Source organism: Carex rostrata, chromosome 2, assembly GCF_964058835.1.
Source record: "Carex rostrata chromosome 2, lpCarRost1.2, whole genome shotgun sequence".
Classification (NCBI taxonomy): Eukaryota; Viridiplantae; Streptophyta; class Magnoliopsida; order Poales; family Cyperaceae; genus Carex; species Carex rostrata.
The window spans coordinates 14,061,097-14,131,885 of NC_135919.1; the positions used below are offsets into that span (position 1 = coordinate 14,061,097).

General features: G+C 34.1%; 8 protein-coding genes and 1 non-coding gene across 11 annotated transcripts; 3 read left to right on the forward strand and 6 right to left on the reverse strand.

Annotated features, from left to right (window-relative positions):
- Positions 1 to 8,162: 8,162 nt before the first annotated feature.
- On the reverse strand, positions 8,163 to 9,788 carry MUTE (basic helix-loop-helix (bHLH) DNA-binding superfamily protein). The gene is made up of 3 exons (XM_078292340.1): positions 9,658 to 9,788; positions 8,824 to 9,228; positions 8,163 to 8,243 (listed from the first exon to the last, which is right to left on the reverse strand). Exons 1-3 carry the CDS (start codon positions 9,751 to 9,753, stop codon positions 8,163 to 8,165), a joined length of 582 nt encoding a protein of 193 aa, XP_078148466.1. The 5' UTR covers positions 9,754 to 9,788.
- A 4,003-nt stretch (positions 9,789 to 13,791) lies between these two features.
- On the reverse strand, positions 13,792 to 15,419 carry LOC144550481 (protein DMP2-like). Its single transcript, XM_078298564.1, has 2 exons — positions 15,002 to 15,419; positions 13,792 to 14,303 (listed from the first exon to the last, which is right to left on the reverse strand). Exons 1-2 carry the CDS (start codon positions 15,275 to 15,277, stop codon positions 13,983 to 13,985), a joined length of 597 nt encoding a protein of 198 aa, XP_078154690.1. The 5' UTR covers positions 15,278 to 15,419; the 3' UTR covers positions 13,792 to 13,982.
- Positions 15,420 to 17,220: 1,801 nt separating this feature from the next.
- Positions 17,221 to 18,460, reverse strand: LOC144543897 (histone H2AX). Its single transcript, XM_078292350.1, has 2 exons — positions 18,052 to 18,460; positions 17,221 to 17,606 (listed from the first exon to the last, which is right to left on the reverse strand). The coding sequence occupies exons 1-2, from the start codon at positions 18,250 to 18,252 to the stop codon at positions 17,385 to 17,387; spliced, it is 423 nt and encodes a 140-aa protein (XP_078148476.1). The 5' UTR covers positions 18,253 to 18,460; the 3' UTR covers positions 17,221 to 17,384.
- A 6,500-nt stretch (positions 18,461 to 24,960) lies between these two features.
- LOC144543905 (SNARE-like superfamily protein) lies at positions 24,961 to 28,936 on the forward strand. Of its 2 annotated transcripts, none has more exons than XM_078292357.1 (5): positions 24,961 to 25,133; positions 25,570 to 25,683; positions 25,904 to 25,983; positions 26,700 to 26,824; positions 28,683 to 28,936. In XM_078292357.1, exons 1-5 carry the CDS (start codon positions 25,081 to 25,083, stop codon positions 28,752 to 28,754), a joined length of 444 nt encoding a protein of 147 aa, XP_078148483.1. In that variant the 5' UTR covers positions 24,961 to 25,080; the 3' UTR covers positions 28,755 to 28,936. The 2 variants fall into 2 exon arrangements, with proteins under 2 accessions (XP_078148483.1, XP_078148490.1); XM_078292364.1 differs by lacking the exon at positions 28,683 to 28,936 and adding an exon at positions 27,984 to 28,055 and having other exon boundaries at positions 24,969 to 25,133.
- A 1,151-nt stretch (positions 28,937 to 30,087) lies between these two features.
- On the reverse strand, positions 30,088 to 33,411 carry LOC144543917 (uncharacterized). Its single transcript, XM_078292371.1, has 8 exons — positions 32,924 to 33,411; positions 32,748 to 32,842; positions 32,420 to 32,523; positions 32,231 to 32,331; positions 31,789 to 31,892; positions 31,086 to 31,523; positions 30,764 to 30,895; positions 30,088 to 30,496 (listed from the first exon to the last, which is right to left on the reverse strand). Exons 1-8 carry the CDS (start codon positions 33,191 to 33,193, stop codon positions 30,334 to 30,336), a joined length of 1,407 nt encoding a protein of 468 aa, XP_078148497.1. The 5' UTR covers positions 33,194 to 33,411; the 3' UTR covers positions 30,088 to 30,333.
- A 16,238-nt stretch (positions 33,412 to 49,649) lies between these two features.
- Positions 49,650 to 53,273, forward strand: LOC144543926 (rho GTPase-activating protein 2-like). 2 transcript variants are annotated; one of them, XM_078292380.1, is made up of 6 exons: positions 49,650 to 50,108; positions 50,490 to 50,610; positions 51,031 to 51,150; positions 51,649 to 51,879; positions 52,525 to 52,929; positions 52,990 to 53,273. In XM_078292380.1, the coding sequence occupies exons 1-6, from the start codon at positions 49,780 to 49,782 to the stop codon at positions 53,041 to 53,043; spliced, it is 1,260 nt and encodes a 419-aa protein (XP_078148506.1). In that variant the 5' UTR covers positions 49,650 to 49,779; the 3' UTR covers positions 53,044 to 53,273. The 2 variants fall into 2 exon arrangements, with proteins under 2 accessions (XP_078148506.1, XP_078148503.1); XM_078292377.1 differs by having other exon boundaries at positions 52,525 to 53,273.
- A 359-nt stretch (positions 53,274 to 53,632) lies between these two features.
- LOC144550497 (DNA mismatch repair protein) lies at positions 53,633 to 54,691 on the reverse strand. The gene is made up of 2 exons (XM_078298565.1): positions 54,572 to 54,691; positions 53,633 to 53,979 (listed from the first exon to the last, which is right to left on the reverse strand). The coding sequence occupies exons 1-2, from the start codon at positions 54,660 to 54,662 to the stop codon at positions 53,855 to 53,857; spliced, it is 216 nt and encodes a 71-aa protein (XP_078154691.1). The 5' UTR covers positions 54,663 to 54,691; the 3' UTR covers positions 53,633 to 53,854.
- Positions 54,692 to 54,791: 100 nt separating this feature from the next.
- Positions 54,792 to 54,863, forward strand: TRNAP-AGG (transfer RNA proline (anticodon AGG)). The gene has a single exon. It is a non-coding gene; the product is annotated as a tRNA-Pro (tRNA).
- Positions 54,864 to 58,221: 3,358 nt separating this feature from the next.
- On the reverse strand, positions 58,222 to 60,512 carry LOC144543939 (acyl carrier protein 3, chloroplastic-like). The gene is made up of 4 exons (XM_078292387.1): positions 60,323 to 60,512; positions 59,424 to 59,516; positions 59,053 to 59,175; positions 58,222 to 58,661 (listed from the first exon to the last, which is right to left on the reverse strand). Exons 1-4 carry the CDS (start codon positions 60,380 to 60,382, stop codon positions 58,539 to 58,541), a joined length of 399 nt encoding a protein of 132 aa, XP_078148513.1. The 5' UTR covers positions 60,383 to 60,512; the 3' UTR covers positions 58,222 to 58,538.
- Between the last annotated feature and the right edge of the window lie 10,277 nt (positions 60,513 to 70,789).

Consider the following 70,789-nt stretch of genomic DNA (forward strand, 5'->3'; position numbering starts at 1 on the left):
CACCATACCAATTTAACAAGTTTTTAATACCAAAATAGAATTATAAATGTTAAATCGATATTACTACCTAACAATACTTACAATAAATTAAGTCTCACATTTCTTTGAAACTTAGTGAACTAATCAAATTTAAGTATTTTAGTACTTTCCACAATAAATTAACTAATAATAAATTGGCACAAAATGAAAAATAAAATAGGGAAAAGTTTTAAAAATGAAAACTTAAGAAACTTTTGAAAATTTATACCATATTAGCATAAAGTTATGTTATTCTTTGCTAAAATACTCACTAATTATTTGCGGCCATTTTTATTAATACCCTAAAAAAAGATTTTTTTTAAAACTGCCCCCGCATTCTGTTTTTTTTTTAATTTGCCCTGACCGTCAGGCCCACGAGCGGCCCAGATCCTCTAGTAGACCGCCCGGGCCAGGGGCGGTCCTCTAGGGACCAGACCGCCTGGAGACCGGGCGATCCTCTATTTTTTTTAGAGAGATTTTAATATTTTGATTTAAATAATTTTGTGAATAAAAAGTTTTCTTGTATTGCAAAAAATAAGAAATTTGATATATTTATGCAGTGATGCCGTAACTCTTTATAACTTTGATTTGGTTTGTCAGTTGGATATCACAAGTTTAAAGATTACACTAATTAAGGATTTGGCCTTGATTCAAAAAATTTTAAGCTCTGACAGCTTGTTGATCTTCTTCCCTTTATTTCTAGTACTAAAACAGTAGTTTAGAGCTACTAAAATATGAACAAACCTCAAATTAGATCTATGTCTATGCACAAAGCACCATAGACTGACCTCTGGTATGGTACCAAGTCCAAACTCAGCAGCCAAGCACTAAGCAAAGGCCACTAGTATAGTGTAATGCACTAAAAACATCAAATTTGATCTCTTCTGGTAAATCAGCAAGTCTGGACTAATACAGGGACCAAACTAAAAAAGTGATTATACTAGCATGTGGAACATTCAAAAATACATAGAATTAACACAAATTTCAATTTATTTGAATTTTTCTACAATTAGTTATGAATTTTCAAATTTCAACTTTTGAAAAAACTTTAAACAACCATAACTTTGGCTATGAAAGTCGGATTTGCGCATATGACCACTTTTCGGAAAGGGGGGACGAGACGGATCCGAATATTATTTTGGGGAAAACCCTTGGGCAACCAAAGCATCAGAATTTCAAAAAAATATCGTTTAGTGCCTCAAAAATTCAGTTTAAGTTTTCGTTCAACGGTAGGCATACAACAATCGGTATTTTGTTTAGTCAAAAGTCTAAGAGATTATTCAAGAATTATCCATATAATTATTTTAAAATGCATTTACTATTTATTGTGTTCGTTTGCCTATCTCCGAGTAAATGGTATATGTTGACAATAATCAAATAATTCAATTATTCTCTCTCGCTCTCCAATTATTCTCTAAAAAAAATAAAGAAGTTGACATCATTGATGCAATCTAACCATATTTCCTTATGTATATTTGAATAAAATAAATTATTAAGAATCAAGGCCAAGTCTTTAATCAGTGTTATCTTTAGACTTGTGATATCCAACTGACAAATCAAATCAAAGTTATAAAGAGTTATATAACATCTCACTCATAAATATATCAAATGTCTTATTTTTTGACATACAAGAAAACTTTTTATTTACAAAATTATTTAAATCAAAATATTAAGATCTCTTATAAAAAAAAAAAGAGGACTGCCCGGCCCCGAGGCGGTCTGGTCCCTAGCGAAGCGCCCCTGGCTCGGGCGGTCTGCTAGAGGATCTGGGCCACCCGTGGGCCTGGCGGTCGGGGCAGTTTTAAAAGAAAATACAATGCGGGGGCAGTTTAAAAAAAATATTTTTTTTAGGGTATTAATAAAAATGGCCGAATTATCTGCTATGAAATTAAATATATAGATAGGCTGCTATTGGAAAAAATTGCTAAATTATGCAATTCTTTTTAATAACATACGTCTGCAAAATATCCTATTAAAGCATCATAAACTGACAGCTCTTTAAACCACTTTGTGCTTAGTGACGTCTATAAAGTTTTCGTATATGAAAGCACAAGTTATTAATACAGCTGTCATTTTATTGTTTTATTGTAGTTGCAGTTATTATTACTTCCGTTGTTGTTCAGAAAAAGTTTGAAAATTTTATCTCAAATCTTTTTTAATAAAGATTGAAAATTAAGTGACACAACTATTTAATATTCATGAATGATTTTCTATTAATATTTCAAATTTGCAACCACTTATACGAACCAGTCAACCAGATCAAAAATTAGTTCTCAGATGAATTTATTAACTATCATTTTTTTATTCAACATTTTTTGCTAGAACTTGCTGAAGTCATTCTAAACTCAACCCTAAACCCTATAATCTAATAAAAGAAAATAATTATGCGATTGATAAGCTAATCATAAAAAAACTAATATTATTCAAATTTCAGTTGCAAATATTATACTAATTAGAGTTACTAGCGCACTTCTTTTCTGTTTGTTACAAAAGCGTAAATTACAAGAAATGGCTTATAAGTTATAAAGTATCACTTGTTTAATATTTTGGTCCTTAAGTATTCAAAATTATCATTTTTGTACTTAAAGTATCACTCATTTATCATTTTGGTACTTAAAAGTTTATAATACCATTCGGTCCTTCAAATATCACTCATTTTCCAATTTAGTCCTTAATATATTACTCATTTTCCATTTTGGACCTTAAAATAACTAGAGGACGATCTACGTTGATTCATGTAGTAAATCGTAATGATACTTATGAATTATGATCAGATGTATGTAAATATTATATTTTTTATTTATGATGACAATAAAATTAATGTGGTATCAATTTGATTGATATATGATGTCCAGATTAATTAAATTTGTTTCAATGCATTTGTGTGTTGTTTGGCACCTACATGTGCACTAGTTTTAATGATGAAAAATGACGCTACAATTGATGGAAGTATTATTTTTCGAAGTGGAAATGAAACTTTGGAAATTTAAAGGAACATAAATAGTAAACGAGTAATATTGTAAAATAATATAATTTTAGATAACTATGAAATTAAGTCTTCCTACTTTAAATATTCACAAAAGATCTTTCAGTCGTAATTTTGAATTTGCTATCTTCCAAAGAGTGTCATCGTAATTACTATATTAAGTTATTGACAATTGATTCTGATAAACAAATAATACCTTAAAAAAACATTTCTGTATTTTTTTTTCAAATATACATATATAAACAAAAGAGTAGAATAGAACTAGGGTGTTCTTAAGTTCATCAAGCCCCTTGGTGAACTCAAGTCTAAAATCTGTCAAATTGGCTTCAAATTACAAATTTGAACCGTTGGAGATCCGCCTATCTTATGAGTGATGCGTCTACATGTGAAAATTTTAAACATTCGAATTAATTTAGTATAAAGTCAAGTGGATAAAATTAGAATCTTAATAAATTAATTTTGATGCATTCATTTTTTTTAACTTTTTTGACTGCTTAACTTTATACTAAATTAATTAAAATGTTTAAATTTTTCACATATAGACACATCACTCATAAGATAGAAGAATTTCAACGGTTCATATTCGTCATTTAAAGCCAATTTAACATGTTTTAAGACTTGAGTTCACCGAAAAACTCAAGAACACTCTAGTTCTACTCCAAAAGAGTATACCATTTTTTGAAAAAGGAAACAAAAGCATGTGAAAAGAGTAGACCTTTATTCTGATGCGGCAAGGAAAGAAAAGGTTCAAAACATTTTTCTCTCATTTTTGTATTTTTCACCCACGTAGAAGTCGGTTACATCGCATGCGTCCAAATAAGTAATACTGCATTGAAGAGATGTCATATCATGGATGATAGAGCATTCCCAATTTAGAAGATTTGACTCGATCCCCTAAGCAAGCGAGAATCCATCTGAAGATGTGACAACTGACAAGAGCAAGGCCGCCTCTAATATTTCAAGTCCGTGCAGTAGCATCAGGTGTCCGTGCGTGTTCTTTGTGGATTGGATCAAAACCGCATGCAATAAAAAGACTGCCCGCCCATTCCACGTAAGCAATGACTCTGAATTAATGGTACAAATTTGAATGCTGAAATAACCCAAATAGGAACTGGATGTCTAGTTTAGGATGATTTATGCGGTTTATTGTAGATAACACGGCAGCAAAAGTTTCATCCAAATAATTTGACGATCATAAGGTGTCAAATTTCAATCAGTTATAAAACCAGCACTATTGTTTACTTTGTTAAGATTTCAAATCATTTGTAAATTTATATTTCATATTAGAAAATTCCAATTGGACCATATCCATTTGTATTAAAAAGGTTTTATCGTCAAGGCCAATATTTTGTGTGTTTTTTTTTTTTTTGGTGGTGGTGGAGGGGGGTGGAGGGTGATTTATATATACCCCTCAATATATTGAAATTACGTTTATCCTCTTTTAAATTTCATAAAACCATATACCCTTCTAAATTTTAAAAAATACAATTTTACCAAAGTTTATTTACTTTTTTGGTTAAAACTCATTTTCAACTTATAAAGTACTCATTTTACTTTCTATTTAAAATAATATGTAACATGTCTAAGAAAAATATTTAGTCTTCTAATTAGTTTGTTTTAAGAGCAAATAGTTCATTTTTTTTACTTATGACACACACACACGTATTTGTCTAATTGTTATGTGTTGCAAGTAGAAAACAAATAATTTATCTTCAAAAGCCGATCAGTTAGAAAGCGAAACAATTTTCTTACGCACACTACATATTATTATTAATAATAATAAAGAATAAAATGAGTATTTTATAAATTTAAATTTTATTTTAATATAATAGTCAACAAATTGAGTGAATTTGTGAATTTTTGGAATTTTGGAATTTAGCAGAGTTAATATGATATTATAAATTTTAGAGAAAAAAAATTAATAATTTTAAAAAATTACGAATATGCATGAAATTTCAGTTAACTAGAAAGCTTTAGCTAAAGAAAAAATTATCTATGTTTTTATATTTTAAATTTGTGTTAGGAAAGTCAAAAGTGCACCTTCCAGAATTTCCAAAGTGTGGAAACTATTGGAATCCATGACCCCCGTAGCTGAGGTGCAATTAATAAAAATGGACGGTCTAAATTAATTCTATTCAGGTCAAACTCAATTAGGTAGCCGTTGAGGTTGTAGGGGTCTATTTTAATAGGAGCAAATCCACACCTAGCCAAAGGGGGGGCAGCTGCAGCTGCCCCCTCTAAAATTTGAAATTTAGTGAAAAAATACGGGTATGGTACCACTTTGTCTCTCTCTGAAACTAGAAAACTCGCCAGACCAGTCCAAAAATACTGTTAATGAGAAACTTTGTTGTTTTTATAAAAAAAATTATAGAAGTTTACGGGTGCAGACTAACTTTGTTGTTTTTTAATATGTAAAATGATATTATTTTGTTATTTTTTATTGTAAGATTATACTATTTTTATTGTTTCTTATTGTGTTAATTGTTTTTTATCTAGTATCTGATTAGTTAATAGGTTTGAACCCGATAAACTATTTTAATCCGATTCTTGCCCCCCTGACAGAAATCATTCGTTCGCCCTTGTTTTGAGATTCGTGCCAAGTGAAATGAACGGTCCAGATTTCTTTTAACGTATTGAGACGTCTTGAGTGTTATCTGATTTAAATTTGATAATATTCATTGTGTCACTAGAGGAGTCCACCTCTTAAATGTTTTTTTTTTTTTTTTTTACTGTATTCATGTCAAATTTCTTTTAACGTATGTTATGTTTTAATACGATTAGATAACTAACTTCCACACAAAATTAGTTTCTTTTAACATATAGTTTTCGTGATTGTCTGAATGTGTATTTTTTATTTTTTTAAAATATGTTAAATCATTTAACACATCTATCTGTATATCTAATCCTTGATCCTATAATTCGATCATCTATAATTCATCTACAATATCTGTATGCTCGAGTGCAAAATGGGCATTTTGGTATTTTTCTAATTCCTTTGATTAAATAGATTATAATTTATAGAAATTCGATTAAACATAGTATTATTAATGTTTTTTAAATGCCTGATAAATAATTTTTGGGGTTTGGTAACCAAATTAGCGTGAGAATAATGGAAAATAAAACGAGCAAGGAGAAGCGAACTGGGCCAAGCCGAGAGAAAAGAAAATAAGTGGGCTGGGCCCTGGGAAATAAACTGGGCCGAAGGGAAAGAAAAAAAAAAAGAAAAAAGGAAGGATGTCTTGGGCCGGGAAAAAAAGGGAAATATTTGTTATCAAAGACAGAAAGATATCCGGGTACGTTTGGATGCACTAGAGAATAGCTAGAATAGCTACTGTTGAGAATAGTAGGTTAAAAATAGTTAGAATAGCTACTATTTAAGAATAGCGCTACCTCAAAGCTACTCGGAATGTTGTTTGGATTGAACATTTAGAAGAGCGAGAACAGCGATTGAACATTTGAGAGAGTAGTTTGTTATTCCATATTTTTGTAGGAATACCGAGAACAGCGAGAACAGCGCTATTCTCGCTGTTCCTGAATATGTTTGGATGGATCGGAATAGCACTGTTCTCGCTGTTCCCGCTATTCTCGCTATTCTCGCTACATAGGTGAATAGTGAATTCTGGAATTAGTAGGCTTCTTGTTATAGATTGCAAATTTAATATATTGTTTTAATTTTTGTTTGCATTTTAATATTTTGTTGTATAAATTTTGTAAGATTTTATTTTACTAATAAGAATAATAAGTTGATAATAGTTCGCTGATTATGAAAAACCACAGAAAAACGACATAATTAGTTCAAAAGCAGATGAGCAATCATAAGAAAATATATAAAAATAAAAATTATGGGGAAGAAGGGAACGATTGGGAAAACTAACAACCTCCGGCGGTATATATCTCTACTGTAGATTTCGTGGCTTGGTAAAGAAATAAGAATTATATCTCCATTAATTTAAGAGTTACAAACTCCATGGCCGACAAATTATTCATCTTAGAGAATTCTTTTTATTTCATTTGAAAATACAGTTCTTGCATGATTTTGAACCCACAATAAGTTTAGAACTTGTTGGCACATTAAGCGTTCTTAATTATTAGCCCCGTATAATATATTTTCAAAAAAAAAAAAAAATTTGAGGAAATTTTTTAAAAAAAAAGTTATATGTATATTTTTTTTAAAATCCATCTCGTTAACGGTTTGCTTGTACTGTGAGCTACGTATAAATCACAAGCAGGGAAAAAGTTTTTATTTCTTCTTGTAACGAGATTCATCCTCTCATGATAGGCACGAAGAAGGATAGTAAAAGTGACGGAAAAGTGTCAAAGCCGAGCCATACAAGTTCTTTCGCTGGCTCTAACACATTTTGTACGGCAAATTAGTACTTGTATATATCATTTTTAATTGAGGTTTTATTTTGGCCAGACTTTACTAAGATTGAGAAGTTTTATCTCTGTTTTATTTTCATTTTTGTTGTAGTTCTCGATTAACTGTATAAACAAAAATAAACTGGATTTGATACTAATGTAATCGTCCGACCAACTCTCTCTCTCTCTTGTATCCGATTTTCTCTTATTCCCGAGAGTCCTGACTGATTTTTCTTTCAGAATATTTGTGTCCATTTATTATTTTATTCTTGCATGTAGTAAATCGACTTAACATAAAATATTATTTTCTTCAATTTTGCTTACTATAAATATCCCAGAAATTTGATGCATATCAAAGCAGGAAATTGGTGATGGCAAATTGGCAAGTGTGCGTGGGTCCCGCTGGGATTCCTCGGCATGACTCATGAGCACTGAGCAGCCCATGATGCATGCATGGTTAGTTTGCTGGGTGATTGTCAGGCAAGATGTTATGTGGGAGTTGAAATTCTTAAGTGTAATAATAAAAAGAAACTAAGAGGATGTCAGATTGTCAGTCCAGTAGTCAGATACTTTTGTTGTGCTTTGGCAACATTATATTTAAATTCAAATGTGCTTTATTACATGACCAAAAAGGAAATGCGTAATGAAATGCCCGTACACTTATGTTTAGATTTTCTGAAGTTACAGAGCTAAAACTCGTTGCATGTACAGCTAAATTTAAATAATTTGCTTATTTTAGGCTTCATACCAGGGAACTAAATACCACTCAGCAAGAATTTAACTTGTATAATATAAAAATTTAGTATATCATTTCCTGGCAGAAGCATTGCTGCACTTCTACTGCCAAGTCCTCCACACTTAGTTGGCACTCTAGTCCAATCTGCCACAAGGAAAAAGGAAAAACACCTTTATTGAATAAATTACATTGATCAATTTCCATACAATAGACTTTTTGGTTCATAAACTTAAGATCCATAAGATTAGCCATAGATGATGGTTAATTATGGTATGTTTTTAAGTCTTTTTGGGTACGCAGCATCTTTGTAAAACATAAATAAAAGAGCTTTTAAAATAGTGAATTATTTGAAAAGGTAATCCATATATCAGAAACAAGCCTACATAAATATTCCTTCATTTTAAAATTAGCTAAACACTTGGAATTTCCCAAGTCTTTACCTAAGTGATAGATAGAAATTGACATAGAAATGTGTTTATCAATGAGGTTCTTCAAATTATGTTTTTAATTATAAGACTGCCATTCAAACTTAAAAGTGCTTTGCTTTCTTAATGTTAACATAATGATGAAAATCACACTCGTGCAAACAATACAAGTCAATATTTAAGTAGTTAACGTTGATTTAGAGCAAACAAAAACCCTGAATATATTAAAATTTAGTCTATCTCGGGATGAACCTTTTTTATTTTTAATTTACTAATACATGTATAATATGTATTATTACCTTTATGACAAAGGAGTAGAGCACTGTATCTTCCATGGTACTAATATTGAGATGAAGTATCTCAAAGTCTAACCGTTCAAGTGCACTCACAATCTTCACAACCTGACCTGGAATGCGTTTGGAGAGGGTCCGTAAAACTACATTCGAACCTGAGATTTTTGCCTCGACATCAGCAACTGGTGAGTTGCAACATGCACCAAGTTCTTTTACCATCTGAGGAGAGTCAGAATCAGGAGGGCTAATGCTATTTGGTGGTGATGGATTCAGTTGAAATAGAGAGCGTGGGCTTGGTGTAGAGCTCGGGCTTATGCTCTTTCGCTTCTTCTTGGACTCGAGGGATTGTAGCACTAATTGCATTTCTTTTATGAACTCTATAGCTCCTCCAATTATAGATGCTTGGTCACCCTTTTTAAATATGACAGCATTATAATTTAAGTTGCATGTTGGTCAATCAAAATGTAAAACAGATACTAATTCCAGTACTCAATAGTTAAGAAACAAATTAAAATGCATAATGTCTGAAGTGCTTAAATTAATTTTCAAGCTAATTACATCATGATTTCGGTCTTCCTAGCTAGTAGATTGACTGAAGTGCTTAGTTAAATACATATTATTGTTGAAAATTCAGTAACGATGCCGCAAATTCTCAAGCTAGTTACATCATGATTTCGGTTAAATTTTGTGTACTAGACCTTTAATTAAGGACGACTCTAAAAATGATAATCACTAAGATATAGCAAGATAGCATATTTCCAAGAATTAAAGCACTGTAAATCATTTCATTATCACTCATATTAAAAATTGGCTACATATTAACAAAAGTATTGAACTTACCCTTTTGATATAGAAGGAAGGTGTCAGCGATCGAAGCACCTTCAGATGCTCATTCATCTGTCTACGCCTATTTCTCTCCACTGTAATGTGAGACATCCTTCTCAATTGATTACTTCTCCTCAAATCAGAGCAAAAAACGATCAACCCCTGCCTACACGATGACCAAATTCTTGCTGCACTTGTATATATCTTTCTCTCTCTCTATTTCTGATAAACCTTTCCCTGTCCTTATATAATGCATGCATGGGGCATGCAAGAACCTACGTGGGAATAGATCCGGGATTTAATGGCGCTTCCCATGGTTGGTGCAGAGCATTAAATGGCGTGGCTGCGGCCCCGTGAGCAGAGGCATCCCTTTCTTAGTCTTTGCGTGGGGGTTGCACATGAGACGGCGTTTGCTCAGTAAATATAAACTACGAGTTATGGTTCACAAAAATCGGGCTGGGCTATTGATGCCAGAAATTGAAGCGTCTAGTGTCTGTCATTTATTGCTTTACATGACAACCATATCATCTCCAGTTCGACAAAAAAAAAACAGCTAATTCCTTCCTAACTTATTTTGATATCCTGTCTGTTATAATTAGTTACTACAGAGGAATACATCAATATAAAAAAAAAAATAGTAAAAGTTGGAGGTCAAGCCACTCAACTATATTTAATATTCAAACGAATTCTCTCATTCGAATTTCAAACTTGCGACCTTAATACATCAATATAATTGGTTACAATGAAAGCTCTAATTTGTTACTGGGAATATATCAATGGCTTAACACTTTCTAATTATTATGGGATAATTAAGGTCATAACTCATTAGAGCAGTTCTGTTAGTTTTTTTCCCGTCTTCAAATTTCAAAAGAGAGAAATATTATTTTACTAAACATTATTTTGTGTTGATATAGCAGCACCAAAGCACAAGCGCACTATAATATTCAAGAAAGTTCTAACCGACATATATATAGTCGGTACAATTGAAGTATGCTAGAACAAGTCGGTAAAGAAATAACTAGAAATATCTAACCGACATAGACATTGTATAAATAAGTTGTAGTCTTGTAGAGGTCCATGGATAGAATGAGAGAATAAGAAATATATCAAGTAGTGTTGTAAACTCTTGTACTCTCCATTTATAATAGAAGTTAGTTTAATATTTAACATTTTGTACTCAATATTCTACATGTATGTTGCTAACATTTAATCATTATAACATAGACTTACAAAAGACTTTGCTGACTAAACAATCATGCAGTAACTAAATGTGTTTTAACATGCCGTTGGATTATAAGCATAAAGATTTTTTTAGTATAATAGAACTAACTTTTAGTCTTGGTTCCGAAATAAAATCCAAATGGATGAAATTTTTTAATTTTTAGATTGAGATAAATGGTATCAATAAAATGCAACATCAAGAAATGTATAAGTTCGATAGATGATAATACATGAAATTAAGTATATTCCACACACTAATTAACATATATTAGTAAGAAGTTAAATATTTAGTGTCATATTATTAAAATTGAAATTTATAAGTTAATCTAAGGATTGTAATACTTGGTAACTGAGCTTGCCTTAAGGGCTTTAAATATTCGTTTTTTATTGAGTATCAATCGTATTATATATTCTAAACAATATCTTTAACTAAGTAGATCTGTAATTTAAAAGTAGAAAAGATGTAATTATATATACATCACAATGTTGTCAAAACACTTTTGATTTAATTTCTTCAATTAATAGGAAGCATGTTAAAAAGAAAAATAATTACAACATTGTCCGCCTTCTCTTTGTAGTTTTCAACGTAGTGATTTGTTTCACTTACCAAGGTTGCTGTCTTGCTGACAATATTTTAGGAACATCTCCAATTCTCATGTAAAATGGAGATAATTGAATCTAGGATACGGAGGCTTTGGGACCACGTAGGCAACTAGAATTAATTCCGTCTAGATCTCTCAAAAAAGAAAGAAATATATTTATGTAAAGAGAAATATTTTGTTCCAATCCAGACTCACTTGTTTAATACCTGACAGGTGGCCCAAAAGCATACTCTGCAGAGAGAGAGAGAGAGAGAGAGAGAGAGAGAGGACATATATACATAGGGGTGTCAATGGTACCTTTTTAGCCGTTTACCCGACCCATATCGTATTCGATAAGGCGGGTATGGGTAAGGTTTTCTTTTCGTTAGCTTATTGGGTATGGGTATGGGTAAGAATTTTTTTTCGTTAAATAAATGGGTAAGGGTATGGGTAATGACTATTTCGTACCCGTTACTCTATAGGGTAATTATAAAATTCAAATATGTATTCAATTCAATTTCCAACTCACTTAAATGTATATTTAATTCAATTTCTAACTCACTTAAATGTTTATTCGTATTTTTGAATTTTTATTCTTTATAAAAAATAATTTAGTTGGAATTGATTGCACATTTATTTTATTTTTTATTAGAAATGCAATTATATATGTGTTAAAATGAATGAGTTTTTGATGTTTAATTTGTAAAATATAATAAAACTAATTATTATATATTATCCGTTATTCACCCGCTACCGTTTCGTTACCCGATAAGATTAACGGGTAAGGGTAGGGTAGGGTAAGATCAATTTTTAATGGGTATGGGTAGGGTATGGGTAAGGTCAATTTTAATGGGTATGGGTATGAAAATGTCTCCACCCGACCCGTACCGTACCCATTGACACCCCTATATATACAGGTATATATCTGGGGCCGACTGTCAGAAGCCATCTATACTAAATTGCATTTCGTACTCAATACAGAGAACTTGGGCCACCCAAATGAAGCATTGGAACATTCGGTAGTAGTACGCGTATTGCAGTGATTCAGTCACGGATGTTTTCCTCTGATAATATCATAATACTCTGCTCTTGCTCATTCCTTCTTCTTTTTTCCCTTGTACTCTTTTCATATTTGATCGTCTCTGTTTTTGTATGTTTTTATTGTTTATGAGCACGGCGGCAGAATTTTAGAGGCAACATTATTTTTGGTCTGAAACTCTCAATACATTTTGTTTGCATATGCTGAATATACGAATTTAACGCTAGATAGATGTGATATTATGTTCGATAACGGTATTAGTTTTGACAACTTTTCAAATATTGAAATTTGTACTATATGATTTATCATGTAAATTATTCTCGAATCATAGAATTAAATTATTTTTATTTCATAATTTTGTTTATGGATTATCAAATTATACTTGAATCGCATTAAATATGATATGTAAATGGTCTACATTTCTTATAAAGTATCTATAAATTTATTATCTTGTTTGAAGTTCCTTTTCTAATTAAAAAAGGCCGCTACAAAATTTGTCCTAATATGATATTATTAAGAAATAGAAATAACATGCATAAAGTCATGTTTGGTTGTGGAGTAAAGTTATTATGGATTAAATTTCTTAATTCGAGTTAAGGTAAACTAAAATAATCATTTTTAGTTAGAGTTTAGTGAAGTAAGCTCATAAAGAGATAAAATTGTAACATAATGCTACTCTAACCGCAGGATCCACAGGTTGAGTAATTTACTCCACTTAGAAATAGAGTAACTTAATTCGGATTAACTCAAATGTTATTCCATCTTATTTCTTCAAATTTACTTCTCGTTTGACTCCTTAAAAGTAAAGTAAAGTGTTTACTCTACCGCTTACTCAACAACCAAACATGACCAATATTTTTCACCTTTTTTAAGTTCTTGGTGAGGGCCTTTATTTTTACTGTTATTACGGACTAGGTTTGCAGAGATCTTGTCTTTCCTGTTTGAACATTTCACTCTAAAATAAATGCATCAGACCAATTTACTGACTGGATAAATAAATTCACCTTTAGATAATATCAGTTAATCAATCTAAAGAGTTTATTTTAGACGGGATGATACGAATCGAAAATGAAGGTATCAATATTTTTATCCAAGTCACAGATAACAACAGATGTAAAGCCCGTTTATGAAATTATTAAAAATATCAGTGGATCAAATTGTCTTTACCAGAAGCCTGAAACTTAACTCTCTCTTTTTCACATATCTAGACTTTCTCATCACCAAAAGTATCTTTTTGGCCCAATCCAGCAATGACTTGGACCAGGGGTTTGCTCATTCCACGCACCATATTATTTCTCTACGCTGCAATTAGATTCTGCCAATAAATATATAAAATACATTTTCTGGTCACATACAAATACATCAGCAAAAAAAAAATATATATATACAGCAAGTATGACACAGGCACACGCACGCACGCACAAGTTCAAAAGTTCACGTCTTATTTCTTAAAATAAGTACAGAAAGAAAACAGAATCAAATAGTAAAGATACACAGCATCACTCAGAAGATGTTTCTGTCTTTGTGCTACGAGGGTAACCAATACCATGCCTGTTAGAAGGAAATGCAGCAAATACAGTACTGGCAACACACCCAACAACCACTGGTAGTGCCATTAGTACATTTTTCTGATTTGACTTGAGGGAAGGATAGTAACAAGAGACAGTGTCTGAGTTTAATAATGCGACCACAATGAAAACTAACAAAGAAAATGCAGCATGCACAAAATCTGCAAATCTCAGTTTGTATTTTGATAGGTTGGTTGAAGTTGAGCCTGAAAAGAGCCACATGCCTTTTCTCGTCGCAAGGCCATAGTACACCTGTCACGGTTGAACATCTGTTATGAACTGTTGACGGATTTCAAAGTCTGGACAATCTCCAAAAAAATAAAACACAAACTTGAATAGTTTTCTCTAATTTATCTTTTTTGTTCAAAATTTATGAAAGACAAACCTGATTTAATCATTTAATCATTTACTATTTGCCATGGTCCTTATGTATGATAAGCAAATTTTTAGTAATGATAATATTACGTACACATTAACTGAATGATCCTCTTCTGTGTAGATTTTACGTTTTTATAAGAACCAAGTAGATGTGGTGACAAACCACATGTCCTGAGTTTCAATCCTACAAAAAGGTTCTATTCTAAAATAATAATCTCACTCGCGATGAGCTTCAAAATAAATCAAGCAGTCATGACACACAGGATTACGAGTATTAAGAATTTCATTTTTAATAAAATATAAAATGCTCTCTAGAGCATTAAGTTTCAGAGCAACTAGTCATGAAAGTTTTATGATGAACTAACGACACATTGTACGCATCATATTAAGCTTAGCAGAGATGGTGATGAATATTGTCTCCCTATGAAGAGATGCATGTTTGATTTTTGCAAGGGCCATTTTAGAAGAAATGGATGCTGGAATTTACAGGAATTCCTATTTCCAAAAATAAAATAAAAAATAAAAAAACACATTTATTAGTTAACAGATGAAGTTTTTTTTTTTTTTTTTACCTTGTCATTTTCTTCAATACTATCGGTGAAGCTAGAGAAGCAGCAGGAAAAGCCACACAAGACAAGCAAGGCACCGGTCAGATACTTGTCTAAGGTGGTGCAGCTGCCATAGTTGGTTAGAAGGGGGTTCAAGAACTCGAAGACAAACACGGTGCCACTGGGTAGGAGCTTGATGAGATTTCCAACCCCCTGGAAACTTGAACTTGTCACCTTCTCAGTCGTAGAAGATGCCTTATCTGCGGAACTTGTCAATGATTCAGCCTGATCCCCTGCCATCTTCTAGACTCCAAAAAAAATTATAGGTAAAGTAAGTAATTATTTGGGTGTATGATGAGCACGATTATCATCTCGGGTCTACTTATAATGGTACATGTGCAGCGGTAATGGAGAGGGAGATGGGCACGTGCGAGTGATAAGGAGGCAGGGGGTTAACTGTCACTAAATACAAATATGATATATATATATATTATATATATATGAAGAGATCTACCTAAGAGTCCAATTTAACTTGGATTAGGCATGTATGCTAGTTGAAACTTGAATGTTAGTTGCCCTCTTTGTTAATTTACTACGCAAAGATACAAATCCAACTATCCAAGTAATGGACAAAGAGCAAAATTTTTAAAGAGCTAGTGACCTATTGGGAATGCCAAAGTGATAGCTACCTTCACACTTATCATATTATGGCGAAGATTTACTCCTAATTAAAAACATTGCTTTCTCTCTGTGCTGTGATTATGGAAAGGAACTGCACGGTTTTAGTGACTTTCATTCTTCTAATAGTATGGAACTATGGATCAATAACTTGCTTGACTGATAATGCTAGATGGTTGTCATGTTTTTCTATGTGCAGTACAGTAGGTTGCTCCATTATATCTTGATTGGTGACGTTGAGGGTTGTAACTTTCTTATTAAACTTGTTTGACTTTAAAAATAGGTCATTGTATCGTATTGTATTGTTCTACAATAGAGTTCACGCTTTGTTATTATGATAGATAGTTGAAGTAGTGAACCAACCGCCAGCTGCCAGCCCAGCCTTCTTGGGCAATTGCGTTTTCTTTCCTTGCTGCCAACATCATAAATTTTCTAATTTTTAAATTTGCAATTTGCTGTTATGAAAGTTCCCTTGTATCCGAAACCTATAAGGGTCCTCTTTCCTTTTCTTTTCTGAGAAAAGTGGGGTATCCCACCAAGTTCTCTAATGTTCTATTAACAAACCACCATTACAATGTTTTAAAGGAATCCGCATCCTCTTTAAGTCTTTATTATCATACCGTTTGAGTTAATTTCCGGACCATGCAATCAGCATTTGAACCAATCCAGCCCATACTTATAACGCACAGGGCCCTTTAATAGTAGTGCATATTAAAAATCGGACGGTCCAGACCTTTAACTCAAAATTTGAGTTAACTCAGATGATACGAAATTCGTTTTTAAGCTGGTAACAACCCTCTAGTAGACTAGTACCACATAACCAGGGGTCGTCTTTCCTGTTTGAGCCTAAAAGCTAAGCCTATTGATCCGCATTTAATTAATGTGGAAGTGACGAATTAGAGAACTGCTATGGGATTCAATCTGTCCTGGACCGGAAGTGACGAATTAATCCAGATTAAAATAAAAATTCTAGTTTATTGACCGATTGGTGAGTCAGAAAGCCACAGTATATTTTTCTATGGTTATAAGAAAGCCACATAGCTATATATTTTATATTTTTCTTTGGTTATAAGAAAGCCACATAGCTATATATTTTACAAGCACCTGAATTTATTTGAGACCCTTCCATGGCCTGTTATGGCAGAGAGAAATTACCGGGCCCTAGCTAAGATTAAAAAAGATGGCTTAACTTCATCTTATAAATAAGCCCATACCCAGCCGCCGAAAACATATTAACACTTCCGCCCGATTACAGGACAAAATGAGGCCCACTTCGATTGCATCTTTTTTTTTATTTTCCCGTACTGTTCAGTATAAAACTCGTTAAAATAATTTATCGCTGAACAGAGTTTTATACTGTTTCCCTGATCAGCGATAAATTATTTTAACGAGTACCAACTATCTAATATTAGGAGCATCGAATGCAAAATAATTGCAAAAGGACTGGAATGATGGAACTTTTAGAAACCTGTCATAACAAATTAAAAACAAAACCACCAAACCGTCAAGGCAATCGGTAAATTCCTTTTTTAAGAGGAACCAACAGAGAATAATTAGAACAGATCTTTAGAAAAAATTATCTTTACCACCATTGTTTCATACACATTACTAGACTACATACGAAAAGGAGTTTAGAACTGGCCACCAAAACCCCAAAACAAAACCCATAAACCATCACCTCTCAGTCCCAAAAGAGCACTAGTTACTCAAGAGCAAAAAAATAATTAACTTAGAACTCCTGAGAGGCAGATCCAATCTCCCCCTTGTCTTTTCCAGTTTTCTTGGGAAGAAGTGTCTGGTGAATATTAGGCAACACACCTCCATTGGCAATGGTAACCATTCCCAAGAGCTTGCTCAGCTCTTCATCATTTCTCACAGCCAACTGGATGTGTCTTGGCACAATCCTATTTTTCTTGTTATCTCTAGCTGCATTCCCAGCCAATTCAAGCACCTGAAAAAAAAAATTAATCTAAGTTAAAAAAAAAAAATAAGAAAACTCTTCAATCTGTATCAACCAAAATTCGAAAATAGAAACTCAGACAGAATGAAAACCTCAAATTAAGCTAAAATGAAATAAAACTAAAAAAAATACAGCCCATTGCCAGGACAACATATTAAAATTACCCAAATTTTCTAGATTATGAACAATGAAAATATGATGTTCAGGTTACGTTTAAACCCCTGATTTTGACAAATCAATTCTTCAAAGAATCCGCTGTTTAAGTAATGGTTGAAAGGGACACCAAATATATATATCAACCAATATAAGCTCTAATACCTAAACAAAAGCAAACCACATAAAACTACTAACATCCTATAATTAGTTCAGGGCCTCAGGCAAAAGATTCACGAGAAGTACACAATCTGACACTTAAAGAGTAGATCGGATCCATTACCTCAGCGGCTAGGTATTCGAGCACAGCGGAGAGGTAAACGGGCGCACCAGCTCCGACCCGCTCTGCATATTTTCCAGTCTTGAGGTAGCGCGCAATCCGACCTACTGGAAACTGGAGACCAGCTTTAGACGATCGAGACACCGCCTTAGCCGCCGTCTTAGACTTGCCACGGCCTCCTTTACCGGGTGCGGGGGAACTCATTTTCTGATTGCGGTGGGGATCGAAGAGTCTAGAAACCCTAGGTTTTGATTGGAGAAAGAGAGAGGGAAATGAAAATGCTGTATTGCTGTGGGAGGCGAAATAAGAGTGGGATGGTTTATAAAGGGAGTAAGGAAGGGCGCCGATTGGTCGCGTGGGTTTGCTGAGGATCGCCAGCGTGGCAACTTAAGGAGGGAGAATTTCACTTTTCGGACCTGCCGAGGGCGGGGCAGGAATTGCGAAAAGGCGGTTCTTTGGTGCATGTTTTAATTCGTGGACCAGGAATTGGGGATATGTATTTTTAGGAGTCAAAACGGATCGTAGGTATAGGAATTCGGATCAACTCCGTACGGCAGTACGTATGCAGAATTAGCAAATTCTGATTTCATCTGTTATTAATTTTAAAACGGACTACCAATATTTACAATCAGGTATCGAATATTCAAATCTCTAACTGAGATTAAAATCAGACCCTTTTTTTTTTCTTACAATTAGGTATGGTACCTGAGATGATACGGATTGTGGTGATCGAATAATATATGTATTCAATTTTATTTTTCAAATAAGACTCAAATACAAATTTAGATCGAATATATTTTGGATATTAAAATATTTTTAATTTTCTATACATATAAATTTTGTGATACAAATATAGACAAATAAATGGTAAATATTATAACAAAACAAAAATTAATATCATTTATTTAATTATATTGATAAACAAAATATGTTTATTATAACTTTTAAATTAAAATGCACATATCGCACATATCATTATATCTTGCTAATCGGGTTTTTTGAATAATAGCACTCTATATACATATTTGTATTCGCTCTGTAACTTCAAAATCATATCTGAATTCTTATCTGTTCGGCACTAGAACATCAGATATCTTAAATTTGCATGTACTGATGTTTTTTTAGGGGAGTGCTATATTAAACACATCAATTGCAATTTTGAGAGCCGAGAGAAATTTTTTGCTTTGAATACATATTATACCCTTACAATGTTCCTCCCATATCTATCACAACTAATACAAAAGTTAATAAAAAGAATAATCAATAAAGGAAGGCTTTAAGGAGCATTCGTTTTTTACCATAATTGATTAGTATTTTTTTAATTGCCAGCAAATTGATTAGTATTTCATCATAATTGTTTTATATTATATCTTAATACCAACAAATTGATTAGTATTTTATCATAATTTTTTATATTATATCTTGATTTTCATATCTATAATGATTTGATTGGTATTTTTTTTAGTAAGGAATTCTAGATTTCATATAGATTTTCAGTTCAAAATCTTTTATCAAAGATTTTTATTTTATTAAGAAAATAAAATACTAATCAATTCATTTTTTCTCTCAAATCATTAAAAAAAATACTAATCAATTTGCTGGTATTAAGAAAATACTAATCAATTCGTTTTTTTCTCTCATTAATTGCTAGCAAATTGATTAGTATCATAATTTTTTTATATTAAATCTTGATTTTCATATCTATAATGATTTGATTAGTATTTTTTTTTAAGTAAGGAATACCATATTTCATATAGATTTTTAGTTCAAAATATTTTATCGAAGTTTTTTTATTATCTTTATTATAATTCTGATTTTCAAGGTAAATTATATTGTTGCATCACTACAAACAGAGGGCGATAGTAAGAGAAAAAAAGCAGTAGGCTCCTCTATAGCGAGAGAAAAAAAGACAACAATTTTTTTTGTATTTTTTTATATTCATTAAATTTTGTAAATACCTACAGACTTCACTAAAAAAAAATTAGCTCCTTTTAAAATAAAATTACATTACACTAAATCATCAGAATTGAGAACAAAGGTAGTTTTCATTAATAATTTTTTTTCAAAATAATAAGCGAAAATCCAAGAGAAAGAATGGTTGTTCAAGGAATAATAGATATTAATTGTGACAACCTTCCTTTCTTTGTTTTTTTATTTATTAACTTCTGTATTAATTGTGATAGATATGAGAGAGTATAAAGGGTATAATAGGTATTAAGAGAGAAATTTTTCTCTTAGCTCTCAAGATTGCAATTGATGCCTTAATATAGCGCTTCCCTTTTTTTATCTGCTTTTATATCCCCGTGTATTTAATTTCCTTTCTAGATCGGAACTCGATAGGGTCAATTTCATTAATTTTTCAATAAAACGTCAAAACCCAAACAAACCCTAATTCTTGGAAGTTTTCAAATTAATTTCCTAAATAAGTCCAATCCAACCCCAAAATTCATAGAATTATCAAAACAATTATATAACCAAGCCAAAACCTTGCTCAATGAAATTTATCAAATTAAGTTCATAAATTTCCATACCGAATTCAAATAAACCCAAACAAATCCCCAAAATATCACAAAATTCCCAAATTCATGAAATTTATCAAATTAATTTGATGAAATGCCCAGATTTTAATTTTCTGAAATTTATCCAATTAATTCCAAAAAAAACTAACTAAATGCTTAGAAGAATCGATTTTGTCATGACCCGAGTCGCGATTAGAGACAGAGCGGGTCAATATTGACCCAATCAGACTGCACAAGGGAGAAGATGAAGGTGGGACAAGGGGCACGCGCTTAGGCAGCGTTCATTTAATCTCTTAAGAGCTGATGGTGGGGTCGACATTTAAATTACTGACCAAGATTGTTAGAGCATGGTTTCGCTGAATAGAGGGACCCACGCTGCCAGATTTTTCTCTTGATTTTTTCTTTTGATTCTTTTGTTGCTAGCTTGCCTATAAATAGGCTTCCATTGTAACCAAAACAATCAGGGAGTTATGTGAGAAATTGAGTAAACTTTATGAGGTCACACTCGTTACATCTGGTATCATGGCAGTTAGAGAAAACCAATAATTCAAAAAGGCCGACAATGGCGAAGACACGCAGTTCCTCCAATCCTGAAGAGCTACCACTCGACATTGCAACACTGAGTGATCATCTCAACAAGTCAGGACATAGATTAACCAAAGAATGGAGGTCTGGCAACATAATTTGGCAAGTACCAATCAACAAGTGGCGAGCTTGCATCTGAAGTTTGATGAGATGTTTGGAAACTTCAATCAGCTAATGGGAGGGGCTGGGGGAAGTCACACTACTTGCAGAAATTCTGACAAAAATGGGGCATCTATTCCACATCCTCAAATCCCAATCCTTAATCGGGGTAATGAGCAAGAAAATTCAAGAAGGCATCAAGATCAATGGCAGAACCCCAACTCAATACCAGACCCAAGATTCAATCTTCACAATCGAAGAATTGTTCCAGGGCAAAGAGCACAAGTGAATTTTGATGACTATAGAGAAGAGCCAAGAAGAAGGCAAGAATAATGACACTTCGACATCCAATTTCAGAATCCAAGATTCAACATTCCTTGTTATGACTTTCCAACCTTTAATGGAGACGATCCGTCAGATTGGGTAGAAGAGAGTGACTTCTATTTTGATGTTAATCAAACTTCCGAGATGTGCAAAGTAAGAATGGCCACAATGTATTTCAAGGGTGATGCGAAGGAGTGGTACAAGAGTTATAAAATTGTCAAGCCCGAGCCACCATGGCCGATTCTCATTGAAGAAGTGATGAAGTACTTCTCCAAGGTTAATTCAAACCCAGTGGCTAATTTTAGGAAGATTCAACAACAGGGGGACGTTGAGGAATACATCAAGCACTTCTCACTAGCCAAAGCAAGGTTTATGAGCCAATTAAGGATTGTTAATGAAATTTTTTAAAAAGAAAGCTTTATTAGTGATTTGAGGGATGATATTTAAAATCAAATTAGATTGTTGTATCCTCCATCTCTTGAAGACGCCTTTCAAATTGTTTGATGTAGCAGTATTTTGAAACTACATCTCTAAAATAATACGAGATTAACTATGAAATTAATATAATTATTAATTAGTCCATAAGTGAGGCCATCTGTTGGGTTTCGGGGTAACCAAAACCCGTTTAGGCTTAAGCTGCGGAATGACCGTAGAACAAAAATTTCTACGGCCAACTTAAGCTCAGGATTAAACGGGGTATGTCAGGAAACTTTCCAAGGCGGTCCACCTTCAGTATTCCTTTGGCATCAAAACCCAATTTAATCCTTTTTACATATCTACTCCATGATTGATTTCTAAAACTTTAATCTACTTACCAATTAAATAGATTAATATAACATATTTATACCTTGTTTCGAAATCACAGTTGGAATGCAGACCGAGCGAGTAGAGCTACATCACGGGAATGATTCTCCTCGGAGCATCAGACGTCTGATGCCTCTATCGGTTATCCACCAGGACTAACCGAAGAGCGGTTTATTTCTTTTACCAGAAATACTATAAACCGCGGAATTATGCAAAAACACTATTCACGAAGAAAAAGACGAAAACTCGTAAACACGAATTTTCGGTTACTCAGTTTCATCAATGAGCAAAACTGAAATACTACGAAATTCGGGAAAATACTATTCATCGATCCCGTAAATATACTTCACAACAACCCGCAAGATTATACGTCAACTACGTATAACTTTCTTTTCTCAACCGAAACACTATTTGGGAGAGAAACTGAGAAAGAGAGAAAATACCGATTCGTTTTGACACGAAGCGATACGAGTGAATTAGTGATTTTCTCTCTACCCCTCCACCCTTATTTATAGGCATTTGTGGCGGTTGCCAAATTACCAAAATACCCCATGAATAGTAAGGAGGAGGTGTGAATAGTAAGGAGGTTTCAAAGTGAAAAGACCAAAATACCCTCGATGGATAAGAATGATGACATGCCATGTGGATAAGGATGATGACATGTCATGTGGATAAGGATGACATGTAAAAAGACCAAAATGCCCTTGGCCCGAATTCAATTAACATCCATATAATTATTCTGAACAATTATATTTCTTGCGGTTGTTGTTTCGGTAACTTTTATACAACGTACCGTGTACGTTTATAAATTAACCGTTGTTTTTGCTTGTCATCTTATATGACATTTATAATTTAATTATAACATGTATAATTAATTATAACCATCTTACTATTGATCATAACCAATTTATAATCAATCACAATAAGATTCTCCGATTAACTCCTATATGGTGTGACCCAATAGGATCTGTGTTATGTTGGTAAATAGAGTTAAAACTGTTTTAACTTCTATAATCATGAGCGGTATCTGGCAGTATACATCATGACCATCCAATTACACAGATGATGATGTACTGTACAATATCACGATCCAGTAAACTATTTACTTGTGTCTGTTCTTGTCTCATAGCTATCAGATTAGTTTCAAGGTAGATGTGTGTCATCCTTGCTAACTGAATCTTTTCTTGATCTTGAGCAGATTATCAAATATAATTACTCTTGTAATTATACTGCTAGTAGATAATCTTACTCTATCAAGGGGCCCAGTGATGCTATAGCTCGTATAAAATACGAGGGACAGATAGTATTCTTGATAAACTATCACTTCCTCAGCTAAGCTATACATATGGAAAAGCTACTGTTATGACTGCTTTTTACGGACAGCGTTAGATAACAATCACACATACATATTTCTCAGTGGGAACGATAAATACATCATACTGTAGAACCTGACACTGAATGAAAACATAAATGACACGAACACAATTCTATTTAATGTTTCATTCGGGGTCTGTCAAATACCATGTTCCTAGAACATGTATCTATGTGATTAAAATGACATCTCGTGTCAGGTGGTTTGTAAAACTTAACCATCTTTTAATCCACATACTAACCTTATCGCGGTAATTAGTGTTCCTGCTAATTACCTTGGTCAGTAACTTTTTAAAAGTATATATCATCTATATTATGGAGTTTCACAATTTCAGTCATGAACTCGAAATGATCCATAAATTCAATAATACTCAAGGCAACAAAATGATATATAAATAAACATTCAATTCATGAACAAAGCTTTATGATAATTTATCGTATTATTGACTTCTAGATTATTACAAACTAACAATGGTAACATGCATACTACAAATATATTCTTGCTATGGATTCATACTTTTATTTTTTAACTTCTAACAGTCAAACCGTTAAATATGATGATTATATTTTTACGACAAAATGTTACTTCTTTTTTTTGGGAACTTCATCCTTAGTCCATATTATAATATTATGTCGATATTTATATATTTTTTTAGCACACATGAGATCGTATCAGCAGAAAAAATGACCAATTAAGAGATTTAACACAATGATAACAATAGAAGATAAAAATAAACCGGAAATCATGTACATAATTGTTAATTTACTATATTAATCGCTTGCGATTTTGCCTCTCTTTTCGTCAATACCGTTACTAGTTGCTACTGCCTCCAGAAAAATGCTTTCAATTTTGCCTCTACTTTTCAAAATAATTTATACTTTAAAATAAAAAGTCATCTTCCACAGTATTTTTAACAATAGATCGCCACCAATACTGGATCACTGATTTTTTTTTGATGAAAATACTGGATCACTGATTGATATACGATTTCTGACATGCCCAATTACTCCTGATAAGGCCCGTGCGGCCCTCTAGGCCCGGGTTATGTCACGTAGAGCTTGACGAAATAGGATCTACCACTCTACCAGATACAATCCGTCCGATCTCAGATCGATGGACTGGATCAACATCACTGCCTATACCAATCCGTAGATCTGCTATGTTCGTTTATGATTTGACCGACCAGATATAAAACTCCGGGTCTACTTATGAAGTATGTCTCGTGCAATTGCAACTCCAAATTTAATCCCGCGAAAGTAGTTTTGTCGTTGGGTCCCAATCGCGCGCACAGGAAGAGGAGAGAGCGAGAGAGAAGAGTAGAGGAGCAAGATGATACTCGCGGTGCTCTTCGCTAACACAGACGGCAACATTCTAATCGAGCGGTTTGTGCTTTATCCTTAATTCTGTTCGACCACTGTTTCTCTTTGATCTGGCTATTTTATCCGCTAAGATTCGGTAACATCTGTTCAAATTAACGATCAAATACCCAATTCCATCTCAGTTATGCTCTTCTGTGAAGTTATCTTTTATTTAAGATTCGGCCCCCTTTTAGCTTGTTAGATCTGGACGCGCCATCTCATTTTTACTAATATGTCCAAATCCAGCAATTTTCATAGTTGTTTTCTATAAGAAAGTCAACTTGTAAACTTCCTCAATAGAATTGCTCGATTTAAAAATCTTAACTGGTTGTATATACATATCAGATCCACATGAGAGAAAGAAGGGTTAACTAACTGTACTATCATTGAGGTCAGGTACTGGTTATGAATATTGGATTGTTAAATGGAAGTATTGCAATAAGATGCCAATTTGATGCAGATTCCACGGAGTTCCTGCTGAGGAGAGATTGCACTGGCGCTCTTTCCTTGTCAAATTAGGCACTGAGAATCTCAAAGGGGCTAAAAACGAAGAGCTTTTTGTAGCTTCTCACAAGTACACTGATCTTTTCCCTTAATTTTTTTTTTTTTTCAATGCTGATCCTAATGGTACTTGCACATCTCCATTTGTATGAAGACTTTAACGGTATGCAAAATTACCCCAGAATAACAATATAAACTATGAATTTACTGTCCAATTGGTCATTGGTCTCTTCCTCACATTGCTTAATTTTAGGTTCATTCATATAAAATATGTGTATATTTTTAATTTGCAGATCCGTCTATATTGTATATACCATACTTGGTGATGTTTGCATATATGTTGTTGGCAAAGATGAATACGATGAACTTGCTTGTAAGTGTGAAGTGCTTAGTACACTCTCTCATGAGAATTTGTTTCTTTTCCTTCTCTATCAGTATAGAGTAGAAACAAAAATTATATCATCTAGTTAGAAATTTTGCAAAATCCAGGCACAAAACTGAAACTAAATAAAGGTAGGTACTAAAACATGAAGTACTTTATGAGTGAAAATCTCAAGCCTTTACAGAATTTAAAATCCTTTTATAGCATACATAACAGGGAGAAATTTGGTGTCCAACTGTGTAAGAACAGAAGAACAAAGTACACAAATGGTTCCTGAAGCATCTCTGATTTCCTGTTTGATCCCTGTAGTTTGAAAGTTCCACTCCGGTCCTTAAATTTTCTGGTCTATACCAGTTTGTTCATTAACCTTATTTTTAGTAAAAGAATGGATAAAATCGTACCAGTGTTGATAAAATTACATCATTATCGACAATGATGTAGATGCTAGTCCTTGCACTTCACCAGAAAATAATGTTAGGGACCGAAAAGATACAAACTGGATAACTTGATGACCCAACAAAAGTTATGAACTTTAGGTGCTGTAAAATATTCCAAAAAATAATGGGGGGGTTCTCTTTTTCAGCAGTTCTCATATTTTGACCCCAAAAACCTCTCTGCAATAACCTTATTCTTTTATTATTTTCCTGTGTAGTAATTATTTTATTATTGCTCTATTAATGTACTTATTCACCTTTATATGATTGAAGTGGCTGAGGTGATATTTGCAATTACATCTGCGGTGAAGGATGTGTGTAAATCTCCTTTAACTGAGCGTCACTTTCTTGATCGGTATGGAAAGGTCTGCTTATGTCTTGATGAGATAGTTTGGAAGGTAAGAAACTATTCCATGCATGTGTTTTGGTGGCTTTATGCACTGGCTGGGTATGAGATTCAGATAAGCAGACATCGGTTTATTCTATTTTAGTTCTGGCTGAAAGAGATACACTATCAGTTTGTAAACTAGTACCAAGAGTTGGTTAGTATGTACATCCTTGGTTTACTGTCTCATCAAGAGATACATCATCATGTTTGGATTGGTGAGGAATAGCCCTAACCCAGGAATAGCGCTAACCCGGAACTCTATTCCGTGTTTGAACACAACGCCCTATGCTCTCTCTCTCTTGTGTTAGCGGCTATATTGCTATTCCAACAAAATGTTGGGTTAGCTGCTAACCTTGCTAACCCCAAGATTCATCCAAACACAGATGAGGATAGCAACTATAGCATATGTTTCAAGAGAAGGGTTCCAATGCCTCATCTTTTTCATAACTCATATTTTATATCTTCGTTTTCAAAGTTCAAATTGTCGATCCGAACCGTTCAACGTAATATTTATACTAAAATATGCATGGAGATGAAATTTTATATTTTTTTGAATTTTTTTACTATCTTTTAAGATAGTTACAAAATCACTATTTTTGAACCGTTCAAAAAACAGTGATTTTCTACCCATCTTAAAAAATAGTAAAAATTTTCCAAAAATTATAAAATTTCCCCCCTAATCATATTTTAGTATGGATATCATGTTGAACGGTTCAGATCGACAATTTAGACTTTGAAAACAAAGATATAACAAAGATATAACGTATGAGGTATGATGAGGTATGAAAGGCTCCTTATGTTTCAAATGGCCCTGATATATTTTGTTGGTGATATTGATTCCCTGAGCATCTTGTGTGTTTATTCAAACCATTTTAATGTGACCGTGACCCAAAAGAGAAAAAATTGAACAGGATGGTAGTACTTTTGTGTAATAACTTTTACTGGTCTATAACCTACTACTTGGAGACCCACTAACCTTGGCACCTTTTGCACCATCTGATGACTTTCATCTCTTTGTAATCTCAATGTTCTTGTCCCACTCAACCTAAGTTGGCCCTCCTTTAAATCTCTGAACCCCATTGACCTCTCTAATTCCTATTTTTGTGAAAGCTGAGTTAGTTTTCTATTTTCTGATGGGAAAGTCATTTTCTTATGTAAAATAAAATCAGTGGTTTCCATTCTAAGGGCATATGAGGGAGGGAGAGTTTTGTTTGGGAAAAAAAGAGAAGTTGTGTGAGAAAGGAGGCTACCCACCCCGCCTTAATGGAACTCTTCATAATGTTAATGTTGGCCCGCTGCAGTCAGCTCATCAAATTGCTGCAACAAAAGCATGATTACTTGGCTAACTGATGGAAGGGTTTGATTGTGCGAATATCAATAGTTCAGGGGTGCAATTGAACTAAAAGAGAGTTCTTAGAGTTGATTGAACCAAGTGCATTTGTGGAGGAGGCTGTTTCTCAAATATCTTGTTTATTAATTCCAAACGTTTATGCAAAAGCATCTACCTATTGTCTTTCTAAAATGTTATACTTTGGGACAAAAAAAAACCTTTTCTGGCTCTACAGAAAATTATAAGATATCAGTATAATGCTAAAATGACCTGGGAAGAGATGAAACCAAAAAATGTGCCCCCTCTTTGCAGTTGTTCTTGAAGAATGAGTCAAGGTGTAATTTAGATAGTTTCTAAAGCAAATGGATAATGCAAGGGGCATTCTAACCTTCCTGAAGATAATATGTATATACCAATATTGTCCTTCATTTCCAGGGTTTTATCAGATATTCTTATTGCGGTGGATACGTGCGATATTTTATCATCTTATATTCTAAACATTGAATCATTTTTTTTTTCCTCTTGTTTGTTTTGAAAGGGATACCTAGAAAATACGGACAAAGACAGAGTTGGGAGGCTGATAAAATTGAGGCCCCCTGTCGAGCCATGAATTATGTGCCATGGTGTTTCATGCTTGCAGAGTTCTTTTCTTGAATCCTTCTAGGATACTATTACTTTATATTTACATGTTTTGTGAAGTATTTTATATTTCTGGATGAGAAAAAGCGTCAATTTATCTGTCAATGTGCTGGTTTGAATTTATTTTCTCGTTAATTTGTTTCTGATTTCTCATAGTTGGACATTTGGTCATCTGTTGGTAGTCGTGCACAGATAGACAATCGATTTTCTTTTGGTTGGCCATCGTTTGAATTAACTTGCTTTTAGCTTTGCTGTCAGTATCGACTATATCACTTGTGAATTTTGAAATCGTTGTTATCTTATTAAATAGCTTTTAATTGTGTTCTACATAATCTTTGATTTTGTCGATAGTGGGTTTAGGGGTGTAAATGGTCGGATACGGATCAGATAGTGGTCTTACTGTATCTGTATTCGTTATAATTTTTTGGATACGGATCGGACATCAGACGGATACGGATATTTTTCATAATTGACTTGTTGGTTACAAAACATCTTTTATATTATTAAAACATTAGTCACTAATTATGTCATAGTGTTATATTATTCATCAAATTATATATCTATATGCAATTTAATAAATCAATTTAAGAACATATAGCACATTTATTGTGGTTTAAAAGTATAAATAGTCGGATACGGATAGTTAAAAGTATTACTGTATTCTTATCCGTTATAATTTTTCGGATACGTATCATAGTCTCAGATACAAATCGAATAATTTAGATAATTTTCTGAATTCAAATCCGGACGAAATCGGATATTGATAATATCCGATTCGTTTTGGGTCCAATTGTTGCCACTTGCCAGTGTGTAGTGTGTATTCACTTCCACTTTGCCCCATATTCAAGCAATTAATATTTCCGCCAGACTTGTAGGTTTACAAGGAAGAATAAACAGATGACGATGTTACTCCGCTGTCAGCGTTCTCATTTAATATTGTGAGACAGTTTGTATTTTGCGTTTTAGCCATATACAGCACGTGAGTCTCCCGTGCAAAGTTCACCAATAAAAGATATGGCATTGCAGAGAATCCAGAACATAATTGATTATTTCCGCTTCTTTTATATCCAAGTTGGCATATTTAAAGAAGTGGGTCTGAAAATGAGAATTTTGAGATTTGAGCAGGCGTTCATTAAATTTTATCGGACGCAAAGAATTTTCATTATTCATGAAATGCATTCTGAACGGAGCATTTATTTTAGTTATTGCCTGTGTTCTACTTAGATATCAAAATGTGATGAAAACTTGCATTTCGAATTCTATGTTGATCACATATTTTGAAAATATAAACTTGCCTATTTCTCTTTTAATATTTATTTATACATTTAAATGGGGGGAAAAGAACAATTTAAACAAACAGAACCCTAAGAGGGGAGATCGAATCATCTGCTCCCCTGGAGGCAGGAAATTCCTTCCCTCAGAGTCACTGTTGGTGGGCCTCCATTTTAAAAAGTAACAGTAACCGGCCCCCTTTAACAGTGACCGATCCCACCCGCAGTGACTGAGAGGGCAGGATTTTCTTGCACCCCAGGGGCAGATGATCTGTTTCCCTAAGAGGGACTATGATTTGGCAGTGTTGGTTGATGTGAAGTTCTAAAAACATGATTTCGGCAATGCCTGAATATGCTGTCATATATCAGATCAAATTGCACGCCTGCTCTCTCTCTATTTAGAATGAAGAATATGTGATCCCCCTCCAGTATCTTGTAATACCTATTCACAAAAACAACATATATTTACTATCACCGAAGACGCAAACAAACAAAGACATCTGAGGTTAAAATTTAAAATATGTTTAACGAAGACATGAAAATAACAAAAATCTACAAAGTTAAAATTAAACAAATGCTTTTAAATGACAAATTACTTCATTAGGTACTGAGTGACAGGTAAGATATCATGCTATACTGTGTCCCAGGCTTCTCATGGATGACACTGACCCAATAATTACATCTAAATTCTTGGAATGAAAGAACATACCAGATACCCGGTTGGAGGGGATGGCAATCCAAACCATTTACCACAAAACAACTTGGATGTTCAATGGGTATACGTGGATGCGTCATAGAAATAGTATTTAAAGCCCCGTCATTGTCCTCCCAATCTTCATCCCTATCACCATAATTGATGTGGTTGATAACAGCATAATCATACTTAAAACAACAATAATAATTGTAACAGATATATAAACACTATTCTTATGAAAAAAAAATGGTGATATCCAACATTTTTTCATGTTTTCTCTTCTTCCATTGTGATTGACATACTTTGATAATTGAAGAAAAAAATGGAGTTTACATACCTATACCCCTTATAAAGCAGAGGCAAGTCAGCAGGGTATCGCCATCGACACATCTGCATGACCCTGATAAGCAACAATGGGTGTGTACCAGCCAAACTAGATGGTCCCGTAACTCCGCTAATGCGCCTTGTCATTTTAGTTGCATAGCTAAAATAAAAGGTGTTCTTAAATGTCTGCAGCCCAGCATTGATCTTAATGGATCCTTGGATTGTCAGATCTGGAAGAATCCAATCCGCGGTGGCAAATGGCCCTGAGTTGCATAAAATTAAATCTACCAGGCCTGATAACCCGGTACGGTGCCAACTCATGTCGAAATGGTCGAATCCAAAGTTGTAGTAATTTTTTAGCCATGATATGTCGAGCCATTCATAGAATGTTGCACCTAACCGGCACAATTGGAGGAGACAGATTGGTTTAAGCGACCTTCCATCGTCGGGCCTGATTTTCAATTTTGTATTTCTTAGAAATTAATAAATGAGACATTAACTTGTTTGTACTTTAAACAGATAAGAACAACAAAAATAAGAACACTATATTGCGGTATTGTACTGGTTTTTCTAGAAAATGAAATTGTAAAAGAAGGCATCATTTCTTCAGTCTTTTGTTTTCCTCAATTAGCTCCCAACTCCAAACAGTTATCTGACAATTATATTATGCTATAAAAATTATTAATTCGTAATATTTTTAAAAGTAAAAGAAGTACTTTAAACCATCAAAGTAGGTTCGAGTTGTTCCATTGAGAGCACCAGACAAGGCAGTAAGACTTAAGATCCAATCTTCTGAAGTGTTATCATAGCCTGCAAATTCCTGCCATATGGATGATTAATAAATTTAAATTTGCTGTTTTTTTTTAAATAAGTCTTAAATTGAAGTCAAATTGAAACAAAATTTAACAGGTCTATAAAAGATTGGGTCAGGAAGCATAAAAAAAAAAAATCACCTAGCCCCCTCATCACTCTTTTACTTAAAATAAGTACTCAAACTATCTGGCATCACTTCTAAATCCATATCATGGAATAAAAGAGAAGTTACTATTTTAACATCCTCAGGAGTACACAGAAAAAAAATTCCATGTCATTTAGCAAAGTCGTACCACAATGCTAGAAATTAAGATTTTACAATACGGACCCTAAGAAAAAACCAACCTTATCATGAAGCATTTGTTGCAATACCCGGACTACTTGGGCGCCGGCTGAGTGGCCTACAAAATGTACCGGATGTTGCTCGTCCCACTCAGGATAATGCCCTAAAATTTTGCAATTTAGAATTCATTAAATTCCACCAAGTACTCAGAAAAGTACCAGAAGCAACAGAGTTTCAGCAAAAGATCTTACCTTTCTCATAAACTCTTCCAAATTGGGAATGCCCAAAATTTTTACTGTGCTCTTCTCCATAATCTACTCTCCCGCCTTTCAGATAGTAGAACAATTCTCTTGCTCTGTAAAATTTTCAGAACATCCTTAAAACATAAACTTTAAATTTCTTCAAAAAAAAAAAAAAAAACATAAACATAAACTTTAAAATTAGAAAAAAAGAAACCAGGTTCTTGTAAATATCTTGGTGGCGTTCTTCCATAACAATAAAAAATTAGTGAAGTCTGGTACCTGTCATGCAATCCGAAGTTATAAATTTCATTTTTTTCTATTTAAATTTTCTATGTACCTGTCATGTATGCTTGTAAGAGAACCCAAGTCTGGTACAAGCACAAACTCATCTTTCTTCTCTGCTCCGGCAAAATATGATAGTCCACCGAGCTTCTAAATTAACAAAAAAAAACAAATAAATATAAATAATATAGAGCGCGAGAGAAAGAAAGAAAGAGGGATTCGGTTGCATACCCCTTTGCCAAAGCCAAAGATCCCATGAACCAGCACAATAGGCGGTAATGAATTAGGGAAAGAAGAGGCCTCCCCTTCCCTCAGTTCATGGATCGATGATCTTATTCTCGTTTCTTCATTGGCATAATCAGGCCTGATTGAACCAATTAAAGTCCGAGAAAGGTCAGCCGCAACAGCACTGCTGAAAATGTAGAACCCGAAAAGGAGATGAATAATGGAGCTCACAAAGAGCTCAGAAATGAATAATAACCGCCTTGAGAACCCAAGCATGGTAAAAGTTCTCAGAAAGTTTTTTCTCTTATTTCTTTCCCCTGGTAGAGAGTAACCCAATGAACACAGTATAGCTGATGAACGAATCTACTTGTAGAGAGATTGAAGGAAAATCCTCTCACTCTCTCTGTCTTTTGTTTTGGTTTGTTTTCTAGAGAGTAGCGAGGAAGATGAAGATCTCTTTTTTAATGTTTTGAGAGGAAGAAGATGAAGACTTCTCCGTCAGACAAAAAGTGGTTGATTTGAAATCAATTCGATATACGGACAATTACAGGCCCAAAATGAAAATTGTGCACTAGCTTCCAGAAGTTTGTAATACTTCGGCTGTTCCGCAAATATTCTGAAAATGTATATAAAAAAATAAAAAAATAGATATTTATTTCACATTGTAATACTTTGACTGTTTTATGGTGAATTTGACACTGTTTTTTTTTTTTTTTTGCCATCATGATTATTCTGTATAGTATATGCACGGATTTTTTTTTATCAAAAATCTCTATTTGTACTTAATTTTTGGATCATGGTTATTTAAAAGCATCCGTTTGAAAAAAAAAAAAATCTACGAAATCGCTAAATGCAATTTTCTTTATTTAACCTATACTTGATGCATTCGGATAACTACAATTATTTGATAGAAAAAAAATTAAATTATGTGACATAGATTGTGATTGCATAAATTTAAAAAATAAATCTAATATTCAGGACGGAACTATAAAATATAGTTAGAACTTAGAGGGGACTGAAACTTAAAATGCATAATTTTTAATTTGTATTTAGTGGAACATTCAAGATCTCGCAAATACAAAATATAGTATTAATCACTAGACTACAAGCACGTATTTTGTATTTTATGAATATGATTGAACTATATAAAAATCTTAAAAAAATTAAATTTCAGCATACGTTATTAAAAAAATTTAAAATTATGGAGTGGCATAGTATCCTTAACTAAGTGTAGATTCGCCCTGATAATATTATAAATATAAATTATTTATAATGTATATTAAAAAAATGGAAAAACTTGATCCATTAAAAAGACCGGATAGACAAAGAAAAGCCTCAACGCCCCTGATCGTTGAAAATTAAGTCTACTATAAATCCAGAACCTTCCACAGGTAGAAAGCACGTTCTGGTTCATTTAGCGAGAATGATCAGTGGGACCACGAGACACCTTCCGTGACGGAGAAATTATTATTCTATCCAATTAGGCAATAACTTGCGACTTGCGAGTGTGTATTCTCTGAGACGGCCATTTTTATTAATATTCCTAAAACAAATGTAAATTTTAAAAATGCTCATGTTTTCAAATTTTTTTTAAAAGTGCCCTGACCGCTTGGGCTCAGGGCGGCCCAAAATTCCCCATGAGGCGCCAGCCCCTGGGGCGGCCCATAGCACAAGTGAGGCGCCACACCCTGGGGCGCCCCATAAGCCAAGTGAGGCGCCACACAGCCGGGCGCCCCATATTTAATCTGATTTAAACCCTTCGTTTTCTGCCTCTGTCACTTCCCGATTTGAGAATTTCGCTCGAGGCGAGAAACTGAGTATTAGGTATGTTTTTTAATTATAATAATTAGTCATTACTGTTGATAATTAGTCATTACTGTAGTTAAGTTTGACTGTACATTTACTGTAGCGCACTGTACATTTACTGTAGCGTACTGTAGCAAAATTGTAATTTTTTTAATTATTTTTCAATTAGTCATTTATTACTGTACCCATTATTATGTCATGTAATACTTGTAAATTTTTTTTTAAAATGTAGTTTGTTAAAGAAGAGATGTTAGTTGCATTGTATGTCGGCAGCAAGCTAGAAAGGGATGAAGATGGCGTGCATTACACGAAAGAAGTCGCATTTGGCTTCGAGATTAATGAAAATACCACATTTGAGGAACTGAAGCAGCTAATATACGAAAAAACATCTGTAAACCCCAACAGGTATGAAATAGAATTGGCTACACGGATTGACAACTCACGCGGGGGGGAGTACACCTTACTTTGTTAAGTTTTCAATAACATATGTCAATTTGTGGAGAGTTGTGTATACTCAATTTGTGGCTTGTGGGGTCCCGGTGATGGACATATATTCGAAGAGGGTTCCCCGGACGAGGGCTGGACCTTCAAGTTCGGCTGGGACCGGACCTTCAGGTTATGACAATTCGGGTTATGACAACCAGGGGTACCATCAGCACTCGGGTTATGACAACCAGGGGTACCACCAACACTCTCCTTATGACAACCAAGGGTACCACCAGCACTCCCCTTATTACCACCAGGAGTACCACCAGCAATCCCCTTATGACAACCAGGAATATCACCAGCAATCCCCTTATGACAGCCAGAGGTACCACAGCCCCGGTTATGACAACCAGGGGTACCACAACTCCCTAGAAAATACTGAAGAGTTGCCACCACCACCCAGACAGACTCCCATAATCCCTAGATTTCCAACTATGCCAGAGTCAGGACCGGTACCCGTTAATCGAAATGATATTGATATTGATGTTGATGCTATTGATGCTATACCAGAAAGGGAAATGGAAACGGGGAACGAATACCAAGGGGTTTGGGAAGCTGATGACTTATCAGATGGTGATGCAAATGTACCAGGTTTATCCAGGGCGGAAAAATTCCCGATTACAGGTCGGGGAAGTAAGCATCCGGTCGCCACATTCAACGACACCACAGCTTTCGAAGAGGCAGACATTAGTTTCTTCGGTCCTCGTGTTGAATACAATAAAGAACTTGTAAAGAAAATAAATGAGACTCATGTTCACGGCAACTGGGAATGTATATTACACAAAAGGGACCGAACAACGTTAGTTGTGCTGTGTAAAACTCACCCGCGCTGCGAGTTCCGCCTTTTTGCAACCCCTGCGGGTTCAGGGGAAGCATGGATGATTAAGAAGTGTGAACCACCTCATACATGCAAGTTTGCGTCAACAAGGACAGACCATGCGCAGCTGACGACATCACTAATTGCCGATGCAATTGAGGAGGACATTAAGTTGGATCCATCGATGAGCATCAAGGCGATGGCTATGACTGTCAGACACAAATACAAATATGTAATCCCAAAATACAACAGGCTGTGGAGAGGTCGTGAACTTGCTATCTGCAGGATATTCGGTAGTTGGAAGGATTCGTATGGCTATCTGGCACCATTGCTCCAGGCCATGGCAAGTACCAATGTCGGCACCGTATATGAGCGATGGCATGTCCCTTTTTTTGATAAAGACGGAGTACTAATAGAGGGAGCTCAACAATTCAAGGACATAGCATGGGCTTTCGGTGCTTGTATCCAGGCTGTGCCATACATCAGACCCGTTATCAGCATTGATGCATGCTTCATGTCTGGCCGTTACGAGGGGAGGCTACTGATAGCATGCGCATATGATGCTAAGAACCAGCTGTTGCCTTTGGCGTTTGCAATTGTTCATAAAGAGGACAGCGAGAACTGGGGATTCTTTATGCAGTTTTTAAGAAGACGGGTGATTGGGGAAGGGAAGTTTTTCTGCGTGATATCAGACCAGCACAAAGGAATAAAATATGTTTTTGATCGTGAAGATTACGGTTGGTCAACACGTACTGGCCAGTGTGTGCACAGGTTGTGTATGCAACACGTTGCGGAGAACCTTTCCAAGGCAACCGGGGGCGACAAGTGGGTTACTGATACATTTAGATGGAATTGCAGAAAGAAAAAGCCCGAGAAGGGTGGTAAAGATGACTAGCAGTTTTGCAAAGGTACATGTATTTCAATTGTTTACATATATTATTGTACTTTAAGAAAACAATTTTTTTTAGTACAATTGTTTACTTACATTATTCTATTTCCTTATTTTTTATGTAGTACATGCCAAAGGCAAATCTCTACTTAATGAAGGTGGGCAAAAATAATCCCCGAGATGTCAACGAAGATCCAGCATACGAGAAAATATATCAATCCCGTGATGGAGGTTGGCGTTGGGGAATTATGACCACCAACGGGTCCGAGTCGCTGAATGCAGTATTCAAGCAGAGCCGGATGTTGCCTGTGGCTGCAGTTGTAGAGGACACATTCTACAAGTTAAATGCCTGGTTTCAGGAACGACGTGCTAAGGCCGCAGAATTAATAAGGATAAACCAGTCATTTTCAACATGGGTGGAGGAGAAACTAAGACGACACAGGGACAGAGGTGCAACTATGACCGTGATCCCGATGGGTAATGATGGAACAGAATTCGAAGTGCAAAATCCAAATGAGTACGTTCCTACCAGCCGTAAACCAGATGGCACTATGACGTTTGTCAAGAGGCCTTGCAAGTACGTGGTTAAATTCGGAGATGCCAGGGCGGTAACCTGTACATGCCAGGGACCCCAACTAAGTCACATACCCTGCAGTCACGTGATGGCGGTATGCCGAGTGAGGAACTACTGCGATGATCACTATGTTGCTGACATGTACCGTACCGATTACCTTGCTTCCACTTGGGGTGGATCTTTCCATTCTTATCCCGATCAGCACGAGTGGCCTGCATATGTCGGTGATAGAATACTCCCTTCAGAAGGATGGATAAGAAAGGGGAGGAGGAGACACAAGCGTATTGTAATGACCATGGACGAGATGGGTGGTAGGCGACCGTCGGGAAATCGGGCTCGCCGTTCTGTTTCTGACAGGCGCACGGCAGGTATGTAGCATTGTACGAAATTCATTTATGATTTTATTGTTGGGGTTTCGGGATGCTAATCCAAAACCCCTTTTAGGCTTAAGTTGCGGAATGACCGTAGAACAAAAATTTCTACGGTCAACTTAAGCTCAGGATTAAACGGGGTATGTCAGGAAACTTTCCAAGGCGGTCCACCTTCAGTATTCCTTTGGCATCAAAACCCAATTTAATCCTTTTTACAGATCTACTCCATGATTGATTTCTAAAACTTTAATCTACTTACCAATTAAATAGATTAATATAGCATATTTATACCTTGTTTCCAAATCACAGTTGGAATGCAGACCGAGCGAGTAGAGCCTCACCAGGGAAGGAATCGACTCGGAGTATCACACGTGTGATACCTCTATCGGTTATCCACCAGGACTAACCGGAGAGCGGTTTATTTCTTCTGCCAGAAATATCGTAAACCGCGGAATTCTGCAAAAACACTATTCACGGGAAAAAGACGAAAACCCGTAAACACGAATTTTCGGTTGCTCAGTTTCATCAATATGCAAAACTGACATATCGCTAAATTCGGTAAAACACTATTCATCGATCCCGTAAATATACTCCACAACAACCCGCAAGATTATACGTCAAGTACGTATAACTTTCTTTTCTCAACCGAAACACTATTTGGGAGAGAAACCGAGAAAGAGAGAAAATACCGATCCGTTTCGACACGAAACCGGTACGAATGAATTAGTTAATTTCTCTCTACCCCTCCACCCCTATTTATAGGGTTTAGGGTCGGTTGCAAAAGACCAAAATGTCCTCCAAGTTCGGCCTATTTACAAGGTATGCCATTGACACCTCATCCTTTTATATGTGAAATGACCAAAATACCCCTTCCACACCCTTCCACACTCTTCTCCGTGTTTCTACACATGCAAGGTGGCATAGGTGTGAAATGACCATTTTGCCCTTGTGGATAGGATTGATGACATGTCATCTGGATAGGATCAATGACATGTCATGCGGATAAGGACGAATCTGAAAAGACCCGAATGCCCTCGGCCCGAACACAAATAATATTCGTATAATTATTCTGAACAATTATATATATATTTTTCTTGCGGTTTGTTGTTTCGGTAATTTATACAACGTGTCCTGCACATTTATAAATTAACCGGTTAACTTTTATACAACGTGTCACACACGTTTATAAATTAACCAATGTTTTTGCTTGTTATTTTTACATAACATTTATAATTTAATTATAACACGTATAATTAATTATAACCATCTTACTATTGATCATAACCAATTTATAATCAATCACAATAAGATTCTCCGATTAACTCCTATATGGTGTGACCCAATAGGATCTGTGTTATGTTGGTAAATAGAGTTAAAACTGTTTTAACTTCTATAATCATGGGTGGCATCTGGCAACACATCATGACCATCCAATTACACAGATGATGTTGTACTGTACAATATCACGATCCAGTAAACAATTTACTTGTGTCTGTTCTTCTGTCTCATAGCTATCAGATCAGTTTCAAGGTAGATGTGTGTCATCCTTGCTAACTGAATCTTTTCTTGATCTTGAGCAGATTATCAAATATAATTACTATTGTAATTATACTGCCAGCAGATAATCTTACTCTATCAAGGGGCCCAGTGATGCTATAGCTCGTATAGAGATACGAGGGACAAATAGTATTCTTGGTAAACTATCACTTCCTCAGCTAAGCTATACATATGGAAAAGCTACCGTTATGACTGCTTTTTACGGACAGCGGTAGATAACAATCACACATGCATATTTCTTAGTGGGAACGATAAATACCTCATACTGTAGAACCTGACACTGAATGAAAACATAAATGACACGAACACAATTCTATTTAATGTTTCATTCGGGGTCTGTCAAATACCATGTTCCTAGAACATGTATCTATGTGATTAAAATGACATCTCGTGTCAGGTGGTTTGTAAAACTTAACCATCTTTTAATCCACATACTAACCTTATCGCGGTAATTAGTGTTCCTGCTAATTACCTTGGTCAGTGACTTTTTAAGAGTATATATCATCTATATTATGGAGTTTCACAATTTCAGTCATGAACTCGAAATGATTCATAAATTCAATAATACTCAAGGCAACAAAATGATATATAAATAAACATTCAATTCATGAACAAAGTTTTATGATAATTTATCGTATTATTGACTTCTAGATTATTACAAACTAACATTTATTATATTACTAACTGAATTGTATTCTTATTTTCAGATGCCATAAACGCGCACAACGAAAGAGAAAATGCTAGAGTTGTTGCTGAAGCAAGTGGTAGAACACAACCCCCCCTCCTCCAAGCCAATCATCTAGTTGCCAATCCTCTACAAGTAATGCCGCACCTGCAGCTCATACCAGTACAACTAGTCGTTTGTTAGGTTTATTGAGACGTCGTGGTAGGGCCAGATAAACTTGTTATTTTGCTTGTGTGAACTTTTTTGTTTATTGTAATATATTTCTGACTGTAGTATTTTTACTATGGGACTGCTGTATTACATTGGCGCGCATTATGTTGACATTATGTTTTATTATTTCATGTTCATGTTGGTATTATGTTGTTTGCACTTTACATTTCGTTATTATAACACAGTTTAATAATACAATTAAAGTTCAACAATATAATTAAAAGCGTAACAATATAATTAAAACCGTTAGATGTTCAATCTATTATAAAATATGCTTGGAGACCAAATTTTACATTTTTTGGAATTTTTTTACTATTTATTAAGATGGTTTGAAATCGCTGTTTTTTAATGGTGCAGAATTTTAATAAATACAGCGATTTTCAAACCATCTTAATAAATAGTAAAAAAATTCCAAAAAATGTAAAATTTGGTCTCCAAGCATATTTTATAATAGATTGAACATCTAACGGTTTAGATTTATTGTTTGATACAAACTAAAATATAACCCCGGAAGCACCTCGGCCGAAGTGCTTCCGGTAGCCATACTCATAATATTTTATTTTTTGACATACACATATACATAAACCCTAAACTTTTTTCACAAAATTATTCAAATCAAAATACTAAGATTTCTCTAAAAAAAAAAAAAAAACACACACACACATGAGGCGCCCTGGGGGCTGGCGCCTCACTTGTGCTATGGGCCGCCCCATGGGGAATTTTGGGCCGCTCTGGGCCCAGGCGGTCAGGGCATTTTTTAAAAAAAATTGGGAACAGGGGCATTTTTAAAATTTACATTTGTTTTAGGGATATTAATAAAAATGGCCACCTCTGAGATATCTCTGTTAGAAATTTATTTTAAAACTCAAAATTTAAATAATATTTATTTTAATATTAACAGTTTTTAAAAACTTTATGAATTATAGAGCTAATAGAATGAGCAAGAGAATGTGAATTGTTGAATAGATTATTGAATTATTTTTTAATAATATTATCTTCAAGTATCATGTACTATTTATAGGCAGATATGTGCATTCATGACATTCATATTCATTATATTTTAACGTTCCAAATACAAATGAAAATGTATGAGTCAGCTCAAACGGACAAATTCAATTAAAGGATTTTCATGCTGGCACACATAAAAAATTTGTCTTTAAATGTTGAGTCAACAATCCATATTCTCATATATTTATTGATTTGATCTTTTGTGACAATAAACAGTAAATTTCTATGTAAAAATTGGATCAATAAAATTACTTTACAAATAGCTCTATAATTCATAAAATTAAAAACTGTTAATATTAAAATAAATATTATTTAAATAAATTTTGTGTTTTCAAAATATATTTCTAACAATCTCAACTTTTGCGTGACCAACGTGTGCCTATTCGGGATAGCATAGACCGCAGGGGCAGTATTATTTGTACCTTGAAATATTCCATAAAAACACTTAAAACCTGTTCGGTCTCCAATTAAAAATAAATATAGACACAAAAATTGAATTAAAAAGTATTCTCTCTGTAAAAATAAAAAAATTCAGTTACGGAAACAGTAACGCACCGAACAGCGCTTCAAAATTTGAGATATCTCACAGCTTGCGAATTTGTAACTTAGTGGTCACTTCTTCGCTCGTCAGAAAATGTCAAAATGCACAGTTGCACACCATCTGGGCCCCCTTGGGACACTCAGAAAGTGGGAATTCCCAATTTCCCATACGCCTGTAGGCTGTAACTAGACCTCTACTTTAGTGTGGCGAGTCACTGGTGTACTAGTCAGACACGACCCATTACAAATTATTCTGTTGGATCTGTTTCACAACTTTAATTCTGACACATAGTAAGAATGACAGATTTGCCCACGCGACAAGAGCTTCGGAATTTCCGTTGATCCTCTACCGTGCCTATGAAATGGAATCTCCATTTAACTGCAGCATCAGCCCTTGAATTGAACAGTTTCTTTTAACTCGAACAATAACAAATATTTTAATTAGTTACAAGTTGGCATACATTACTATAATATTTTAATCAGTTACAAATTATCATATTATTGAAAATTTTAAAAATATATATGAAAATCCTTATACTATGTTAAAATTTCAAAGACAGGTGACTTCATTTTCAAAATATTTTTATGGATTAGTAACGACTATATAAGAAAAGATAGTCGTATGAAGAATAAGTTATTATAAATAATTTTGTTGATGTTTTCCAACTTTGTGAATACTTATAAAATTATTTTATAAGTCCGTAATATTATCAACAGCTGACTTTATTAAAAAAAATCATTTTTTAAATTAAGTTATAAAAAATAATTTTGTTGACAGATTTTCTAACTTTGACTTAAGTGAATACTTAAAAATTTAATTATAGTGCTCTCTCAAGCTCTTATGTTTGAAATAAAAGAAATAAATTATAGCAGAAACATATGGACATATTAAGATTGTCACTGTATAATACAATACAACCGTAAGTTTCTTCAATTGTTGTACTAATTTTCCACTTGAAAATTGAAATCTTGTTGTTGGAGACTTGAAAATGGATGTCATCTGTGTTATTGATAAATGGAGAGAGATCACTTTTTGCGGGGACCATGTGAAGTCTGTTCTACGACGTGGACTACTGAAACTTTTTGCGTGGCTGTTACATTGACCATGAATTTGATTTTGTTGTATACTGGATTGATTTTTTTTTTTTTTTTTTTCTCTCTTGCGAACTCCGCCCGTTTTCAAATTTAACCATCTAGACTCTAGAGAGCTATGAAGGAAGTATCCAGAAGAAGAGAAGTAAGAAGTGCAAACGGAACCGGGAAAAAATAGAAATCCAACTTCTAAGGTTTTTCAGTCAATGGATCAACTATTAATTATTGCCAAATTTAACCATATGGCTGAAAATTGTTTACTATTTTAATAATAAATATTCATCAACGCCTTGATATACTTAATTTAATGCATGGATATATTTTAAAAAATAATAATATGTATTTTTATTATTGGGATAGAGTTTGAAAAATAATCATATTATCAGTTATTTATGATTTTTAAACCTTATCACAAAAAAAAATCTTTGAATTTGTGCCACACACTCAAAATTTGTATTGCCTCATGTGCCTGAGGGTGCAATGGATTAAAAACGGTCTGGATTTAATCTCAGCTGGGCCGAAAGAAATTTGGTGTCTATTGTAGGGAATCAAATCTGCTGAAATTCCAAAAGGCTTTCAGGGACTTTAAAATACTAAATTCAGCCGTCTAAATTTTGTATACACGAATCTCAAAGCAGAAAGTTTTTATGCACAATTTTTCAAAATATATATTGAAACATATAGACCGTTGAAAGCAGAAAGGTTCTAATTTCACAAAAAATTTGTGCCAAAAAAATTACCAGAATTTCACATTGTGAGATATATTTCGGATTTTAAAATCCCAATGTTGAATTCAAGTGTTGATCTTGTTTTATTTTTATTTTTCCGTATCGTTGCAAATTTTGTGGCTTTTGTTTATTCCGTACTAAATCAAGAATTAAAATAAAATATATCAGAATTGGTCTATATTGTTAACTAGATTTGTTTCATTTTTTATCATTTGATTTACTATAAAATTTCAAAAATCCTAAAATCTTACATGAAAACATCTCTCATAGAAATGAATAAGATTCACATTTTAAATTCTACAATTAGATTTTTCAAAACTTGAACATATAAATAAAAAAAAATGAATTGGTGTCATTAAAATTCTCCTGTTTTCAGAATACTTGTACTCATCATATAAAATTTATGCAGCACTATATCACGTTTTGTGCATTAAATTAAAAAAAAAATGATCTACACCTTATTGATTAAATCTATCATTTAGTTTCTATACATCATTTACTTGCAGGGACAGAAATTGAAAAATCTTAACAGGGCGACTAAAATTTAAAATACACTACACAGTAGGTGGGATTTGATATACAAAATCGAAAAAAATAAATTAAATTTTAATATATATAATTAGAGTATGGCTAATTTGCTGCCGGCAGCACTTCAATCGAAGTGCTTACGGGGTCATAATTTAGTATTTGATGTTCAAACGACAAATCCAAATAGTTAGATATTCAATTTATATTAAATCTGCTTGGAGATCAAATTTTACATTTTTTGAATTTTTTTTTTACTATTTATTAAGCTGGTTTGAAAACAACTGTTTTCAATACTGAAACTGTTTAATAAAAACAGCAGTTTACAAACCAACTTAATAAATAGTAAAGAAATTCCAAAAAATGTAAAATTTGATCTCCAAGCAGATTTTAATATAGATTGAATATCTAATGGTTTGGATTTGTTATTTGAACATCAAATACTAAGATATGGTCCCGTAAACACTTTGTCGAAGTGCTGCCGACAGTAAATTAGCCATGCTCATATAATTAATATTTTAAAATTATAAGTGTAACTAAGTCATTTATAACTAACTTTTAGTTCCGCTTCTGCGTTTACTTGAACGTAACGTTGTGCTTGTTTGTTTGATTTTGACGCCACCTGTATTAATACCAGGGAAAAAAAAAAAAAAAATCAAACGCTTTACCGAGTGCGAGACTTTTCGCCTCGGACCAGCGGAGATCTATGACAATAGAAAGTCAATTGGGGGTGGCCAATCGTATCTGACACTTCTAAATTTCTAATGGTGGTCATGTTTATATCTTTCTGGATCACAAAACAAGGTTTCGTATTGTTTTCACCTAAAAGCATAATTGGCCTGAATATATTATTCATTTGTGTCTGAAAGCAAGTACGGTAGCTGACTAAATATTTCTTACGTGTTACAAATTTAAAACGTGTCTCAGTGTCTGTCACTTTTACAGATAACAATGGAATTTTTTTTTTTCTATTTAAATATGAACAATAGATTTTTATTCTTCGATCCCTAAAAAAAGAGAATATAAATCTTAGTGTAGTGATTAAGACTGATATTCAAAACATGTCCGTCCGTCATTCATTTGAACCTTGTTTGTTTCGCTTTTGCATGGATCGGATTATTAGTTGGATTTTGTCTATATTTAAAATTTAATATGCAGTAGCTGGACTATAATATTTTCAAACCTATCAAATTAAAATCTGTTGAATCCATATTTGCGAATTTGACGGATATCATCGACAAAAAAAATATCATGTTGATATATACAAAAGCATGACCAATTATTATTAATAAATAAAAATATAATTACAACATAAATTAAGTTTTAGTAAGAACCTAAAATAACAATATTTATGTATAACCTAACAAACTATTATAACTAACAATAACGACTTCATTTTTCAACAACACTATAAATATAGAGTTCGGCCAAATTATTCAAACTGATCTTTTAGAATGACTGGATCTGTACCGTTCTTTTTAACTTGTCACAAATCTCAAAGCCCAATAACATTGTCCCTGCGCTAGTCCGAATTTCAAAGCAGTTAAGAGTTAATCTCAAACAGTAAAGTAAAAGGAAATCTTTTATAATATTGAAGAGAATACTTGTTCTAATTTAAGCTGGTACTATCAAATTATCAGTTTTTGAATCTCCGAGAAAATTGCATTTTTCTTGTACATTCCGAATTTTACTCATAGTTTGTTGATATGAAACATTTTGGAATTATTTTCTATAAAAATATCGTAGCAGAATCAGAAATTTGAGATAGGTGATCTGCATAAGTATCATAATTTTATTTTATAAGAAAAATTAATAATATAATTTTGTAAAATTAAAACTTTCAAATGACAATTTTTTTTTTTAATTTGTAAGGGCTGCTTAAAATCCGGCCATTTTTATTAATACCCTAAAAAAAAAGATTTTTTTAAAACTGCCTCTGCATTTGGATTTTTTTCAAAACTGTCCCGACCGTCCGAGATCAACAAAATTTGTCCTTAATTAAGACAAAGGAGACAAAAGGGTGTCCTGCTCTCTTCTATTGTCCCCGTTTTTTCTTTTTCAGTTCCTTTTTTTCTCTATTGTCCTCTCTTTTTAAGCACAAAAAGAGAAGCTTTATTTTTGTAATATGATAAAAATAGATATATTCTTTTGAGGTGTTTTAAGAAAAAAACAGAGAGAATTATGTTATTATCGTTTCATGGGCCGGATAAACACAGGCCTCGAAAAGCCCAGATGTAAATGAATCCTGAGTTCGATTAAATCCAATTCCGACTTGTAAGATTTTTTTTTTTTTTTTTTTGCTTAAGAGATAAATAATCAAAGATGCAAATTAAAGTATTAGGTTTTTAATCTAATAGAAAGCCTTGTTAACCACAAAAAAGAAGATGCAAATTACCTCGACTGCATCCGAAATGTTCAGATCGTATCAGAAAATACCTAAACTACCCTTCGGTAATCACAAGTAATGTTTCAAAGTTTTTTTTAAGAATATCTTCAAATTGTAAAATACACTTTATTTATCATTAGTAATCTTAACAATATTTTTTTTACTAATGTTATATCATATCTGTTTCTTCATTCTATATTGTATAAAGTGGGCAGGAATGCAAGCTTTTTAACAATTATTTCTAAAAAGTGCACAAAATGTCGGATGAGCGTTAAGATTGGTGCAATATCTTTTTAATGGAAAGCAGAATGCGTACAATAAATACCGAACCCAAGTTAGTCTGATACTCACTTGAAACTGTTAGATTTGCTTCATAATTTGAACAAAATGTCGGATGCGACGCTCTTCCATTTATCATGCGCCACATATTTTGTTCTCGTCTTTTTAGATTTTTTTTTATTTTTTATGAGGCAGTCTATATATAAGACAGAGATAAAAAAAAGAGAGGATGGATCACATGTTCCATATCTATAGATATATGGTGCTCACAGCAAATAATAAAGAACCCGTAACAATTTCTCTCCCTCTTTGTTTTTTTTTTTTTTTTTGAAAAATGTTTGGCATGGGCTACCGAGGTCAATCTCTCTCTTTTAGTAGTCAATGTCTTCATTATCATTAAATTGAATTGCTTTCTCTCTCTTAGTAGTCATTGTCTTCATTATCATTAAAAATGTAATTGCTTTTACTGTATTTACATTTAAGGGTAAATTTCGCTGGAGCCTGGACTGGAGATCACTAAACTTTGTTATTTGTTCCAATCAATTCACTTTATACTTTTTTCATCTAAAATCTTAACGGAATATTCTCATTCCGTCTAAAATATTAACAGAATATAGTCATTTCATCCAAAATATTAACATAATGAGCATGTTCTATCCAAAATACTAACGGAATGAGTATATTCCATTAGCATTTTGGATGAAAAAGTATAGAGGAACTTGATTGGGACAAATAACAAAGTTGAGTTACTAAAAATGAACAAATCAAACTTGAATGATCAATTCGTGACAAATAACAAAATTTAGTGACCTATGGCGAAATTTACCCTACATTTAATAACACGTAACATGACTCCATTATATCATGTTGCTCGTGAACAAGGTTTTTATACAAACATTTTTGTTGGCATTGTTTTTTATTTTGAATCACGTAAGCAAACTATAAACTCCAACAAACTCTTTTGACAAATTAATTAGCTTTATGCATCGAAAACTAACTTTTGAAATCATCAATATAAGTCAATATAAGATCCTAAAGTAATATGATTGTTTACAAGGGCGGATTTGGGGGGGCAAAAAAAATATCAAATCGGGTTTAATTAGATTTAAACTCAATAATTAATTGGGTATTCGATAAAAAAAATAATAAATTTTTTTTTCAGGGTGGCAAAATCGATCGGAACCACTAAAACTCAAAATGGAGGGGGGGGAGGGGAGAGTGGCTCCCCCCCCCCCCCCCCCGACGATACTACTGGGTCTGTCCCTGATTGTCTATTTTTTTTCTTTATTAAAGAGTCCGGTACACTCCAGTATCTTTCAAATACTATTTTTTAAAAATTGAACCTGCGTCTTTTTCGAAGATAGATAAAGGCTTGTGCTACTGTACCAAGTCCGTTGTTCATAATTGTCTAATTCTTAAATCATTAATTCATACATTATGCATCATTATGTCTATATAATATTTACTATAACAAAGCCACATGAGTATATTACAACTTGTAAACGTTTGCATGATTATATGAACCTTTTATATGAACTCGTTGTGAAGCGCGGGACACGATCCTAGTTAATTCTAATTTTAGTTGTAAATGGTCACCTTATACTTTTTAAGTTTTATATTACAATTATTAACAATTGTAAGATTCCGACTAATTTCAAAAACTTTAGAAATTGAGCGTAAGTTTAACGATTTAGTTTCTATGATTTCAAAGTGTGAACAGTCGATCTAAAGCGTTCAACACGTTTTTAATATTAAAATGTGCATGGAAATCAAATTTTATATACTTTTTTTTAATCTTTTTAACTATTTTAAAAAATCAGTATTTTGATTGGAAAATTAATAATAAAAGAATTATGAAGAATTGTGATTTCAAACTTTCTAAAAAAAAATAGTGAATTTGTTTCAAAAGATGTAAAATTTGATCTTCATACACATTTTAATACGAAGAACATTGAGAGCTTCAAATTGACTGTTTGAATTTTGAAATCAGAAAAACTAAACCGTTAGAATTAAGGCTGAAATTTTAAGCCAGACTCCAATTATAAATTTTAAAGTTGATGTACTTTTACATTGAACGGTTAAGATCAATTAGTTGAATTTGAAATACTAAAATATGAAAGTGCTTCGTGAATCACAATAGTCCAATTCTTATTTATAATAATTGTCATATCTAATTATTTTGTAATTAGAATGAAAATCTCCAAGCTGGTCCTCACCTTAGAGCAACCATGCATTGTGTTAAGATAATAATTGTAATATATCTAATTATTTTGTAATTAGAATGAAAATCTCCGAGCTGGTTGGCTGGTCGCCTGGTCCTCACCGCTGAACAGCCATCGGCATATTCAAAAGAATGGCATTAAACGTTATTTCTCTCAAGTTGAGAGGTATGAATTAGAGACTTCAAAAAGTAGACGTTACATTTTGAACGTTCCAAACCCGACAGGCAAACAAGTGCATTATTTTTGAAATGGACCAAGTATATCATTCATTAATGCACTTACGGGATCTAAATTTCGGGTTTTTTGATTTAATCTGAAGAGCTATGGGCATTTAATGTCTACCACGTCCAAATTAATTATTGTAAATTAAACGAAGGTCTTTAATATATTGTTGCTTAGATTCGGTTTATACCGCACAAATAGCAGCCTGAATAAATTTCTTATTTGCACTTGCAGTTTAATAGTTTATATACGCTGTTTCTTGGGGAGCTGCCTTTGAGTCGCTTCAGGTCCATGAACTATATTAAAGACCGAGTTCAGCTAATGATCTTTAATTCAAATTGATCAGAAAATTAGATCTGTCCTTTCTGGTTTGTTTGTTTCTCGGTTTATTCATTTCTTTCTTTCCACTTATTAGATCTTACTGAAATAGCGAGCGAGAGCCAGAGGAAGGCGGAGAGAGAGAGAATGGCTGGAGTGGTAATGGTGCCAAACGGGTTACACGGGTACGAAGAAACCCCAGTAAATTTGGAATTGAAGAGAGAGAAGGGACGTAAAGAGGAAGAGAGACAGAATCAGATCTCGCTACTGGCAGTTCTCGTAGCTGCTGTGCGAAAGTCAGTGGTGGCTTGTCGAATGGACGGTGATGATGGAGAGGATGGGATGCACGGGTTGGAAATTGGGTGGCCCACGGATGTTCGTCATGTGGCACATGTCACCTTTGATCGGTTCAATGGGTTTCTTGGGTTGCCTGTCGAGTTTGAGCTCGAGATCCCTTGTCAGGCGCCCAGTGCCAGGTATTGAAGTAAATCATTCTTTTATTGCGTTTTAGTTAACTTCATAAGACTTGGTGATCTCTGTAACAAGTGGGGACTTAGCAATTTGATTAGTGGATTTTTGCAAGGCAACTGTAAAAGAGTGGTGGTTTTTAGCTTAGTTGTCTTATAGAGGATTTCTGAGTGCGGTGCCAAACCCTCAGTGATACACACTAATGCCTGGAAATTATTTCAGTTATCTACTTTCATCAATTATACCCATTTGGTGTTAAATTTGCCACTTATACTTCATATTTGTAAAATTATTACCTGGGAACATGTAAATAAATATGCAACTAGAAATGAAATGTTTTGGCAATATACTTTTCAAGGCTAATATACAATTTTTCTTTCTTATTTCAGTACTAGTGTCTTTGGCGTATCGCCTGAGTCAATGCAATGTGGATACGACTCGAGGGGCAATTCTGTCCCAAAAATACTCTTACTCATGCAAGAGCGATTATATGCACAAGGAGGCCTGAAGGTACTAATTACTAAATATTTCTTATGAGATAATTTTCCTTCTTAAAAATATAAGGTGGAGCTTAGTAAGAGTTTATGTTGGAAACTAAGGGCGATAAAAAGATAGAGCTCATTGGCCAAACTCAATAGGTAAACTCGCTTTTAATTGCATCAGCAAACAAAAATGAAAAGCCGAACTTTTTGGTCCCCTTCCTGGTGAATTGTCGATATTATCTCTGTAGCGATTTCTTTTCTCTAGGAATGAGAAAAAAGAGAAGCAAAAAAAATAAAAATAAATAAAGATGTTTACACCATAGGATCTCTTTTGGCCTTACGTAAACTGATATAAATTACTTATTTACTTATTGTTTTTCTGGAAGAAGATCCGTAGTGTTCACAATTTTATCCCTTTCTTGAACAACCTTTTTATGTATTAAATTAGGCAGAAGGGATATTCCGCATCACACCAGAAAATGGCCAAGAAGAGCTCGTAAGGGAGCAACTGAACAAAGGGATTGTACCGGACGATATTGATGTTCACTGCCTGGCTAGTTTGATTAAGGTACAAAAAACCAAAACAATGATAATGTGGAGTATTCATTAAATGTTAATAACTTTGTCCCTCTCACTAATAAACCTCTTCTTAATTTTTCTTCAGCCCAAATTTAACTAGATTCAAGAAAGAGATTCTGTAAATTGTGTTTCAAGGTGGAACAATAAATTATGACGCAATTTTGTTTGATAATTAGTTATTTGAAAGCAACAAGTTAAACACTAAGCTTTCTGCTGAGAAAGGATTACATGTTTGAATTAATATAAATTTTCAATTGCATATTTTAGTGGACCGAAAAGAAATTAGGTTTTATTTGCAACTTTCAGCTGCTGTTTTTTGATCTACTTGGCAAATAGCAGCTAGCAGAAATCATTCTGTTTAAACCTAGCCAATGTTTCCAGTTACCTTTCTCTGTTCTTTTGCAAGCATTTTGACATATATCCTTTTTTATCTTGAGCATTTTTTTTATCATCATTATTACTTATATTTCTTGTACATTTGCTACAGGCCTGGTTGAGAGAGCTACCGAGGGGGGTGTTGGACGGTATCTCGCCTGAGCAGGTGTTACAGTGCAACACGGAGGAGGAATGTGTAGAGCTAATGACCTCTTTACCCCCGACACAGGCAGCACTCTTAGGGTGGGCAGTGGAGCTAATGGCTGATGTGGTTGAAGAAGAAGAGTATAACAAAATGAACCCCAGAAATGTCGCCATGGTTTTTGCACCCAACATGACCCAGGTAGTTTAAGAAAAACGTACTTCCTTGGGTCTATCGCCCCAATGTTATTGATAATATTCAATTCACAAAACTAGCTTTTTGAACAGAGAAATTGAAATTTTTTAATGCACCAACTCTGGAAGGCAAATAGGACCTTAGGGATTTTGTTTACAAGGTTTAGAGTTGTGCGGTTGTGGGAGTGTACTATTTTGAAGCCAGGTATGGTCCTATTTCCTTTGCTTTTCTTTATCCCCTTTCCCAAAAATTGTCCTTTGAGTTAGATTTATTTTGGCTAATTAGACCTTAATCAGGGTTCATATTTCCAAGTATACACTATATTCTAATTGAAACATCTCATTTTACATATAAACTTTGCAAGTATGCAATTAATAAATTCCTCATGTCAATTGATCTTTTGAGGATAAATCTCACAAGACTTTACCTCAAAATGTTAGTTATTCTTGGGGAAGTGGCATGAATTTTTCATTGTGCACTTTTTTATGATATTCAATACAAAAACCTCTTCGAACCTCTTGTCATAAGAAGTTGTCTACAATAGAACAACAAAGGATGCAGGAAGAACAGCTTTTCTTTTTTTCTTCTCTCACCTAAGCCTTTTAATTTTTTTTAAGTAGACTGATCCTTTAAATTATGCACCCTCAACAGATGTCAGACCCTTTGACGGCACTCATGCATGCCGTGCAAGTCATGAACCTTCTGAAAACACTGATCCTCAAAACTCTTGGAGACCGTGAGGATGAGGAAATATGCACGTACTCCCCCTCTTCTTCTTGTACCATGCTTTCTGACCGAGAAATCGACAACAACAGCAACAACACTGACGAAGGCTACAATTCTTGCTCAAAGGGCAATACAGAGACGGAAACGAGCTACTCAAGTGAAGTTGAAGATTGTGATTCATTACGAGAGATCGAAGAGTGCTTTCTGAAGAGATTGGAATGGAAACAGGAGGAGACAACAAGGCTTAGTTTCTCCGAGAGCAATTTTGATCGCTCGGTTGTTACAGATAGTGAGGCCAGGTTGGAGGAAAAGAGTGTAATAGAAGAGGAGGTTTGCAACCCAAAAGTGAATGGTGCCAGGTTGGAGGAAAAGAGTGTAATAGAAAAGGAGGTTTGCAACCCAAAAGTGAATGATGATTCTATTCCATGTGTTTTAGACTCTTGACATTCCAAAAGAGAAGATTTGAAGTTTGAATTTGAGTGGTTTTTTTTTAGGTGATGATGTAGTTTGCAATTTCAACGAGGGGTTGGAGTAGTTTGTTATTTTGCACTCTTTGTCGTTCAGAGTTTGACCAGCATAAGTTGGCTGATTGTAGCTTTTACAATGGCTTCCTATTTTCGGAGTACTTTGTTTGTTATATAGAGCTTGGATTTTGATATTTCACAAAAGAAAAATAAGTGATTTGCAGGAGCATGGTTTCTATCAAAAGTATACTCACCTTTCCTTTTTTTTTATTCTGTCTTCTGAGGAATTCAATTCAGTTTTTTTCACAAATGCACAAGTTTGATATTTGAACACAAAAAGTACTGCTATTGATTTTAGTTGTCGGATTGTCGCCTATTAGATTTAGTTCGCATGCTGGCATGTACAGATATCATTCGGATGCACAAATGTAGATAGTTTTGACTCCGTTGCTAGTTAGTTGTATTGATACAATTAAGACTCTCTGCTGTAAGACTCATGCACAAATTCAAGAGCTTTGGTTTATTGTAAAAGAAGAAAAGAAAAAAGAAAAAAAAGAGAAGAAGATAAAACTAGACTGTTTCTCAATTCTCAACTACAAGATGAAATAGATTGACATCGAATCATCAATCAAAATTAAAACAATAGGTTTGGGTTTTATCAACAGTGTGATAAAAATGGAACTTGGACAAAACTACTGCCGCAGTGCTATTACGAATATAACAATCAAATTTATATATAGCTAAATTTCATGACTAAAAATATAGATAGCTTCATGAAAGAATTTGGAAATCTATGTCTTCTTTTGAGCTTCCTCATCGTGTTTTCTCCAAGGATTCAAGGCTTCTTTAACTGCTTGACCCTCGGGAGAGCTCTCCCATGCTCTCTTCTCGGACTCTAGAACAGTTACCTTGTCATCTACCAAAATAGAAGAAAATCATGACATAATCGCACACCAGTTGGTATCTTAATCAGGTATTGGTCAGATCTTGAAATAAAAACTGATGGATTATGGCATAATTGACGCTGAAACATTTTTTTGCACTTAAATTGAGGTTCTGGTACATACATTTGATATATTAATCAGGCATTGGTCAGATCTTGAAATAAAAACTAATGGAAAATAGCATAATTACCGCTGAATTTTGCACTTAATTGAGGTTCTGGTAGGAACATTTGGGTTGCTATGGTTGCTCACATCAACATATTGGGACGATAACTAAAGGTTCAAATAGAGCATTCTATCGAACAGTACATGTGCATACACCTAAAACTCGGGTACGGGAATTCTCCACAAACAAATGGTGTTACATAATCAGATGCAAATAAATCGTCCATCAACCGCAGTCTTTTTAATTAAAATCTGAACATAAACGGGCCAAGAGACCGTAATGACCATCACGGATTACATAATCAGATGCAACCAGGGGTTTGATACAATGAGGGAGCATGGTGTTTATAGAGAAATAGAGCGAAAAAAAGGTGGGAGAGGGAGGGACTGGGAACGGACAGAAGCCAGTGTGAATCATGAAGAGCTCCATGGCGGCGCCAACCATCGCCGATCCCAACGCGATCTTAACATACCATCCCACGAATTTCATCTCGTCCCCTCGCTCTCTGACTCCCTATTTCCCTCGGTGATCCTGTTCAGAAACCTAGTTACACAACTTACAACCTGCTTGGAAGTTTTTAAGAACTAGAACCATTTTTATTAATTGTTTAACAGAAAAGGGCATTTGGTCTAGTGGTATGATTCTCGCTTAGGGTGCGAGAGGTCCCGAGTTCAATTCTCGGAATGCCCCATCTCATTGTTTGTATATTTTTATATATATATATATTTTTTCTATCTTTACCGCAATCATTTTCAGGTTGAGATTATAAGAGGCAATTAATTATCAAGTTTGCGTTAATGTGTAATTAAAACATGAGAGGGTTCAAATGCCTCCATTTTTTGTGCCTCTATCATGCCTCCATTTTTAGAAACTTAAATAATTCAAAGTTTAAAACTTAAACGTCAAAATAAAACCGTTAGATGTAATCTATTTTATTTTCTCTATGTGTCCATAAAAAATTATCACATTTTGATTTTGCTTTTATATAAATCAATAAGTTAAAAAATCAACGTCTAGAAGTTATATACATTTGTATACATTTTTACAAGCTCAAGATGACAATCAAAACAAAGTTGAAATGCCATAATTTTTTACATGTGCATAGATAAAATGATATAGTTCATATTCAATGGTTTTATTTTGAATTTTAAGATTTAAATTTTGAGTTATCAAAGTTTTTAAAAATGGAGACATGATGGAGACACAAAAAATGGAGGCATTTGAACCCTCCTCTTAAAACATATATTCTAAAAACATGAGAATCGTGTGAAAGCTATTAAACGTATATACTAAAGAATTATTATTTTTGTACCCGTGCTACAGTACCTGCACTGTACCCGCGCTACAGTATCCGGGCTTAAAAAAATAATGTGTTATGATCCCTACTAATTATATTGTGTCCACTAATTATTATTCTAAAAATATATTATATAGTCTCAACTAATTATTATTCTAAAATTCCAGCAGTACCCTTTCTCTATGGTCTCCACTAATTATATGGTTCCCCTTTCAAAGTCCCGGCACTAATTCCGCGTCAACCTTTCTCTAACAAAAATAGTTGATCTCATAAAAATAAATACTTCAGTGCATAGATGTAAATACTTTCTGTGTCTAAATATTAATACTTTCTGTGTCATATGTAAAAAATACTTATATATTTATACCTTCGTAGATATAAATACTTAGAAGATAAGTTATCAGCACTTAAAAAAGTAAGATGTTAATACTTTGATGCGTAACTTGTTATGATAATCTCTTTTCGAGTTCCCCAATTATTCACGCGTTAACTTTCCTTTAATAAACATAGTTTACCTCATAGGTATATATACTTCAGTGTATAAGTATAAATACTTTCAATATTTAGATATCAATACTTTCAGTGTCATATGTAAAAAATACTTGCAAGTGTAGGTATAAATACTTGTACGGCGAGGTATATAAACACTTGCGTGACGACGAGCCTGAAAGTACATCATCATGGATCTCATTTGAAAGAGAAAATTGCATAAATATTAATACTTAAAAAAAAATCAAATTGTGGAGTTTTTGTAGTTCCCATAGGAAGTTATATTTATACATTTAATTTTCGGTGGTCCTCGGGTACTGTAGCGCGAGTACTGTGCGGGTACTGTAGCGCGGGTACAATGCGGGTACTGAAGCGCGGGTATTGTTATCTTGGCGCTACATAATCCACACAATAAATAATTGTTCACATCATAAGTATAAATACTTCTGTACATATGTATAAATACTTCCGTTCATAGGTATTAATACTTTAGGAAAAAAAATTCGAATTGTGCAGTTTTTGCAATCCCCACAAGAAATTATATTTTAATATTTAATTTTCGGTGGTCCCCCTGCGGGTACAGTGCGGGTACTGTAGCGCGGGTACTATTATCAACTCCCATATACTAAATGCGTGAAAATCACGGGAAAGCTAATGCGTGAGACTCGTGTAAAAGCTATTTTTAGAGGGCAGTTCATAAAGGACAATTACTCGGCCGCAATCTCAAATTTATGTGTGTATTTTGCCTTACTAAAATTAGGAATCAATAGGATATCTTGCTGCGTAAAAAATAAGTTAAAATTCAATAGTCTTACTACAAATTTTTAGGAATTAATAGGATATCTTGCTGGGTAAAAAATAAGTTAAAATTCAATACGGTCTTACAAAAATTAAAATTTATAGTGTCTGGCAATTTTATCAAAATTGGATTGGATATCCACCCGGTAAATTTTTGAGTCAGCATTTCACCGGTTGATGGATTGACCAGTTCAAACGCTGTTTCTTTTTATTAATTGCAAAAAACAGACTTGGACATACTGATACTGGTCTAGTCTGTACCTTAACCGATACAACAATATGTTAGAAAACGATAAAAATTAGCCTGACACAATGCAACAATATTGGGTTTACAATTAAGTAAAACTTAATTATAAGCAATTTTGATATGAAAGGACCTAATACAGTTTGGTTTGACCTTAATATGTTTATGTACTTATATTGTATGAATACCGAAAAGCTGAAACACAGGATTTGGAATTGAGCATTTCATCAAACATCTTTAGAGAACGTTAAACTATACAATACGAATAAGTAAATTATGAACATGTAGAGCAACGAAAAATGCTTTGCTATTTGCATTCAAGCAATCTAAGGCACAAGATAACATTTTGCAAGTCACGTAATTGCATGTAGCCATATGCTCTAAGTGCTAGGCTGCTAGTCATGCACAACAACACAAGTAAAGAGAAACTTAAATTATTTTTTGAATGAGATTACTTGTGGACAGCTTGGCTTGAAACCAATGAAGTTGAATTTGAGGATTCTCTTTTCATGCTTTGGTTTAAACTCTAAAGTTTGGAGTCATTTGTGCAGAGGAGATCAGCAGTGAGAAGGGAATCTGAAAATCGCAAGAGAAAAACCAATTCCATTATAGTACTTCTCTCGACTAGTCCTAGAAGCAAAGTTACTTTATTTATTAAAGTCTTTGTAGCTGCTACCAAGACAAGCGAAACAAAGCAATCTGACGAAAAAACGAAGGAGATGCGACTGAATCAAAGGTTTTTTTTTATGAACAGTTTATCGGTTTTTAATTCAAAACCGGTTAATCAACACGATTATTTACTGGCTCATTTACTTATACAGACTCTTATATGAACCTAACCGCTATAATGCCTTCCAGTAAGGTCCGAGTTTTAAAACATTGGCGTTAGTTAGGTCTATACTAAAGTTAGGAGAACAGTAATTTGCTGTCTGGGGCACTGTTTCTTCGGGCAAAATTGACTATATTTTCCATTCTAATCAAGTGCTCAGTTTGAACCCCAGAATGGTCCGTAACAGTTTAGACACCAAAAGAAAAAACATGTAAAACAATTTCTAGCGAATGATTCAGATATGTGTTTAACTGTTTACATTACCGCAGGAGATGCACAAGTCCAAGTGGCCAGTACCTTTTGGTGGGTACTATATTATGGTTTTCATTAATAGTACCCTTGTGTAAAGGAAACCCAAAAAATATCAAAATCAACACAAGCAAAGCACAAATACCTCCAAAATATAGTTTTATTACCATTAAAAAGAAAACTCCATTGCAGTTTTATCATACGCACATAAAGCCTCAAGTCACATCATTAAGCACTCCAACACAATGAACCAGGGGTAGGGAACTGCCTACCTCTGAATTTAGAAAACCGAATATAAGTTTATGTATAATCGGATTGTTGCCTACCCTTGATAAAAATCCTGACTATGCCCCTGTCTTAATTCACTAACCCCACACAAATGCTCTTGAAACAGAGATAGAACTGAATTATAAAATGCCATTTTAAGTTTCCAAAATGGTGCGGAAGGACCGCTCATTCTCATTTACATGCAATTAATTTGTCAATCATCTCAGCTGCATCCTTAACAGTAGCAATCTCCTGAGCACTACTCTCATCAACGCTGATATCAAAGGATTCCTCCAATCCCATCACAATCTCAACCTAAATTACAATACCATAATATTATAAATTATAAATTAAAGGAATGGACTATGGAGTAACTAAAAAGTTCAAGAAATAGCAAAAATCAAGTATATGTGAAGTTAAAAGACCATACAATCTTACTTAAAAAGAGAGAAATTATCTAAAATACATACTAGGTTTACCAACTTGGTTTAATTCAGGGTAGTTTAACTTTACCAATTATGGTACCATATGGGCATCACAAATGTCATTTTCTCATTTATTATCAAGACTTAAGAGTTTATTAGTGGATACAAACTATGTTGATTAAAGCATCGGAACTAGTGCCAGTGCCAAACTGAGTTCTTGACATAAATTCATTGCACTACTTGCAAGGAATAAAAAAGAGTTCAAAGTTGCAATGGGTTACTGTGTCAAGGGAGTCAGCTCCAAGCTCAGAAAATTTGGATTCACCGGTTACGGGGGTGTCTCCAGCGATGGCCAGCTGCTTTCTCACTATCTCACAGACCTTGTCAACTGTCTCCTGCTTGGCCTATAAAAAAGGTGAATATAGAGATAAATGAGTAACACAATAGACAAGTAGTGATACTAGGCACAATTCAAGAAATTCATGAAATTAATGAAACTTAAGACATTGCTTAAAATATTTGCAACTTGAAAGTAGCCTTTTCGGATTACCATCTGTGATGGTTTTGTTTAAAGTTTAAACTAACAACTACTGATATGTCACAAGCTTTGAAATAAAATACACAATTGCAATATTAAACTAGAAACACGTACAGCGCAGGAGATGCTAAGGCGCGCGGAAGAAGAGAAGCTCCTCTTTTGGCCAAAAAATGAAACTGAGTTCAAACTGGAGGCTCCATTTGTTGCCTACAAGGCAGAAGGCAAACATCAGATAAACAATTATAATAAAAAAAAATCAATCTAGCAGTCCCAGACTATCAGTTCAACAATTTTTACAACACAAAATTTAATTCATCATGATCTGCGGAATCAGCTTACAAGAGTTCTAACAAATTCTAGACATGGAAATGATCTGAGGATAACAAGACAGCATCGAATAGCAGAAATAAATCTGCTGTGATTCCAATGGAATAACAGGGTCCTATTATTCCAATCCCAACCATTCAACTTCGTTGAGATTCGTGTATGAAAAAGTTTCTTCATTGAGATTCGCGCATGGAATACTTTGAATGGTTGAGATCGAAATAACAGGACCCTGTTATTCCATTGAAATCACAGCAGATTTATTAACCCGAATAGCAGATATCAATTATAATAAATCTCTCTCTTTCTTAAATAACACATAAGGTCTCAATTTACACAAATAAACAATTAGTATACGTCTATACAAGCAACTATAAAGCACAATATATACTACAAATGATCAAAACTAAACTGAACCAACCTTACGATATATTTAAATAAGCATATACATTTGTGTCGAAATTAAAGAAATAGATTCAACTTTTTTCAGCCTACCGAATCAACATAGGGATCGAAAATCAATAGATCAGATTCTCAGCTGAATAAACACACAACACTGGTCAAATCAACTCGAATCTCTGATCTTTACCACCAGATAAAAAAAATTATAAAACAACACCTACTACAGCTATCACTAAGTTTTAGACAACACCAGATCGGAACAACCGTGAAACAAGTAACGACAATACCTTGATCCGCCTCATTACAGGGGCTGAGACGGAGACCGCTGATCCGGTTAGAGACGCCATCGCTCGACAAAGAGGGGGGAAAATCGCAAGAGAAAGAGAGTCGACGGCGAGCACGATCAGCGTGAGTAGGGGTTTAGAGAGAGGAACAATGGGCTGGTCTATATATTGTTACTTTACACTGCTTTCCTGGCTTCGATTGTATCGAAGGGTGCCAAATTAGATACACCTGGAACATATATGATCATCAAATGGTAATCTCACTATCAATTGATGCGGGTCCCGTAGGTAGAAATATTTTATGTCATATTAGGTGTTCCGGGAATAAGGGTTTCAACTCTCAAGCCTCGATGGCTCCGAAAAGGGCACAATTGCATGAATATATTATGTGCACCTAGACTTACTTGGTGTACGGAGTTACTGTGGGACTGAATTGTGGGGGCACTGGAGATTGGGCTTCACTGCCAACGTGGTCTTTCATCTGTCTTTAATTTAATCAAATAAAGAAACGGATTGCCTCGTCACGGACAGCCAGAAGGATCGTTTTGTATGGTTTTATTGGTTCGGTTTGATTAAAACTAAAATAAAATAAACACATTAAAATTTTATTCAGCTTTTAAAAATAAATATGAATTAACGGAAATAAATTATCTATCAAATTAAAATCAAACTAAATAAACTAAGCTAAATTTTAGTTTGTTCGGTTGAATCAAAATAAAAAGATTAATAAATATAAATAGTTTTTTTAATTTTCTGAATTTTTTTAAAGACTCAAAAGATTATTTATTCAATACACATAATTGAATTAGGATTTAGTAATTTTTATACTCAAGGAAGAAAGAAAATGCTTGTGATTAATATTTTATAAGCTCAAAAAAATTATACTTCTCTTTTCAAACAATTTGGTCCAACCGATTTTAAGAGTTTTTAAATCAAACCGAACCGAATCAAATAATTAAACCAGTTTGAAAAAATGAACCAAACTGATCCATTTAACCAGAAAAGCCGAACCATTAATCTCAAATCTTTCAATTCGGTTTAAAATCAAATTAAACCGGACCCAATAAACACCCCTATCCCTGAGTTGCCTCATCACTCACGCTTTAACAGTCTGGCAAGTCATTTCCCTAATAACAAATTCATAACGTTGATGTCAAATTTAAGGATTAATTTTAGTGTACACATCAATATTTCAGAAATTGTCAAAATATTATAGAATATTTAAATAAAGTGCAGATTGATCTTTAATAACAAAATACTAATTAGTATTAGAGCGATGTTATGGTACTATGTATAGTGCAAATTGATCTTTAATATGAATTAATATTTTTTATTTTAAAGTTCTAATAGTTGACATAAACAGTACAATGTGATTTTCATATAAAAATATACATACATATTAAATTTTATATTTTTAGAAATTTTGTTAAATAGATAAAAAAAAATCACTACTTTTGAATAGCGTAGACTATAGAATATTTAGATAAAGTGAATTTTTACCTGCCTAAAAATATAGCAAAATAAATTCTACAAAATATAAAACAAGTGCATTTTCACATGAAAATCATATTTATTATTTGGACTTTAAAAATAAACATATTAATTCATAGTACATACTAATATACATTATACATATACATAGTACCGGAACCCGTAGCCTAGTGTGCGTGTCAAATTGTCAATATTATCATTAAAATATAAAGTGCAGATGGCAGTTATAAAAAAGATTGAATGCGGTGGATAGATCATACTATGAGATCGTTCTTGATTTATTCAAGAGAAATAAGATTTTTTTACGGTAAACTAGTACAAAGTTTATTGTAATTGAGAGTTCAAATTTCAACGGAAATAAGCTGAGACATTTGTTTAAGCAAGCTGCAAGTACGTTTATACTAACAAGAAAAGTAAACAGATATTTCATTTTGTTCCCTCTTTTGGTTTCAGCAGTTAAATAAAAAATTGTTCAACGAATTTTTAGAAAAAGAAGGTAAGAAGTTAGTTCCCAATATTCTAATACTAATTAAAAAAGACGCTTGAGAATTAGTTTTTAATTTAGTGGAGAAACGATAAATAAAAACAAGACTCAGGAGTTTTTTACTTTGATTTTTTTTTTTTGAAATATTTTTATATTAGAAACTTTTAGTACTACTTTCGCTGCATGCTTGGTTTGTTGTTGCAACGATTCGAATCTGGTCCCAAGAACTAGTGGTCTACTTGTCTTTTGTTCCCACATATTGCTGAACTGTACGGGCTTTTAGCAGAGGTGTCATACAAGTTTTCACTCTGTATTTGAAAATCTAAATGTACTGGCAAGGAGATCATCAATGATTCAGTAATGAGGGCACAGGTGGGGAGATCGGGCTCGGCATTAAAGGGCATTAAATAAGGCCCACAATTGTAGCATTAAGACTACTATAGTCAATAGCGCTTTCCCAAAGTATGTTATTATAATCGGTATTTTATCAGGCCACAAGAACCACAATGTATGCAGTTAAATTATATTAAATATTACCAGCATTTTCATCAATTGACAGTCAACCTAGGCCCATATATTTAGAATTTCTTGTAAACATATGTAGTAATTACGAATAAAGGCCCAAACAGGCCTGGTTTTCGCTTGCAACCCAATTATAACTATTCAAGCCACATGGACTGCCACTGTAGCCTAAAAAACCCAAAAAATAGAGTATTAAATAATCCCAGAGCGAATTCTGCATGTTTACCAATGGAAGCTACTTCAAATCTTTACAGTTCATTTATTTTCCATCTCTCTACCCAACCGAGCAATAAAACACACAAATTAACATAGTAGCCCAACTAAAGCCCAACCCAATTTTCACTTCCAGTAGCTAGCTGCCTCTCTCCGTATCGCGCGCTCTTCCTCTTCCAAACCGATAAGCATCTGGCACAACAGAACTATTCGTCGATTTCTCTGTTCCTCCAGCACCGTCACCGCAGGAGAATAATTAGCATTGTCTTCTTTCCTTCTCCTTTCTTCTCGTGCTCGATTCTTCATTCCTTCTGCTTCACATCCACTCTCATTCTGGTTTGGAGTTTTTTTTTTTTTCTTTTTCCCTTTTCTCTCTTCAATTTTAAAGTAGTAAAAGAAATAGAAGTGCAATTTTTTATTTGGAAGCGAAGTTCAACCTTGTTAGATACTAGAACCGAACCGAACCAGATGGTGTGTGCCTTATCTCTTGCCCCCTCCTCTTCGCTTTCAGTGTCTGCTTCCAAACCCCAATCCTTATTCAAATTTGCTTCTCATCGAGGCCTCTTTCTTGTCCGCTATACGTTCCCGCAATGCAAATCACAACCCCACAGAATAACCAAAAAAACAAATCCACCACATGCTACTACTGATTTCCCCAGCAACCTCAATTTTGACGACCTTTTTGTATAGACTAGGAGGCCGCATCAGCAGCATAGGAAGGGGAAGCAACAGAAGGAGGAGTGAAGGTGGAATGGGAAAGAAGCGGAAGGCGGATGTCATTTCTGCGCAAGAGGCATTTCACCTGTTCGAGGAGCTGATGGCAAGAAATAATCCTCCAGCCGACATGTGCCAATTCAATCAGATCTTTGTCTCCTTGGTTTGCAACAAAACTTCAAGTAATTATGTCTTTTCCCTCTTCACCTGCTTAACTCAAGCTGAAGGAATCTATCCTGATGACTATACCTATTCGATCTTGATGGAATGCTGTGTACAAATGAATCGGATTAGCCTAATGTTTGGTTTTCTGGGACGGTTTCTCAAAGAGGGTCGCAGAGCTAATGCTTACATCTTCAGTCCAATACTCAAAGGTCTCTGTTGCAACTTGCAAGAATAGCATTGGTGAGGCTTAGATGGTGGTGCTTGACAAAATGCCTAAGCTTGGATGCCGACCCGATGTTGTGACCTACTCCATTGTTATAGACGGGCTGTGCAAGAAAGGTGAATTGAGAAGGCAATTGATTTCCAGCGGGACATGATTTCTAAAGGGTGCGCTCCTAATATGACACTTTTATAAATGGGTTGGGTAAAGAAGGTGAAATTGAGAAGGCAATGGATATTCCAGATGACATGATTTCTAAAGGGCATCAGCCTGATGCAGTAACCAGTAGCACTCTTATTGATGTATTGTGCAGTAAAGGTGAAATTGAGAAGGCAATGGATTTTGTACATGACATGATTCCTAAAGGGCATGAGCCGGATGACGGGACATATAACATTCTAAAGGCCTTTCTTGGGCCTGATGCGTCTTAAGAATAAGTGGGATGTGCAAGGAGCATGAAATTAATTGATTAGTATTGAAGATAAGGAAAATAATCAAATTAGATCTGATCCAATAACTAATGGCTCCAATTAGCAAAGTTATAACAGATCTGTGAATTTAGTAATAAACAGCTATATTAAAATATGTATCCAAGCTGTATAGAATCTTGTGTAAATAGGAGATAGCAACGGCTATATTATACTATAGTTTAGGAAAGAGCAACACCTCATTAGGCTATATAAGCACATGTATATCTTCAATATGTACACATCTTTTCTATCAATAAACAACCATTAATCTTCATTGTTCTTTGTATGATGGTATCAGAGCATTGATTAGGTGTATCTATATTGGACTTGCTCAACAATCCAATCCAACCCGCTGCGATGGCTAAAAATCAGACCACGGTAAACAGCAAGGAGTTATCTGAGATGTCCGCTAGCACCACAGAAATTCTGCACGCGGCAGCTGGCCAAAAAATCGACTCGAAACTGGACACCTCCAATTCTGCAATTATTAAACAGATCGGCCAGCTACTGAAGACCCTTGGGAATAAATCGGGGGGTAAGAATGGCCAAAATCTGAGAACCAAGTGTGATCACTGTCATAGGAACGGGCACACGAAGGATGGATGTTGGTTCATACATCCTCACCTGAGGCCAGCAAGAGGAAAGGAGAAAACTGGAGGCCTCACTCAAGCGGCAATTGATCAGACAGAAAGTTATGCAAGGGACATGTCCAGTGGCGCGTTGTTAGCACAGATCGGGTAGCTGCTTGAAACATTTTGTCAGAGAACGGGCAGCGCTGCTAGTAAGTTCTCCGGACCGAGTGGTGGGTCGAGTAGTAAGTTTTCTCCTCAATTTGATTTTTTAGGTGAATCTAACCATATGTCGTGTTCCCAACAAGAATTCTCCAAATGGCCAGATGATAAATCAGCCAATAAGAATATTTTTTCTATACCTAGTGGGTTAACCAATAAGTCTGTAAAATCGGTAAACCCAGTTGAGTATACTTCTGACCAAGAATTGCACAAAATAAGCACTTATTTAGCAATTAATAAAAACAAATGGATTATAGATTCTGGAGCTACGGATCATATGTCCGAAAATATTGAAAACATACATAACATAGAAAAAAATAAAACTTCACCACATGTAAATGTTGCCAATGGCTATGAAGTGAAAATTGAAGGAATAAGACAAACAAAATTACTTTCTCATAGTATATCTAATGTATTATACATGCCTACCTTTACATCTAACTTACTTTTAGTTAGTAAAATAACAAATGAATTAAATTGCAATGTTATTTTCTTTCCAAACAATGTAACATTTCAAGATAGAACAAGTGAAAAAAAGATTGGTGAAGGAATATTAGAAAATGGACTTTATATTTTTGAGCAAACTAATCATGCTTTTCTTAGTAATAAAAATAACGATTTATGGCATCATAGGTTAGGCCACCCTTCTGATGTAACTTTAAAGAAAATAATGCCATCTTTAAATTTAGATACTAGTAATTGTGATATTTGCCGATATGCTAAGCAAATTAGAAAACCATTCAATCTTTCAACTAGCAAAACTATGGAACCTTTTGAAATTGTTCATTCCGACGTATGGGGCCCTGCTCCTGTTGACTCTTTTAGTGGTTATAAATATTTTGTAACATTTATTGACGATTATTCTCGTACTACATGGTTATATTTACTTAAATCCAAAAGCGAAGTTTTCTCAACTTTTAAAGAGTTTGTAAAGATGATCACAACTCAATTTAATTCAAAAATTAAAACCTTACGATCCGACAATGGTACATAATACATTAATAAAGACTTTTCAAATTTTCTCAAGGACCATGGAATTTTACACCAAACATCTTGTGTTGGTACTCCCCAACAAAATAGGATTTCTGAAAGAAAAAATAGACATCTTCTTGAAGTTATAAGAGCATTATTATTTCAAACAAATGTACCTAAAATATTTTGGTCCGAAGCAGTTCTCACTGCAACGTACTTGATTAACAGGACCCCTAGTCATATTTTAAATGATAAATCACCTTTACAAGTTTTAAATAACATAAAAATAAACTTGGAACACCTAAAAGTATTTGGTTGTACATGTTTCATACATGTACAAGCAAACTATAGAGACAAATTAGAAAAAAAAGCAATTAAGGGGGTATTTTTAGGATACTCATCTCAAAAGAAAGGATATAAATGTTATGATCTTAGTAAGAAAAAAATGTATATATATCTAGAGACATAACATTTCGTGAAGATGAACCATACTTTAAAGATGGTAACTTAGTACCTAGTGTAGAGGGTCAGTCTGGTCACAACCAAGAAGAACAACCTATACCAATACTAACTATTTTAGGTCAAGTTGAAACTCCCGAAAGTTGTCAAGAACAACAAATTGAAGATGAAGATGCATCTCAAAATGACACTCTTCAAGTCTCAGGTGACACAAATCAAAATCCTGTCTGCAGGTCAATACGTTCCATCAAACCTCCTAGTAGGTTAAATGATTTTATTACATATCATACCTGTGTATACCCTATTCAAAACCATATTACTTATGACAATGTCACACCAAAATACCAGGCCTTTCTAAGTTCCATATCGAGTCAAACTGAGCCATCAACTTACCAAGAAGCTCAATTAATCCCCATATGGAAAAAGGCAATGAATGAAGAACTAGAAGCTCTTGAGAAAAATAAAACTTGGATCATTGTAAATCTACCTCATGGAAAAAAACATGTAGGATGTAAATGAGTTTATAAGGTCAAGTACAATAGTGATGGTTCAGTTGAACGGTATAAAACTAGATTGGTAGCTAAAGGTTTTACTCAAACATATGGTATAGACTACACCGGAACTTTTGCACCTGTAGCCAAAACGAGTACGGTTAGGGTACTATTATTAATAACAGTAAATAAAGGTTGGGATTTATTCCAAATGGATGTTCAAAATGCATTCCTTCAAGGAAACTTAGAGGAAGAAGTTTATATGAACCTACCACCTGGCCACCATAGTGAACTTAACAGAAATCTTGCTTGTCGATTGCACAAATCAATTTATAGTCTTAAACAATCACCTTGTGCGTGGTATGCCAAGTTAAGTTGGGCATTGTCAAAACTTGGTTTTTCTAAAAGTTATGCAGACTCATCCATGTTCACCAAACACTCAAGGACATCTACTATTATTGTTTTAGTGTACGTAGATGACATCATTATTACAGGTAACATGAATCATGAAATTAAGACAATACAAGACCACTTAAAAGAAAATTTTGATATCAAAGACTTAGGCCACTTAAAATACTTTCTTGCCATAGAGTTAGCACACTCCAATAAAGGTCTCTTCCTTTCTCAAAGGAAATATACCCTAGACTTACTTAAAGAAGCTGGTAAACTAGGCTCTAAACCAGTTAATACACCCATGGAGACGAATTGCAAATTAAACCCTACAGATGGTGAACCTTTCAAGGACATAGGACAATTTCAAAAACTTGTTGGTAAAATAATCTACCTAACTGTTACCAAACCTGACATTACATATGCAGTCAGTGTAGTGAGTCAATTTATGCATAGTCCAAGAACAAGTCATTTGAATGCTGTTAACCGAATCCTATGTTATTTAAAAGGTTCACCTGGAAAAGGACTTTGCATGAAAAGGAATAATGATAACACAATTCTTGGTTACTCTGATGCAGATTGGGCAGGCAATGTAGATAGAAGGTCTACAATTGGATATTGCACGTTTGTTGGAGGCAACTTAGTAACCTGAAAAAGCAAGAAACAAAATGTTGTGGCAAGATCCAGCATAGAAGCCGAATATCGAACTATGCCATCCACAGCAAGTGAACTCACGTGGTTAAAGCAGCTGTTGCAAGACATGGGAATACAAGTTAAGTATCCCATGAAAATGTATTGTGACAACAATGCTGCAAGGCACATTGTATTAAACCCAGTGTTTCATGAAAGAACCAAACACATAGAAGTCGACTGTCATTTTATACGGGAAAAGGTTCAATCCAAAGAAATTGAAACCCCATACGTTAATAATAAAGATCAACTAGCAGATATCTTCACAAAAGCAGTTGACGGAAATACATTTCACCAAATCACTAGCAAGTTGGGCTCTTTCAACCTATTTGAACCCAACTTGAGGGGGAATTAGATCTGATCCAATAACTAATGGCTCCAATTAGCAAAGTTATAGCAGATCTGTGAATTTAGTAATAGACAGCTGTATTCAAATATGTATCCAAGCTGTATAGAATCTTGTGTAAATAGGAAATAGCAACGGCTATATTATACTATAGTTTAGGAAAGAGCAACAACTCATTAGGCTATATAAGCACATGTAAATCTTCAATATGTACACATCTTTTCTATCAATAAACAACCATTAATCTTCATTGTTCTTACACATCTTTTCTATCAATAAACAATCATTAATCTTCATTGTTCTTTGTATGAAGAAGGCTTTTGGAGTGGTATCGTGGTGGAACTGCCTTGTCGTGGGTGGTTTGCTTTGCTTGTTTAATAGGAATGGATATAGTGTGCTATTTTTTTCATTATTTTCCTAATTGTTGTGTTGATTAATGTCCTCATTATTTAGAAATACCAAAGTTCCTCTTGAGGGCCTGTTCAGTACGTCAACTTCCCATGGGTTTTCATGTGGAAGATGAACTTGTGGGCACTCAATCAGAAAATTCCCCGTCTGTACTCAGTCCAACCTTAACTTTACTCAAGAACCACCTCCAATGCAGCCGTGAGCCGTCTATCTCAACTCCAGATCCAATACCTAGAAATTTGAAAAATGTTAAGAACAGAGCAGCTATATCTAAATTTCATGATGATTACCTAGCATCTAGGCAGCATGAATCAAGGCAATGATTGAACAACACAAGACAAAACAGTAAGCTATGAATATGCTGTTTTTTTTGTGGAACAGAATGTAGGGTTAATGTGGTAATGAAGAAAATAGTGCAGTAAGTTAGGATTGCTTGCCTGTATTACGGTTAAGTATTTAGGGCTGCTTGCTAGTTTTTTTCAAAACCATGTTAGGGTTGCTGGTTTTGTGATTTTGTGATTATTGGTTATAAAAAATATGATAGGTTTGCTGAATTTTTTTATAAAAACTATGTCAGTGTTAATGTGGTAATGAAAAAAAATAGTGCACTATTGTGATTTTGAGATTGTTGGTTTGCAATCTCAGATTATGGATCTTATTTAATATATTTGATTATGAATTCTGGCATGAGGGAACCTTAGTTGACCACGCTTATCTATTCCTTGCATATTATTGGTAAAAGAGAAATTGGCTTAATCTTTATTGATGCGTATTTTAAAGAAAGAGCTATTGTAGAAAAGGGCAGCTTGTTCCCTTCCACGCTAAAGCAATTACAGTATACTGTTTTCAGTTTTATCAAAAAATGTTTGATGGAATTAGACTTAAGTCTACTCCTTGTTTTTTTTAATTACTGTTTATTGTAAAATGTTTTCAGTTTTTCAGTGTTTAATATTTTGCATGTTTAATGTCTTCTCGTATTCCAAAATTATCCCTATATTAACATTGTGTGATCATTTCATAGAATGTTAATTGATGCAATGTTTGATCTTAATGTAACATCTTCTACCAAAAAATTGACGTCCCTACAAAAATTTGTTACTATCTGTGAAGGTAATAGTGTTTTTTGCCGACGGTATCTTCACGGATACTACTGTCAGTAATACAGTTACGCTAAAAAATAACATTTTTCTATTGGTGTACTCTTGAGAATAGTCACTTTTTACCATCGCGAATAGTGATCTATTTTTGCGTCTTAAAAAGTTTCTTTATGTTCTAATGAACACTTATCTTCTTGATTTTCCCATGGGTTCTTTTGATGTTAAGAGCATCTACATCTCTGAAATTCTTGGAGTTTCTAATCTGATGTGGCAGTTTCTAAACAAGTTTTAGGGATGCAGATAGATTTCTTATTTAGCAACTTTGCTCCAAAATTTCTTAATAAAAAATTGTTTATAAACTCTGACGTGACCAAATAATTTGTTGAAATTATTTTATCCTGTAATTTATTACTGATGTGGCAATTAAGAAACTCTAATTTTAGTTTCAGAAATGTGAGATAATTAGTTAATAATTATTTATAAACTCTAAGAGTTTCAAGGATATAGATGCCGTAAGAAATCCATTCCCCAAAACATTCAATTACCA

Coding starts and splice junctions, on each gene's coding strand:
- LOC144550497 (XM_078298565.1), bottom strand. CDS start 54,662: ATGAAATTCGTGGGATGGTATGTTAAGATCGCGTTGGGATCGGCGATG. Junction 53,980..54,571: donor CATGATTCACACTGGCTTCT/GTCCGTTCCCAG, acceptor CTATTTTGGTAG/ATGACAAGGTAACTGTTCTA.
- LOC144543905 (XM_078292357.1), top strand. CDS start 25,081: ATGATACTCGCGGTGCTCTTCGCTAACACAGACGGCAACATTCTAATC. Junction 25,134..25,569: donor GGCAACATTCTAATCGAGCG/GTTTGTGCTTTA, acceptor AATTTGATGCAG/ATTCCACGGAGTTCCTGCTG. Junction 26,825..28,682: donor TTGATGAGATAGTTTGGAAG/GTAAGAAACTAT, acceptor TTGTTTTGAAAG/GGATACCTAGAAAATACGGA.
- LOC144543939 (XM_078292387.1), bottom strand. CDS start 60,382: ATGGCGTCTCTAACCGGATCAGCGGTCTCCGTCTCAGCCCCTGTAATG. Junction 59,517..60,322: donor CTGTAATGAGGCGGATCAAG/GTATTGTCGTTA, acceptor TCTGCCTTGTAG/GCAACAAATGGAGCCTCCAG. Junction 58,662..59,052: donor GAGCTGACTCCCTTGACACA/GTAACCCATTGC, acceptor ATTGTAATTTAG/GTTGAGATTGTGATGGGATT.
- LOC144550481 (XM_078298564.1), bottom strand. CDS start 15,277: ATGGCAGGGGATCAGGCTGAATCATTGACAAGTTCCGCAGATAAGGCA. Junction 14,304..15,001: donor GTATTGAAGAAAATGACAAG/GTAAAAAAAAAA, acceptor CAACCGTGACAG/GTGTACTATGGCCTTGCGAC.
- LOC144543926 (XM_078292377.1), top strand. CDS start 49,780: ATGGCTGGAGTGGTAATGGTGCCAAACGGGTTACACGGGTACGAAGAA. Junction 50,611..51,030: donor ATGCACAAGGAGGCCTGAAG/GTACTAATTACT, acceptor GTATTAAATTAG/GCAGAAGGGATATTCCGCAT. Junction 51,151..51,648: donor GCCTGGCTAGTTTGATTAAG/GTACAAAAAACC, acceptor CATTTGCTACAG/GCCTGGTTGAGAGAGCTACC.
- MUTE (XM_078292340.1), bottom strand. CDS start 9,753: ATGTCTCACATTACAGTGGAGAGAAATAGGCGTAGACAGATGAATGAG. Junction 9,229..9,657: donor CTTCCTTCTATATCAAAAGG/GTAAGTTCAATA, acceptor ATATTTAAAAAG/GGTGACCAAGCATCTATAAT. Junction 8,244..8,823: donor TCTACTCCTTTGTCATAAAG/GTAATAATACAT, acceptor TCCTTGTGGCAG/ATTGGACTAGAGTGCCAACT.
- LOC144543897 (XM_078292350.1), bottom strand. CDS start 18,252: ATGAGTTCCCCCGCACCCGGTAAAGGAGGCCGTGGCAAGTCTAAGACG. Junction 17,607..18,051: donor TCGAATACCTAGCCGCTGAG/GTAATGGATCCG, acceptor TTTTTTTTTCAG/GTGCTTGAATTGGCTGGGAA.
- LOC144543917 (XM_078292371.1), bottom strand. CDS start 33,193: ATGCTTGGGTTCTCAAGGCGGTTATTATTCATTTCTGAGCTCTTTGTG. Junction 32,524..32,747: donor CTTACAAGCATACATGACAG/GTACATAGAAAA, acceptor AAAATTTTACAG/AGCAAGAGAATTGTTCTACT. Junction 30,896..31,085: donor CTGCTTTATAAGGGGTATAG/GTATGTAAACTC, acceptor TTATGGTGATAG/GGATGAAGATTGGGAGGACA.